The following is a 72,089-nucleotide window of genomic DNA, read 5'->3' as shown; positions in this document are numbered from 1 at the left end:
TAAATATGTAGCTCAAAGGCACTTTCACCCCACAGAAAAAGAAAGTTAGCTTTATTATGAGACTGGAAATGGGGATGAAACACCTAACAAGATTAAATATTAACTTCTGCCAATCTAAATCTCCTTAGGGGTCCTCGGTCTATTTTTGTTCTTATTGAAACTCATTTTAATATTAATATCATATTAGCAATTTTAGTTCCTTTGTCTGATTGCTGCCAGCTGGGTGGAACAAACAGAACCTGGATCTAAATTTCTAGCCATTTCAAGAGTAGAAAGTCTTTCAGCAAAGTATGATGGATCAAAATACAGCCAAGGGTTGAATTTGATTCAGCACAGAACAGTCTGTCCAGCGACCACAATGATGTTTCAGCGGCAGAAATCAGCCTAGCAAGATGCTTGTTGAGTATTCAAACTTGGAAGCAAGACTGACATTACAGTAGCTAATACATGGGAGACACATGTAAAGGATGAACGCAGTTAATGAGGTAAAGATGTATATGTAATAGGTAGAAGTACAAGAAATGTCAATGTTATTGTTAATTCACAATTGTAATAGTAGTTAACATTTCATTAACATTTAGATAGCGATTTCAAGTCTTCAAAACACCTGTCATGTGTTATCTCCGTTGTATAAATAATGATTGTCTTCATATTGTATGGTATCATTAGGGGAAAAAAATCTCTGGATGGAAGACCAGGATCCTTCTCAGCAGAATGAGCAGAAGACATTCCAAAAGATGGTAAACTGATGTATCGCTCAGAGGCAGGCAATCTACAGCCTTATGTTACATTGAAAAAGGGATCAGAAAGAGAACAAGAGACATAAAATGGGGTGTCAGGAATAAAAAATAATTTGTAGAAAAAATGGGTGATTCCAATCCATTTTACTTCTTATCCCACTTACCACCTGCTTCAGTTCTGCCCATCATAGGCCTGCAATGCTTTCCCTTAGATTTCTTCTATAGGAATCAGACTCTGTACAAGAGAAAAACTATTGGATCCTTGACTGAAACATGAATGAATCTAACATGTTTTTAAAAAAGTGATGCACCGCACATGATTCATTCCCAAAGGGCCATTATATCCAAATTACCCAATTTATTTGACATGCTCAGGCTAAAAAATAGAACTTTGCTTAAGGCCATTTGCAGAGTGAGTGATAGAAATATTAATAATGAGCAAATACTAAGATATTCTCACATGAAACCACCAACTTTTTTCCATAATTACTTCAATGTGGCCTGAACTCATACAACAGAGATACACTTTATTCTTAGGATAAAATATTTAGATGAATATTTAATATTTGATGAATTCTCTCACCCTCCCCTTTGTAGGGTTCTTCTACAGATGGCCATAGTCAAGCATGCTCAAAGCCTTTCCTCACTTCTATCTAAACATGGCCAAATATGTCCTTTTTCTTTTGTGCCCCATGACAATGTCTTGGGCAGCCAAGTCATTCTGAGCTGCAATGGCATTAAAGTACCATTTCTCCTCTTAAGCTGACACTATCCAAAGGAAGCATCAAGGTGCATAAAAATTAGGAATCAGCAATAGAGATAGCAAAGTGGTATAGTTGGAAAGGTAGATAACACAACTTGGCAGTAGGGAGACTCTCTGCCTGACTTTTCCATGAAGCCAATTCTCTCTGTTGACAAAACACCACGTATCTCAAACTGATATAAGTAGTTTTGGACACAAGATAGTATCTTCTCTTCAATCAGGACTGTCACACTCATGGCCCCTGGGCCGGATGCGTCATGCGCTGGCCAAGCCTACATCCAGTTTAGCGAAGGGGGAAAAAGTCATGGTACGACATGTGACGCTGCCGTGATGCTGCAAGTTTGACATCCCTGTCTTGGATGATATTGATAGATAAAAACAGATTATTTGGACTATAAAATCGGTTAGACAGTAGCATAGTTTCACTCATTTGAAAGTGTCACAATAGATTAAAGCCTGTCACTGTCTTGAGTGTTATTCATCTTAGCGGAAGCCTAAAACATAACACACTGATTTTATCTCCACTTTTCAGGTGCAGGCTCTTGAAATTCAAGGACTCACTCAAGACAATCACAGCCTGTGTACAAAATCAAGAAACAAAAGACTCAGTAAATGAAAGTTAAAAATACAGCAAAGATACATTTTTTTTTCTTTTCTTTAGCCTTATGTGTAATTTAAAAAAAGAGTTGATGTTGCTGATAATTCTGATAATTAAGGATGACATTTGTGAAATGAGCCTGTAGTACAGTGGACTAAAGCACTGTTACTAACAGATTAACATCTGCTGCTTGCAATTACTGCAAGTTCAAATCTCACCAGGCTGACTCAGCCTTCCATCCTTTCAAAGGTAGGTGAAATGAGGACCCAGATAGTGGGGGCAATAAGCTGACTTTGTATAAATATACAAAAGTATGAAGGCTGTTGCTTAACATATTGTAAGCCACCCTGAGTCTCCGGAGAAGGGCGGCATATAAATTAAAGCAAAAAAAAAATCAAAGATTTTTTTTTTCAAAATAAGGGCAGGTCACATGCTCTGGCAGTCACAAAAATGAAGGTGATACTCTGGTTGTGGTACAGACATACCATATAAGAAGACAAGAATGAGAGCAGCTGTCTAGACAGCTCTATGCAATGGAAACCGAAACCATACAATAATGACAGGAAGTGAAATAAACTGTGGTGGCAGACATGGTTTGTTATAAATCAGCAAAACTAAAGAGGTCAAGTTTCCCTCAAAAGGTTGAAACAATGAGTACTTTTTTTAAAAAACTTTCATTGCTTCTTCAGATAGGTTATTTTGCTGGATAAACTAAATACATTTTTTAGTTCTTTCCCCCCTAAAACATTGGACTTGTTCTTTATATCCTGTGCTGGTTAGAATTAATTCCCTCTTGATGAGAACAGGATGCACTTTGTGTTCCAAGCAGAAAAGCAACAAGCAGAGCCAATTGTGGGTGTCCTCAGAAAGGTTATTTGGCAGCTGCTGACGAGATCAAAAAGAGGCCACTTTAGGATGTCATAGCCCAGAGATGCAGAATGGAAGAAAAATGATTATAAGAACATGAAACGACTCAGCCAACAGCTATTACGGATATCGCCTTGCTTTCTCTTTCCTTTCTGCTGCCTTATTTCATCAACCCGTAGGCCCTGTAATCTAATTTCTCATCTCTATCCTATTTTCTCTAGCATTTCCCAGCATGATGTCTGACAAGCCATTTTTGATAACAGCTAAAAGATAGCGAATGAGCGGATGTAAGCAGTAGGAGAAAGGGTATAATCCCCATAACATGGCAGATATGAAAGTCCCTATGGAACACTGCTGGTAGATTGCATTGAGATGATTTCCTACCTTTTAAAAATAATTGCCTCTATCTTGAAAACTACTGAAGAAAGTCCTGAGCCTGGTGAGTTTTTTGACAGTTGGCCAGATAAACTGGAAATAGCCTCCTTAAGCCAGAGCATAAAAGAGCTAATTGGAAAATTACATTGAAAAAGTGACTTTACAACTGTCTACAAAACTTAAAGCTATAATAAATCTGCCATTCTTCAACATGAAGCACAATAGTTTATTATTTTGATAATAAAGATTAAGATCCTAACTACAAATCACATTACTTATATTAACATCAAGTGGGTTTCTTTTTTAAGTAATACTAAGCCTTCTTAACTGGGGATTTTTTATTATGATTTGCAGCATATGAGGAGAGGAGATTTAAAGCTTTCCTTCCTTTCTGCAATTCCAATACCTTTTCTGTCCAGAGTATTTGTATTTATATAAGGTTTTGGAGGTTCAAAATCCCAGCAATATATGAATAAGAAAGACTTGAGCAAAGAAAACTGAAATTATCTAAGAGAGCGAAGTGACATGCTTTATTTATCTAGATATTTTTTACCTTTTCTTTGACTGCATCAGACCCTTAGTGTGCTTAGAACTTTTACAAATGTAATAATTAAATCCAAAATATAGTGTATTTTAAGCAATACAGAGAAATATAAAAGTACAGAAGAAATTAATGAAATAAACTCATTGTAGAAAACCTAAAAATAGAAGTAAAATTGAAAGTCTCTTAAAGGGCATTAAAATGTCATCAAGATACACCTAGAAAGAGTCCCATATACTTAACATGCAGCCAGATCCCAGATTTCAGTCAAGCAAGGCCCTTTTTAGGAGTTACTCAAAGGAATAGAACTCATTAGAAAAGTTCTTCCTTCCAGAACTTCCATTGATGAGATTAAGAACCCTCCTGAGGTTGCAACTGAAAGACAAGCAACTGACTAGGCCAATGTTTCTCAACCTCAGGAACTTTAAGATGTGTGGTCCCTCAACTCCAAGAATTCCTCAGTCAACTGAGGCTAAGAAACCCTGGTCTAGACAGTTGCTTGTCTTTCAGTTGATCTAACAGCGGAGCCTTTGTACCCATGTTGGTTTCTGTGTGATCTCCAAAACGTGGAGTTGCAAGGGCTGCCAGTCAATCGGAAGCTGCATGTATACATGGGAAGGCCTCTGCAACACAGACAATCATTCTAAACACACAGAGGGATGTTTCTTAACTGACACTGTGTGATTTCTGGAAGGGGAAGCCTGTCTGTAGTGAGGTGTATAATTTTGCATAACATGAACATGAGGCTCAAGTCTTTAAAAAGGGTAGAATGCAGAGCTAAAACCCGATTAACTTGGTTTTAAAGCTCAAAGAATTTCTTCTGTCATTATTCCATATAGATTTATATTATAGTTGAACTGATATTAGGAAATGTTTTTTATTGATTGATCCAGCACATACTAACTAAAAGTTACTAAAGTAACAACAGAACCTAGACTTATATCAGTGGTGGGTTGCCCCTGGTTCGCACCGGTTCTATAGAACCGGTAGTAAAACCTGCGGGAGGCTCTGCCCCTGATGTCATCAGAATGCTTCTGCGTATGTGAACCAGTATTAAAGGTAAGTAGAACCCACTTCTCTATATGCCACTTCTAAGTGGTTAACAGAGTCAGCATATTGCCTCCAACAATCTGCATCTTCATTTTACTGACCTCAGAAGGATGGAAAGCTGAGTCAATTGTGAGTCAGTCAGGATCGAATTCCTGGCAGTGGGCAGTGATAGCCCTTAATACTGCCCTTTGACCACTGTGCCACCACAGTACTCTGTTAGAAGTACTAACAATTTCTACTACTACTAAAAGCAGGGCTTCTCAAACTCCCCCATATAGCAACCCCCATAATTATAACATGAATTTGTGTGGTCCTCCCATGAAAAAGGGATGCGGTCGCTCAGTGGCTAAGACGCTGAGCTTGTCGATCAAAAGGTCAGCAGTTCAGTGGTTCAAATCCCTAGTGCTGCGTAACTGGGTGAGCTCCTGTTACTTGTCCCAGCTTCTGCCAACCTAACAGTTCGAAAGCACATAAAAAATGGAAGTGAAAAAATAGAGACCACCTTTGGTGGGAAGATAACAGCGTTCCATGCACCTTTGGCGTTTAGTCATGCCAGCCACATGACCACAGAGACGTCTTCGGACAGCGCTGGCTCTTCGGCTTTGAAACAGAGATGAGCACCGCCCCCTAGAGTTGGGAATGACTAGCACATATGTGCAAGGGGAAGCTTTACCTTTACCTTTATCTATGAAAAAAAGCTAATGGTGTTATTGGTCATACTTTCTTCTATAAAGTAGAAAGGTCAGAGATTTGAATAGATGCTTCATGCCTCCAAGGTAATATGACTTCTTGAAAAGACTTCTCTTTTGAAAGGCAAATGCTATAGGGTTAAAAAAAAAATCAAAACAAAAACAAAAAACCGTGTCAGACTTCATGCTTCTGAAACCATCCTGTTCCTTTGCATACAGCATATCTTTGCCTCAAACTCAGCGAAAGGAGTGTGAGGAATACACTCCCTGGAGATCCTTCATTCACTGTTTTAAAATTGACTGACCGAACATTTTATCTGACATTTTGTGAAAGGCTGGATTCAAATTGAAGACCGTTTTCCCTTTCTTTTCCTAAACTTCTTTTAAGTACAATGAAAAATACGTTTTGTTTGTTTTTTGTATTTGCTTTTTAATTACAAAAATAAAACTGACTCTATTTAAGGTACTTTTGTGGTTTGTATATTTTCTAGTAATGGATTTCCTATTTTATTACTGAATATTTAAGGAGTATGCAGAACTGAAGAGCCAGCATCATTTTGGGGTTCCAGAGGGAAAGGAGGGAAATCTGCTCCACTAATGGTACCCACTTCATTGTATTGTTGTTAAATACTGTACAGTATTTGCTGTACAGACTTTCCCTAACCTGGTTTCTGCCAAATGTGCTGGGACTTGGGGAGAAATCCTGTTCCAGGAGACTCTTACAATGAAAAACTTAAAGAATATGGGCACAGAAATTCACAGCCTGCAAAAATCAAATGCTGAAATGCAGGCATTCAGTATGAACCATGGTGATGAAGAATAAAAAAAGACAAACCATGTATCGCGATAGAAGTCCCTTGCCTTTTGTCCATTCACATCCCAACGTCAGATACAGGTATGTAAGTACACGTCCCAATGTCATTTGTTTCCCTCGTTGACACCTCTTTGCTGTAGAAGCAGATGGACATTTCAAAAGAGGGGGAAGCTAGACCCATATTTTGCTTTTGCCTTGTCTTTCGTTCCCACTGAGGCTCTTCCCCAGAGCTGGCTAAAAGCCAGCTATGAAAAGGAAGCCTCTGTCTGAATCAATGATCGGGAAATTTCAAAGCAAGCTGGGGATCAAAAGAATTAGATCTGGTACTTTATATATTCTATTTAATTTATGGGCTAAATTGAGCTGTGGGGTGTGTATCGGGGTGAAATGCTACCGGTTCAGACCGGTTTGGGCGAACCAGTAGCGATGGCAGTGGGTGGTTCAGGGAACCAGTAGTGATGGCAGTGGGAGGCTCTGCCCACCCGCACGGTCGTCGTTACTTCCTGATTTTAACCAGGAAGTAAAATATTTTTTATCCTCTGCGCATGCGCAGAAGGGTTTGCGCATGTGCAGAGGGTCTGTGCACAAGCAGAGAGAGTGCGTGGGGCGCGTGCACTTTCGAACCTGTAGGGAAGGTAAGTAGATTTCATCCCTGGTGTGTATGTGTGAGAGGGAGGGAGAGAGGGAGAGAGAGAGAGAGACCTGAAGTCAACCTCTTTATAAGTAATTGTTTATTTCTACTTTTTTCCTTCTCCTTTTGTGCCCTTCAACATTTTTCTTGTTCTTTAACAAGTTTGCCAAGTTTGTGTATACATTCCATCATTGCTCTGTCCACTACAGCCCTTGGCTGTCAGAATTTTTAATGAACAGTCCATCAAAAAGATTGTTCGTATCTCTTTTACACACAATTTCAGACAATACATGCAAGTCTTGACCCTCATTTGTAAACCTATTTTAGACAACCAGTGAGAAAGTATTTAAATAAATGTTCATTTTGCTTCCCCTCTTTCTTTGTGCAAGACCAATAGATCTCCTGAAAAATAGCAGTGAATGAAGATGTGTAGCTGAGTACGTTTTCTATTTCATTTGATCTTTGCCATATATCAATACTGAGATCTGTCCACCAAATTTCAAAAGAATTTATGAAGAATGTCATAAAATGGTTTGCAAAGACCTATAGTTCTACATTAATTATCTCTTCCCCCTCACTCACTTCTTACCACTTTTGTGCCTTTCCTTCATCCCTCACTGTTCCTTCTCTTCCCCTTTCCTGCCTCTTACTTCCTTTCCTGCCTTCTTCCTTCTCTTTCTCTCTCCCCACTCTTCCTTCCCTTCCTCTCATTCTGTCATTATCTTCCGTCCCATTCTCTCTCTTCCTCCTTCCCTCCCTTCCTGACTACTCCAACCCCCCTCTCCCTTCCTTCCATCCTTCCTTCCTCAATTTTCTCAACTTTCATCCTTGGGAGTCATGGGCCCCAGATTTTGGACATATCCTATATGTTAGCCCATTTGAGGTAGTTTGGTCCAAAAATTGTTGGTCTATGATGCACCATTAAAAGTCATGACAATAAGACTTTTGTAGTATATACAGTAGTGGCCAAAATTGTGGAAATATTTTGGGAAAAGTATATTTTTGAGGTTTGATGTCTAATAACACCACCTTTTTTTGGAGTTTCAAGATAATCATATTCCACTGCTGGAATGGCCTGGGAATAGCCCAGATCTTAACCCAATTGAAAATCTATGGAGCCGACTAAAGAAACGTGTTAGTCAGAAGCGACCCAGCAATAAAACCCAGTTAATAGAAGCAATCATTCAATCTTGGTTTCACATTATAACAGCTGCAGAACTAAAAGACTTGGTTCACTCCATGGGAAGACATTGTAAGGCCATAATTTATGCTAAAGGTTACCCAACTAAATATTAACTGACGTGATAATTTTTGTATATCTTGTTTTTTCTATGGTGATAATTTTTGTATCTCATTTTTTCTACATGTTTCACTTTTAATCTTTATATAGAAAATCCTTCATAAAAGTTATTGCATTACATTCTTGATTAAATTATCTTTCCATTGATATATAATTTTATGGTATTACTCCCAAAAAAAAGTGGTGTTATTAGCTAGTTTTAGAAAATACACTTTTCCCAAAAGGTTTGCACAATTATGGCCACTACTGTAACTAAAGCAAGGCAGGACTATAAAGAGCTCCATATAATGAGAAGTTTCTGTCTTAAACCAACCCTATGTTATGCAGGAAATGAGGGCTTATAAAGAGCAGGACTTGGCACTAAAATGGATGTTTCTTCTCTAGCCTTGTTCCTGGTAGATTTTTTTGTGTTATTGAGCAGTTATAGCGATCCAGAAGAGTCAGAGGAAATACATGGAGGTCTGGTTTAAGGGCTTAATCTTAGTAGCAAAAACTTAATCCAGTTTGTTAAACTAATCTGTACTTGTCCAAATTCTATAATATATTTTGCAAGTGAAATGTGCATTCAAACTTTGTGCTCTAAGGAACAGCAAATACAAAAAGTCATATTTTATAAAACATGTCAGCAAAAGTGTCTGATAGTAAAAAAAAAAAAAAAACACTACAAAAGGATTGTAGACTAAAAAATAAATTAAGAGAATATTGTATTTATGAAACTCTGAATTCCAGTCATTAAATAACAAGGTGAGAAGACTTGTGGACTTTCAAGGGACAATGGGGTTTGAGATTGGGTGGCTCTTTGGAATAGACCAATAGACTTTTCTTATATTCGTAAAAATGCCAACTGTTTCAAATGTCTTTTCCTTAAAATAGACAACACACCTAAACAATGGGGTATGAAGTGTAGATTACGTCCAAAATGGTATACCCCGGGTAATGCTCTGTTCTATAGAGTGGCTAAAAGTCTACTCACAGGGCAACCAAACTGGATATTGCATTGTTTGTAAGTATAATATGTTTTGTTAGTGTTGTAGATCGTGACTGCATAGCCTCTGTCAATGCCATATGCTAAATAAATGAAATAAAACCTAAACAATCAGATCAAGAATTATGGACTTTTTTTAGTTTGGTCAATTGCAAAATGGCTAAGGTTTCAGATTGCCTAAATTTTATGAAATTTTCCTTTGAACAGTAATGTTTTTATCAAATCCTAGATGTGTTTAATATTCATATGGATTACCAATCCTTTTCTTTTTAAATCTTGCTAATCTTCGCAGACTCAGAAACATCTTAACAGATGCTTTTGAAGCGGTTGTTCTGTAATAAACATTGGAAGGAAATTCTAGCTCAACTTACTTAGATGTTAACATGTTATGCATTTTATATCATTATATTATGTCAAATTAAGTCTAATTGAAAATGGCATGTCTGGGAAATGGAAAGGGATGATATACTCAAGGGAATTTGGTTATACCATACTAACTAGTGGTATAGATCAGTGAAGTTCACACCTCTTAAATTTTTTGTTGAGAAACAATGATACATATAAATAACAAAGCAGCTTCCTGTGGCATCAGATTGTTTTGGAGATCATGCTGCATTTTATTACATATTAGCCGTGGGATATATTAAAAAAGTAGGCACACCATATCATGACTTAAAAAATTGGAGGATCGTTGGATACTTGGATAGAGCTAAAGAAACTCTAATGTTCTTACCATCCCAGTGGTTCATTTTTGCAGCTCAACGTAGTATAGTTAACCAAGAGACTTAATTATATCACATTTTGCTTACATCAAGATAGGATTCATGAGATCTTTTGCATTTGATGATTAATTGCAATAAAGTTAACAATTAGTTTTCATTCTAGAAATAAAACTTTAAAAACATATCCAGTGTAACGCACTGGATTCCCTCTATGTTTTTCAGGGCACATGATAGGTGGTTAAGGAAGCCAATACTCTCACTGACCCAATAGACAGGCATGATATAACCCTGATTATTCTGTTGGGTAGAATTCTGAACTTCTATTTATGGGTCTTCCTGCCACAGAACAACATTACTAAAATGGTCTCAAATTATTATTATTTTCTCCTGGCATCTTTTCTCACCTGAAGAAAAACTGGATTTTTATAAGACTTAACAGGGGGAAAAGGTAAACTAGGTTATTTGGGAGCATATGCAGCTTAGGTTTTTAAAAAAGCCTTTTGAATTTAGAGGGTGGGCGAGAATTTTCTTTTCTCCTCTATTTCTTTGTTATATCAAACCAAATTTTCAGTTGTCCTCAGATCATTACAGTTCTTAGATCCATTTAATTACCATGATGAATTATCCAGCTGCCATTGATCTCCTTGTTCCTACTTGCCCAAGTACTAATGGGATGTTAATTTTGTCTTTTGAAAGTACAAAGTCTGATGTGGATTTTCTATTTATGTATGTTAATGACTAGTCAAAAGGAATTTGAGACTGGCAGTACATGACTAATTGGTCTGTTTGTTTTACTGTCTTCTTTGGAGCTGCTGATAACATTCCACTCGCCTTCTCCCCCACCCCCACCCCTACCCCAAATCAAATTGACTATCAGCAGGGAAAACCACTTAGACTTATTTAAGAAGAGGGGAAAAGGCAAGGTTGGAGCAGAAACAAGACGAGTATTGTAAGGCATGCAGCTGAATCATTTTGGAATGGGGGTGGGGGGAGATGGGTGATTAGCAGCCTCTGGATGGAAAGAGCAAGGGCATCCAAAGTGGGGAGGGGACAGAGATGAGATTTAATGAGCTTTGTGAACAGGATAAAACTGCAGTGTAATTAACTCCCGGCAAATCTTATTGATGCTTCAGCAATGAACCTGCAAGTTGGGAGCAGCCTTCATCTCCCTTTGAATTAAAGCTTAATTTAGTGTCAAAGGGCAACAAAAAGCTCTGAATCCTAAAGCAAAAAAAAATTAAAAAATCAATAAACAGTGTGAGGGAGAGGATCACCACCTACTCTAGCTTACCCTGATTCCTTAAGGAAAGGTTGCTAAAGGCCAAATTGGAGAGACAGCAATATATATGATATATACCGTATGCAGGTCAGGAGACATTTGGGTCTGCAGAAATCCAGCTTGGAGTCCCCTTAACCCATATTATGCTACTCTCCCTCCAACACTGTATTCATTTATTTGAGTGTAATTTACTCTTCACCTTTATACCCTCTATTACGGTCAAGGCATTCATCTGGGTAGCTTGAAGTTTCACATGTATCTGATTAACAAAGCAATTTCGATTTTAGGAATGAAACTAAAGAAAATCCCCTTTATCTTACAGAGCAGTTGCAGGATGGTCTGCATTCCTGTAGCCTTTCTAGGAATCTACATTGTTTCCTTTTCACTTCCTATTATTCTTTCACACGCTCTCCCTGTGCCTTTTCATTTTGCTTCTGAGCTATTTATTGTTCCAGACTCCTTTCCTCTTTCAGGATTACAATTGTTCTGACAAATTCCCTTATCACCCTCTGGAAGTGAGTGGCATCCATTTCCCCAAGCAATTAAACCTGTTTTGAATTTTGAGTTTTCTAGGCTCCTGTTACTAGTCAACCTGATATATATTTTTTATTATCTGCTAATTTGATAAACATCCCCTCTATGTCTTCATGCAAATAATTAGTGAAAATGTTGAAGAGAACTGATCCTTGCAGTATCCCATCAGACACTTTCTTTCAGTTTGAAGAGGGAATGAAAGAGCATTATTTGAGTACAATTTTCAAGCCATTTAGATATTGACTTAAGTGTCATGCCCATTTGGCTCACACTTAACTAGCTTGCAATTAGCAAGTTAGTCACAAGATATGCTTGCTGAAATCAAGTTATATCCTTTACAAGGCAACCATATTGGCTCTTGCTTGAAGGGAACCCCTCAAAGTACAATTCAGCATTTGAAATGATCAGTTATTTTTACTGAAGGCAGCAAAGGCAAATGGATTATGTGCCATCAACTTGTTTTTGACTCTTAGCAACCAGATAGATATTCTCCTTGATGATCTGTCCCTAACTGGTCTTTCAGGCCTTCCAATGGGACACCCATAATCGCTGTAACTGAATCGATCACTGGCTGGTGTCGTCCCCTTCTTCTCTTTCCTTCCGCCTTTCAAACATGAGATCTTGGAGAGCTTGGTCTTTCATAATGTGTCCAGAATGCAGTCAGTTAAAATACAATCTCACAAATTATCTCTGAATTTTGAATTTCCCTTCATATACTATACTTCCTGCACTGAGCTGCTGAATTAAATGGACCAAAACAACAGAGAAATAGGACTCGGTGAGGGAAGAGAAAAGAAAAGGGCTGTAAATGAACATTTTGCCTCAGGCTCTGTCATAACAAGGCCCTGGTTAGAACATCCCCATAGTTTATTCATGCTCTGCTTGAAGGTCTCGGTGAGACTCCCCCATTTTTTGAGATGTGGGTTCCTTTTGTAATGTCAGCTTCAAAGATCTTGCTTTTATCTTTTTCCTGTCTAGAAGGAGCAGAGATTTCTTCATGGTGATGCCAAAACTTTGGAACTAGCCTTGTAGCAGCAAAGAAATGCGAACTTATTTCAGAAGAGAACTTTTCTGTTGTTTTTCTGCTGTAGGTTATATACTACAGTTATACGGTTATATATAGCCGCACTGAGTCTCCGGAGAGGGGCGGCATATAAATTTAATAAATAATAATAAATAATAAATAATACTGCAATCTTCTTGCTGGTTTGATTTGGTTGTTTTTACTGAATTACTGTTTTTGTCTTGCAGAAATCAGTCTTTTACTAGCCCTGAAACCTTTCTTTAAGAACTGGAAGTAGGAAACACTTTTCCTAGCATAAATATACAATGAAACAACTCTGGCTTTTGCCCAGATATTAAAATTAAACATTGAATTACAGCAATTGTGGCTGCTATAAATACCAAAAATAGCCTTCTAAATTGAGTCAGAAAACAATACAGATAATTTAAATAAATGGTCAATTAAAATACCTGAAGCAGTTAGGAAAATTATAGTAAGATTCCTGAATAAATGGAAAACAAAGTAAACAGATACAATTTTATATGTGCATTTTCCACTCTTTCTAGTGTGATGCTCTCCGGGTGTAATGAAATGCATCTGAGGATACCAGCCTAAAGAATGTTTGTGGCACAAAAGCCACATGTATATCCCCAGAGCCTTGGGTGTTGCCTTCAGACACTTCTACACACTGCTGATTTATAGTTTTTAAACAGGATAATTTTAGTCATTGTCCCTTGTTCTCAGAATGCTGAGGTTGGCAGAAATAATGACAGTCATGGATTATCTTTGAACTGTCTCTCAGAGCTTGTGGAGCACAAAGAGTGGTAGAATGGATTATGAGCATCCCTAATCACTAGCAGTATTCCTAATTCCTTTTCAATCATAGATGCACAGAGAAGTAAAGGAATTGTATTACATATATAGATAACTCTCTCATAAATCTCACTCTTACCAGAACTGTAGACTTTGACATCCTCTCTGCTAAGAAAATAACTGTTTTAAACTTGGCAGTATAAACTCTTTCAAGAAAAGAAAGCCATTTCAGAAAGTGCTAGCAAATTTAGATTAGAGTCCTGTTCAGTGAACAGCAATTAGAAAAGCATTGAGTTTCCAGTTCAGATAGCAAAATGTGCCAATGGGTTTGTACTGGATCAGGAAAGAAATTAATATGACTGCACAGAACACAGCCAACAGCAAGATGACACACTGCTGTGCTGCTGAAGTGTGTGTGTTATGTAATAAAAGAAATTTTTGGAATAGCTTTTTTTACTTAGATCAGTTGCTCAGCTTTAGCAACTTTAAGATGTATGGATTTCAACTCTCGGTATTCTGAAAATCTACACATCTTAAAGTTGCCAGAGTTGAGAAACACTGCTTTAGATGAATCTAAGTAGGTCAATGAAGGTTATAAAGCATTATTTATAGTCCCTGTCTCATCCTGCTATCGACAAAACTTTTTTCCCCTTTTGAAGTCTGCCCGTTTTAAAATGGCCATTTATATCTCTTACCACATACACATAATAAAAAAAAGACCAAAGAGAATATAAACTTCAGACAAAACCAGCATCATAGTGAAGAAAATGGTGCCCTGGATCAGTGTAATTCTTTCTTGTGTTGTTCACTGGTGATAGACAACTTGAAAGTCTCTTTCTGCTTAAGCATGAGTAATTTTAAAATGGACTGGCAGTTTCCTGAAAAGAGGATGGGTTGGGCTACTTTGGTGACAGAGACTGCATTTAACATTTTTTGCAAAGTGGGTGGGCCAAAAAAAACTACCGTGGACAAGGCCAATATTGTTCATTTTTGGTTTATGGAAAGGGAAAATTTGTGGTTTTGTTATATTTCAAACTTTATTAAATCTGCTTTAACTGCTGCTTTGGGGTATTTTCTGACTGAAAATAGAGAAATTCTACCACCAATTTTAGCCACCGTATAAAGTCCAATGACCACTCTTCAAAGGAGATGGAAAGTGTCCTGTTCAAAGGACACAACCAAAATCTGGTAAATTAAGACTGGGAACTCAAAAGATACTTTCATCAAGATTAGTCCAAGTCCACTTATTTATTTATTTTATTTATTTATTAATTAAATTTCTATACCGCCCTTCTCCAATAGGACTCAGGGCGGTGCACAGCCAAGATAAAAACAAAGCATACAAAATTTAAGAACAGTATTAAAATAATTAAATATTTTGGCCGAAATTAAGATAACCCAATTTAAAATCAATTTAAAATTTAACTCAGGCCAGCCCAGCTTGTTGAAATAAATAGGTTTTCAGGGCCCGACGAAAAATCCGGAGGTCTGTTATTATACGTAACTCTGGGGGAAGGTTGTTCCAGAGGGTGGGCGCCGTCACAGAGAAGGCTCTCCCCCTGGGGGTCGCCAGCCGACATTGTCTGGCGGACGGCACCCTGAGGAGGCCCACTCTGTGCGAGCGTACTGGCCGGTGGGAGGCTATTGGTGGCAGAAGGTGGTCTCGTAAATACCCCGGCCCTAAGCCATGGAGCTTGGGTCTCTACCCATGAATTTTTGGTTGGATGAGACAAATGGATTCTTCTATGTATTTCTTCCTCAATATTTGTAATTTTGGCAAGGATTCATAAAATGGCCGTCTGATCAGAGGTTGTATGTACTCTTAAAGCCACAGTTCCTTCACCAGTGAAATAGACAACAGTGTCAAATAGAGGACTATGTAACTTTGTAAGTTAAGACAAATGACTGCTCTAATGCGATCTTGGGATTTTTAATCATCTGCAAACACCAATCCTATGGCAACAAAACATGCATAAAGTATTATATATTATCATGTACACATATCATTTATAAATACTGTAGTTCAGATGTCTTGAAATATCTGGATATATGTATATGAGAGAATGCATGGGCCATGAAGAAAATGCAAGCATTATTTTATATAAATATAAATTTTGCTGCAAACACTTCTGAACTAGAGTCATCATCATCCATAGAAGAAAGAAGAATAGAACTCAGGGAATAAGCAATTTACCTTAGATAATTCTGGTGATGACAGTTCTCCACTTTTCAAGAATGTCATACAACTTTTTTTAAATGCTAAATACAGAGCCAAAAGATGGAGCATTACAAATTATAAACACAACTTTCTCCTTGTAATCTACATTCAGTGCTCCATACATAATCCAGCAAAGAAGTTGCAGCTTGATTCCCACCACGAAGCACCAGAAAACTCCACTGATTTTATTGCAATGTATTTCTAAGTAATTATATTTATTTAGCCTAGTTTTCCACTTTAATCAGTTGTTGAACTAACTGACCAAACTCAGTTAAGAGAACTTTGACTAGCCATTCAGATAGCTTTCAGGAGTTTGGAAAGGATCAGGAAGGATGTAGTTATAATGACAAAGTTGCCATTTCTGTACAATATCCAGGGGAACATCCCCTACCTGCACCAGGAACTTGACATCATATCTGAAATATTCCCAGGGCAATATACACCATCTGAAATGTGACTGGGTATTGACAGCAATTTAAAGCTTCCTTATAGCAGGCATCCCACAGTTAATTGCAACACTGAGAGCATTTGCCTTCCCCGAGGGCCTCAGTTGCCGTAAAATGTCTCCACTGGCACTGAAGGATGCAATCTGCACTGCCACCACACCACCCAATGCTGAATTAATTCCATTATCCCCTCCTAGGCATGGGAAGTGAGACATGACTGCTAAGTAGGAAGGAGAAAGTCTGCATGGTAGCTGGTTCTGGGCTGGGAAGTGTTCCTGCTTTAGATGAAGGGACCAGAACCAGACCAAGTTGATTTCTGCATTTGAAAATATCACACAGAAAGTTGATCATGACTGTCCAAAAATTGCAAGAAACTATAAGCTAACAGAATGTGAAAATGTTGCAGGGGAACAACACAATTTCCATGACTAAAAACAGGGTGTCCTCCAAATGTATTAACTGTGGTTGCCAACTTTAACACACACACACACATATTCTGGCAGGGTTTCTTGCTTGGCACAATGAGGGATCTAGATTACATTGCTGGCTGCAGCAGTAGATCTGCCTGGTGTTCGGCATAGTAGACTTGTAAATGCAATCTAACTAAAGGGAATAGGGCTAAGCATGGCAAGTTAAAACAGCTCTTCCTGCCAGCCTCTCTCAGTCCTGCTCTGCATTTAAACAGATGCACAAGAGATAATTTAAGAGCCATAAAAGGCCTCAGAGTATGATTAACCATATCCCTACCCCCATGCAAATTAATCAAGCAAGTTTAAGTGTTAACAGATCTACTTGCTCTTGATGGGCAGAGATGACTAATGTCTCCTTGAAGTTTGCCAAAGAACAATGCTATCCTTCTTCCCAGTTGGCAACCTCCCCTTGGCTGCAACCCAGTTCTTACTGCTCAGATCCAGATCGACTTATAGATGACCCATTGTCATTATATTTGAAGGCAGCATATGTCAGCAACTGGAACCTGGTTAATTGGGAGTACTTAGATGACCCATTTCAGTCATAAACTTTGTGTCCACATGTATGTTCTTCAGTGGTGTGAGGCTGTTGGAGACCAAGAAAGAGACAAATGGCTTGATCCAGGCCAGAATACATACAATGCAAATAAGTGTATAAAGCCCAAAATATGAAGCCCCTCCTTTGAATCTACATTTCCTGCTGCAACAGAAAATCCATTTCAAACTGAGCAGCTGACCAGGGACTTCACAGAAGTGATTTAAGAGCAGAAATGAAGGTATGCACTACAAATTCTGTTCCCCCAAGTCTTTCCATTTCCTATAATTATTGTTTGCCATAGTGCCATAGTATGTGTATGCCCATTATTCAAACATGACTGGAACTTTTTTCCTCTATTTCTTGGCCCATTTCCTTAGTAATGACAAATGACTGGTATTATCACAGCCACCTGGAGAAACAAAACAGATTAGGAAAGTGAAATGCTTCTTCTCATTTTACCTCCACCGTATGAAATGGTAGAACCCCAATATCCCCTGGGTTACTCTCTTGTTATTTCTTTTTCAATAAGTGTACCCACCAGTGAACAGCATTCTGGGGAGAATTACCCACTTCTTATTTTACATAACAGCTCAGAATTTCAGATTTATTCATATACGGTGAAAACACACAGCCTGTGGATATTCCTTGTTTTTCCCCCTTTTAATACAACATTTTGCCTAGCTGTGGTTGGAATTAGATGTTTAACAACCAAAGGATAATAAAAATACTAAATATACAGTAAATATTATATTTCATAACCTCTGCGTGAAATATTTTCTCTCCATACACTTTGCATTAATTCTGGATAGTAAAATTAGAAAAGGTCTTTAACTGTGATGGCATATAATTTTCCTCTTTAATTTATGATGAAGGAATGAGTTTTGGTGTTGCTATCTAAGTTAAAATATATCTATATCTAATTACCCATCCAGGGCCCAGGTTTGCTGTTGAGCATAATCAGGCACTAGCCACAAGAATGAGATGGTAAGAATTGGAGAGTTGAGTTAAAGGTTGAAGAGCATAATGTCATCACGTGATCTGCCTTGTGTGCCTCAAGGCAGGGGATGGGCAATTCTATGCCTACTAATGGTTTGGGGATTCAGCTTCCATTAGCTTCATCCAGTGTAGTGAATGAGAAGCGACTGAACTAATTCAGAACACTGAAGAACAGTAGGTTGCATAGCCCTGCCCTAAGCTAACCTTCGTCTCTCAGATCTTATAAAAGACACTATCTTCCTATCAATGATAGATAACTACCCACCTAGGCAGCTTCTGAGAATATACTATGAATGGGAAAATGCCATATTGAATATCAATTGTTCCCTTGATGCTCTCCAAGATCTGAAAGCAAAGCAAGAGCAATATCAGTCATAAAAGCTCCCGCACAAAGCCAGTTATTTTTCCAATCTTTTTGCCTTACAGCCAGAAACTCATCTCCTTTCCACATTGTATCCTGACCTTTATCTGTCTATTGAAGTTGCAGCTTCCTTCAGGCTGCCACCATGCACCTTGTCTTTCAAGTGCACAAGGACAGCCAAAAACATTGTTTTCAAAGCTCTCTGTGTTAGAGATTATTTCATGAATTAAGCAGGGTTTTTTTTGTTGTTGTTGTTCCCTACGGGTTTACCTCCAACAAATGGTGGTGTGGCAAGGTTCATCTCTGAAATGGAATGAGAAGAGAACCCTTTTATCTTTTGAACAGAAAGTAAAGTACCTTGCTCAGAAAACCATGTCCATTAGGATAAAAAGATTCTTGTCTCAGGTGCATCTTCACCAGGGGTGGGTTCTAAATTTTTTTACTACCGGTTCTGTGGGCGTGGCTTATTTTGTGGGCATGGCTTGATGGCCATGTGACAATTCTTTAGGATTTAGCAGAGGTACTGGTCTACCAGGCTTTTAACTGTTTGCAGAGCTGTTCCGGTCTACTCATTTGTTTTTGGAGGCACGGGTCTACCCATTTATTTTTGCAGGCACCAGTCTACTCATTTGTTTTTGGAGGCACCGGTCTACCACCACATTGCCTTTTAACACTGATCAGCTGTAGGGCGGCCCTTTGAAGCCCCGCGGCAAGAGTTTAAACAGTTTTTTTTCCTTCTAGCCGATCAGCTGGGACTCAGGAGGCAGCAATAGATTGGGGGTGGGGGCAAATAAAAGGTAAGAATAATGCAGGGGGCGGGGGAGCAGAACCGGTTCGGTGATGTCATATCGTCACCGCTACCGGCTCGGCCGAACTGGGCCGAACCGGGAGGAACCCACCACTGATCTTCACAAGGACCCAGGGGAGTGCAAGATTTTTTCATTTACGCTAAACTTGGCATATGGCAGTGGTGAAATCTGAACTGGTTTGCTACCGGTTTGCTGGCCGTGCATGTGCGCTGCATACCATGTACATGTGCATGTGCAGTTTGCACCAAATGCACGCTGCACACACATGCACAATGCACACCAAAAGGAGGCTTGGGGAGGTAAGTAGAACAGCGAGGGGGAATCAGCTGTGGTGCGGGATCTTGGGAACCTTTTTTAAAAACTTTTTTAAAGCATTTTTTACTACCGGTTCGGGTAAATAGGTAGTAAAAAATGCTTTAAAAAAGTAAAAAAAAAAGGTTCCAACAATCACAGCTGTGCCACGCGATCATCATAACATTTTTTTTTACTTTTTTAAAGCATTTTTTTACTACCTATTCACCCGAACCGATAGTAAAAAAAAAATGCTTAAAAAGTAAAAAAAAAATAGTTCCGACGATCAGCTGAGCAACGAGCGATCATCAGAACTTTTTTTTTACTTTTTAAAGCACTTTTTTTAACTATTTAAAGCATTTTTAAATCGTTGGAACGTTTTTTAACTTTTTTTTTACTATCGGTTCAGCGAACTAGTAGCATTTTTTACTACCGGTTCAGGCGGACTGGGCCGAACTGGTAGCATTTCACCCCTGGCATATGACCATCCAAGAGGAATGAAAGCAAAAAAAAATGAGCAAGACAATATTTTAATAAGAGTGGATATGGCTAGGATGAATATATATCTTCTGTCCCATTTATCAGAGGAGAGTAGAACAAGATGGACAAAATGAAGATACCTTACCCTTTTTGTAAGCTCCATGGTCACTAGATCAAGGTGGCAATACAGGTCATGACTCTTCATCCAAGGCACCACAGAGGATGCTACATACATTGGTTTTGGTGAATTATCACTGTAGGTGCCAGACATGCTGCATTTATTATGAATCCTTCAGGGTCTCTTGAGTGCATGCCTGTTTTAACTCTTGTCTTCACCTGTATTGCTCTGTATATTCTTCTGGTAGTTTCAAGCATCTGATTTCCACTTTCCATATCCTTTGCCAATTAAATAAATTCAAGTTTTATTTTCAGAGAACGTGGCTCCCTGTTTGCTCTTTTGTATATAGAGTTTTGCATAAATCTAAACATGGAGGCTGATATCATGTCAGAGCTCCAGAGAATAAACCTCAAAGTAATAAACAGTAAGAAAAAGTTCCCAATTACAATACAGATGAGCGATATTTTGTCCAGGTGGTTGATGAATCAGCAGTCTGGATACAAGAATAATATTGTGTTTAGATGGCTCAATAGAGAAATTGATTATAGATCTGTATTGATCTTTTCAAGTTTTATACCAGTGATGGCTAACCTTTTTGCCATCGTGTGCCAGGAGGGGGGGTCACGAGCGCGCATGCCATACCCATAATTCTATCCGCCCCGCCCCTGCGCATGCACGTGTGACACCCCCCCTGCTCCCCCCGCTCCTGGCACTCAATGGTGTGGTAGGCCTGTTTTTCTCTCTCACCTGGCTCCAGAGCCTTTCTAGGAGTCTGGGGAGGGCGAAAACGGCCTTCGCCACACCCCCCGGAGGTGTTCCAGAGGCCAAAAATGGCCTGTTTGCCAACTTCCAGTGGGGCCAGAAGGCCCGGTTTTTTGCTGTCCCAGGCTCCAGAGCCTCTCTAGGAGTCTGGGGAGGGTGAAAACAGCCTTCACCACATTCCGGAGGCCCTCCAGATGCCAGAAACGGCCCATTTGCCAACTTCCGGTGGGACTGGAAGTTGGCAAATGGGCCGTTTTCTGCCTCCGGAGGACCTCCAAGGGGGGGGAGGGCGTTATTGCCCTCCCCAGACTCCTAGAAAGGCTCTGCAGCCAGGTGAGAGAGAAAAACAGGCCTTCCCCACCACCCCCTGAGGCCCTCTGGAGGCAGGAAACAGCCTGCTTCCCTACATCTGGTGGGCCCAGAAGGCCTGAAAATCAGCTAACAATCAGTGAGCTCGCATGCCCACTGATATGGCTATGCATGCCACCTGTGGCACGCGTGCCATAGGTTCACCATCACAGTCTTATACTATTATGCTGCTGGTAGTATCTATTTGCTTTCTCTCCAACGTGGCTGTTTTTGGAACCATGTCTGCTATGTCATTACTACATAATGTTCTCTGTATTATATAGAACTTTTTACTTTGAACATTTTACTTTTAGCAATGTGCAGATAAATCTCCACTGTATTAAAAAAAAAAAAAACACTTTTGCTTTGTCCAGTTCATCAGATTTATTTCTCTTTTATTATAATCCAGCTGGTCCAAAGGGCTAGAAAGTGAATTCACCATATATTCCATGAAATTGACTTCAGGCAAGTGAACCAGGGTATCTTTCTTATTCTGAACATAACGTAGCAGTTTTATATATGGATGCGTTGAGGGCTTATGGAATGCCATTTAGATGCTGCTCTTTTTACTCTTCCATTAGATACAAAAGATATGTCATTGTGCCTGGACATATGTTACACATACACCATCCAGTCCTCTGTGTGTGATGTGACCTACTTTTTATCTTGCCAGCTCAGGTAGAATTTGAAGATGTTCCTTAGGGATATGTCAGAGAGTTACTATCTCTGTTCACTTTTTTATTTCTGCATAATTCTGCATCAATGTAGGTAGAATTGTGAGGGAAGTGAATCTTTCACTTGGGAAATACACACTCAATCCCAATTTCTGTTTGAAAATATAATGGAAGAACTCTTAAGAGTGACTCTTCAGATTTAGTTATCTTTGTCAGACAAGTGATATTAGATTTATTTACTTTATTTAAATAATATTTTTAAGCCACCCAACTCAAAATGTATGGCTCTAAGCAGCATACAATAATAAAACTACCGTATTTTTCTTAGTATAAGACACACTATATATTTCCCCCCCTAAAAGAGGGTGAAAATTTGGGTGTGTCTTATGCATTGAATGTAGCCCTGCCCACCCGCTGGCCTCCACCCTTTGGCCTCTGCCTCCCAGCAATTTACCTCCTTGCAGCAAGCAGCAAACAGCCTGGTTCAATCTCAGCACAGCCTGATTAGCACAAGCAGTTGATTGTCAGTTGGATTGGCCTCCTGACCCTCAGCTGTTTCAGGCTGCAGGGATTGCCATTGCCTATTGTGGCGCAGGCCTCCGCTGTTTGCTGCAGAGGCAAATTGCTGGGAGGCAGATTTTCTTGTGCTAATCATGCTGTGCTGAAAATGAAAATGAAACTAAAGTATTCTCTTTGCTGTTTGCTGCAACGAGGCAAATTGCTGGGAAGGAGAGGCATTTTTTTTCCTCCCCAAAAAAGGTAGGCGCGTCTTATAGTTCTGAGCGTCTTATACTCCGAAAAATACAGTAGTGCATATCTTTTAAAAGCCTTCGACCAATATTTGAACATTCAGTATTCATTTGACAGATTCACAGGATGAAGCAGGAGGCTTAATTTTTCTCTGTCACCTGCATCGCAAAAACAAAAGGTATTGGAGAAAAGCTATTCAAATACAGTGCAATCAGCCAACATACAATAATTCTGTTTGCACAAGTTCAAAATCAGGTATAACAGAGATTGAATGTGTGAGGACCTGAAGACCTGAAGCAGTATTTGCTATTGATTGATGCATTCTGATTTACATAACTATTCCCTTGATAGGAAGATTGGCCTATAAGTAAATGGGACTATAAGCACAAGGGAGAGTGTCAAAAACCCAGACTTTAACTGGTCTCAAAAAGAAAGAAGTTGAGTAGGTAGGCAGTTGAGGTGAGTCAGGGGAGTAAGGGAGATAAAGAGAAGCTGGAGGGCAAACATCTTGGCAGATTAGTAAAAATATTAGAAACTGTAATGGTTAGAATATTGACCAAAATCATAGAGAGCCAGATTCAGGTCTCAATTCAAATATGAAGTTCACCAGACGACCTTTACCAATTATTCTTTTCTAGATTAGTCTATCTTCTAGAGCTGATTTAAGATCTCAGAGCAGAGAAATATGTATTTTACATTATGTAGATCCTGTCTATACGGTTTTACGTGACTTCTATCCCTCTCCTAGAGAAAGGGGGAAAATTCTTTAAGAGTATATAGTGTTTTTATGTACTGCCTCCTGGTGAGCTCCAAAGGGTAATATAGATTATAGATATTATAAATCAGAAACAATATGTCAAGATAAATAGGTCCATGTTCGAAGACATGAGATTCTGAGGAAGAGTCTGGCCGCAGAAACAGGCCAAATAAAAAGTGAGAGAAGAAGCAGGAGACTGGAAAGGAAGCTGGACAATACTTTTTGGAAATAAAGAAAAGTGAATCTTGAGTTTACTACATACAATAAAACTTCAGTTTTCAGGGCCGTGGTTCAGCAGATGGATGGATAATAATTCAACGGATAAAATTTTACTTTAGACTTCAAGTTAAACAACAGACAAAAATTTCCAAAGCAGTCTGGACAATTAACATCATTGTATTATTAAATAACCAATTGTTTTATACCAATTGTATAAATTTATGTCATTTGCATAATTACTACTGATGCAAATGTCACAAATAAATGCAATTAACAATAGTTGTGTAATTATGTAAATGACAATGATTATGTATATTCAACAGACACTCAGATTTAACAGTTCCTCTTTCTCTAAAACTGTATGGGTTTAGTTTACTTATCAGCAATCTTTCTGTCAATATTTTTATATACCTCAACATTTGATGAATTTTTCACAACATTTTATAAGGTTATTGGATTTTGTTGTTTTGTTGACCAGCTCAATCCGTGAAAAAGCATGATGTATCTATCAAGATTCTGAAAAGCAGCCAAAATCACCAAGCCAAAGAAACCTTCCCAAATAGCCTTAGTTGGAAACAATTAACATCTCAAATTTATATTCTCTTTCAGAAAGCAGCTAAAAGGTATTCAAAAGCAACAATACTGGCATTCATTGACAAAAGCTCACCAGCACATATTCATTCTTTCTTTAGCTGGATACCAAGCAACAGGGCAAAACCCATGTCTTCTGATGAGAATGCTTTCAGCAGTTATTACTTTAAAACAGTCAAAGGAAGGACATGGTCCTGGAAAAATAAAGGAAATGAAATAAAATTGGCTCCAGCACTATTTGTACTGTCTACTATCTTGTGGGCCTATATCAAATAGTTTCAGTCTTTAGAAAGGTACAGATGATAAAATTGATAAATCTGTCTGTTCTGTTTAGAAGTAAAATGAAGAAAGATGGAATGAATAAGCAAGCCATCCAGAAAAGACAGTACCACATAAAAATTCTCGTGTGTTGTTGAGATTTGAAGACCATGACCAATAACGAAAAATATACAATCATATATACTTAAGTCATTTTTATTTCAGTAGGAGAATATTCTATTTATTTGACTCAGCCAAATGCTATTCCTTTCTAAAGGAATTTTTTTTTTTAATTTGATTTATATGCCACCCTTCTCCGGAGACTCAGGGCGGCTTACAATGCGTTAAGCAATAGCCTTCATTCTTTTGTATATTTTATACAAAGTCAGCTTATTGCCCCCACAAACTGGGTCCTCATTTCACCTACCTTAGAAAGGATGGAAGGCTGAGTCAACCTTGAGCCTTGGACAGATTCGAACCAGCAGAAATTGCAGGCAGCTGTGTTAATAACAGGGTGCACTAAACCACTGTACTATCAAGGCTCAGCAGCAAAGTATTCTACCTTGGCCAAAGTTCACATTGTTAGAATTTTATCATAACAGATATCCTGGTAATACAACACAATTTATCAAATTTGCTAAATATAGCAGAGATTAAGGTTTATATCTGCCAAATGGGATTACTCTGGATTGAAATTATTAAATGGAATGTGCCTTAAACACTCCTTATTTTCATCTTAATATTATTATTTCAACCCTTGTAAATTATGAAACACTAGACTTCCGCTATATCAAATATTAATAATACACTACAATATTATTTTAGTGTAGTTTTTGAAGCATAAATATGATAACATTTCATAACAGCTTTAAACAGTCATCCAAGTAAGTTTAATATCATATACAATTAGCGTTCCTAATATTTTCTATAAGGGTAGAATATTGAGAAAGGATACAAAGTAAGATGTTTCCTCCCAATGTAATATTTGAATAGAAGCATGTTAACATTATTAAAAATGTTAACCAAAAAAACCCCCCATTATTTTCTGAGCACGTATCATGGAAATAGCATATTCAAATTAGCTATCTATGTGATTTCCTTTTCCTATGATACTATAGTGATGATCTTGTATATCTAAAATACGAACTTGGTTCCTATTTATTTTTTATATTATTTGTATAGCTGTCTATCTCACATGGACTCTGGGTGGCATACAGAACTTAAAAAAATAAAATTAATTTTAAAAGTCACAATTAAAAAAAGTCATAACTAAAAATAACACAAAACAAGAGAGGATAGTAGAAAGTAGAATAAGGGAGCCACTGCAAAATCTCCCTTGTTCCAAGGGTGAAATCCAGAAGGTTCGGACAGGTTCTGGAGAACTGGTAGCGGAAATTTTGAGCAAACACCCTCTGGCTGGCCCAAGAGTGAGGTGGGAATGGAGATTTTGCAATATCCTTCCCCCAGGAGTGGGGAGGGAATGGGGATTTTACAGTATTCTTCCCCTGCCACGCCCCCAAGCCACGCCCACAGAACCGATAATTTAAAAATTTGGATTTTACCACTGCCTTGTTCCCCTGGAACCCCAGTCCTGATAGTTTCAGAATGTTCAGAGTATTCAGCTAATCTGACTTCTGGGATGGGAGGTGGGGTAGGGGAGAAGATTCCACAAGGATACTCTTCAAGGGCAACCCCGTGTAGAGCACATTACAGAAATCTTAATAGGAAGTGACCAGGGAATGAGTGACAGTGAAAAGAGCCCCCAGTTCAGTGGTAAAATCCAATTTTTTTTACTACCAGTTCTGTGGGCGTAGCTTGGTGGGCGTGGTTTGGTGGGCATGGCAGGGGAAGGATACTGCAAAATCTCCATTCCCACCCCACTCCAGGGGAAGGATACAGCAAAATCCCCATTCCCACCCCACTCTGGGCCAGCCAGAGGTGGTATTTGCCGGTTCTCCGAACTACTCAAAATTTCTGCTACCAGTTCTCCAGAACCTGTCAGAACCTGTTGGATTTCACCCCTGCCCCAGTCTAAGAACAAGTATGACTGTGCACAACATGAAACTGTACAAAGACTTCCTAGCCACCGTTGCTATCTGCTCTTTAAGAAGGGGTCATGAATCCAGAACGACCTATAGATTACTTATTTACCCTTAGAATTTTCTAAATAAAACCATCAAGAATGCAAGTTGGCTGTTGGATAGAAATATCTTGTCAACAACCATGCATCTCAGAATTCCAGAAACAGCACACAATCGTTATTCGAGTACATATTTAGTCTGTAGGAAGAGCACAGGTCCAAACACATTCTGCCTAAGGCATGGTTGGTATTCTTTGACTTCTATAGCTAGTCCCCTGGTCTGCCTGCATTTTTTAATGGACTGTTCATCAAGAGGAAAATACTAGATGAAAGTATTTTCTGCCGATTCATACAGTGTTGGTGAATTTAAAATAAATTTGGTTGGGGGGGGGAAGCAAAAGTGAACCAGCTAGATCTAAAAAGTAGAGTGCAATGAATGACATTTCAGAATTTGAGCTTTCTTCGAAAGATTGCCTTGGGTTCAAATTTATTCGAAGAAAAGGCCTACTGAATTCAGTTAGAGCTAGGATAAATTCAGTTCTTTTCTAAATGCCCACTTTTACCTAATCAAATTAAGACCTTATTATGGTCATTGGCCAGAACCCAATAAATAAAACCTGACATATACAGTATAATGGAACATTTGATATTCAATTTTCCTACACAAGCAATGTTTCTGCTGCAGATGGACCTTCCATCCCTTGATGATGACCTTTTCGTGCCATATCCATGTTGATAAGTAGAAAAATTTTGTCAGAGAATAAGTGATGTTAGGAGCCTGCCAGCTAAAAGGTATTTACATTAACTTCTTCAATAAAGTTGAGAAGATATTTTTAATAATAACCATAATATTAAGTCAGAATAAAAAGCACAATCTAGAAAAACGTCCTCCATGAATTTCATCTCACTTGATCTTCAGGCAGTAGTGGAACATTCTGGAATCTTCCCTCCAGGATAACTAAAGTGAAAGTCTTAAAGTGAGCTTTGGAAAAGGCCCATCTACAATTAGAATCCAAGAATACATCTATCTTGCAAGCCCACTGAAATCAACAGACTTAATGGAATAATCTGTTCAAGAATCAAACAATCAAAGCATTGATTGCCCATTGTTATAAATCTTTCTTACCTTTCACTAATATATTCATGAACCATTGTTTTTGTTCAACATAGCCAAGTGATAAGGCTCAAAGACTTGAGCCAAGAAAAAGTTTCAAAAATACTTGGATAATGTAACCCACAACAAAATTGTTAAACTATATTTTTAAGACAGATAAACATATGGGACACTAGTTTGTGGGGGGAGCATTTATTGCTGAAGGCAGAAAAGTTAAACAGGCTACACATGTATGTATGAGAGACCACCCAGGAAGTCCTAGAGCTATCATCAACAGCTGGAAAAATCATCCAGAAGAATCACTGTTTTAAGGAACACTGTAAACAATGGATAGTTTTAAGGAATGACCAACTGTAACAGTGATGTGTGCAATTTCAGTCACCCTCCTGAAGGAACCAGAATGATTAGATTTCTCAGACTCAAAATCAAGAAATCTAGAAATCAAGAATATATGAAAAAAGAAGTTACTTCTTTGGTTGGGAAAATCAGATAACTCACCAGGAAAGGAAGCAGGAGGCATCTGCCAATCTCCTCAGGGAAAGGAAAGATTAGCATATAAACAGGTCTAACTTTATCCAGGGCATCTTCTGAGAAGTATTACATAAAGCAGGAAGTTTGTGAAAAGCTTACCGCACACCTATCTCCATTCAAATAGAATCTTTTGAAGTTCTGCATATTAATTGAGAGGAAATTGAAAAACTTACATCTTACATTGCTAGATTTTATTAATTCTGGGTTCCAGCAACTAATTAGGGAGATGTGGAAATAGAGAAGAAAATCAAACCCAATGCATTATTATTATTTAATTTTAACAATAATTAACAAGTTTGGAAGCAGCAGAATACATGCTCTACGTGAGGCTCCAGGTTCAAAATCCTTCAAATAGGCTGTGCTTGCAAAAAAAAAACACCCCAGAAAACAGGTGCTGCCAGTTGAAGAGAATAGGGCTAGACTAAACAACCCTCTACTCTGATTTAATATGCAATAATCTGTTCCTTTAAGGTGCAGAGAAGATGATCCAAAATTTGGAACCACTCTTATTTAAGCTAGGTTGTTGATTATAAATTCAATTAAATGCAATGTAATTAAATGTGTATTCTAAAAGAGGGGCCTAACACAGAGAATGAAAGTAATTATGTAATTCTTTGAACTGAGAAGCCATATCTGTCATAAGGCATCTTGCTAATTCTTCTAGGGCAGAGGTCTTCAAACTTGGCAGCTTTAAGACATGTGGACTTCAACTCACAGCATAGCTGGCGGGAGAATTCTGGGAGTTGAAGTCCACAAGTCTTAAAGCTGCCAAATTTGAAGACCTCTGTTCTAGGGACTGTAGGAAATGAACAGGCTGAGCCCGAGGGAGAGATCAAACGCGTCATCAGTCTCAAGTCCCTTCGTGCCCACAAGATATCTCAATCCAGCCCTCCTTGAATTCCATTGACTCTTATTCACTGCCATTTTGGCTTTGACCATTAGTAGTTCAGATTCTTGCAGAAATCATAAGCTTGCAATAAGCCTTGATATTCATTTGAACTGCCTGGACTTCTGATTTTCCCACACTTGACAGGGACATTCCAAATAATAATCAATTATAACAAGGCATGACCATTGGCGTTCCCATATTTTTTGTACCTGGCCAAGTGATTTTTACAACGCTGAAATATGTGACCATGATTACAGCAGACTAGGTATGACTTTTAGTCATGGGGACTTTGATTAATTTCTAAAAGTAATAATGACACAATGATTGCACAAAGCATCTTGTTTGTACAGTCTTAAAATCTTCACAATTGTCCTACTGAATTCAGAATTAAATTTAAATTAAATCTTCTTCAAATCAAGCCTGACTCCTGGTGATTCCATTGGCATATCCAGATAACTACATTTCAACCATACAGAAGGGTTCCTCACTGCCCCCCAAGCAATCCAGTCTGGCCTATAATAATGTAGTTTTCTGGCAAACTACACCAATGACTACTCAGGTTCAAATCTGCTTAATTTAAAAAAAAATGTCAGCTGGTGCTAAGGTGATTGATTAGGTGCTAAGGTTGTGTAAAGGAATTACAGGAATGTAGTCCAGGAATGGAACATTCTGGAAAATTCTAGACCATACAAACTTTTTGTCAGACCCTGCTGTTCCAAATATGATTTAGATTTACCAGAAGGAAATGCTATAAAACTGAAGGGAATCATGACAGTCTGAATTATCTGTGAAACTGAAATGTCTAGAAGAAAATGAACATTCCAGACTTCTTCAGAACATTTCATTTCTGAATCAACAAATTTGCACATCCCTAGAATGTACTGTCACCATATCCTCATATTTTTCAGATAGCATACAAGTTAATAAAAAGAGTTCACACACTGAGGAATTATGTTGTTTTCTCATATATGAACCAATAATTGTGGTTCGTTCCAAAGATACTTCACAATAAATGAAGTGTGAATAAAGTCATCACTCAGCCCAATTAACCCAAACATGCCTATTTTAGGTAATCAAATAAGTCCAGAGAACCAGGCAAATTTTTAAAAAGTAAAAGGAGAGGCAATATTAAAAAGTTGCTCGAAGAAACATTATCAAAATATTTTCCAAAAAAATATTATTTTTAAATTATAATAGCAAAGGATATCTTTTTTTAAAAAAAATCCTGATTAAAATTATTCATATGAGAACAGATTGTTCAAAAGGTTTAATGTAACCAGATTAAATATGGGTCTACCAGGATACAAAAAAGGCAATTTTCTTATAGCAAATCAGGCTATTGATCTGTCTAGGTTATTATTATTATTATTATTATTATTATTATTATTATTATTATTATTATTATTATTATGTTAGATTAAAATGTAGTCTAGTTATTTATTTATGTATTGATTGCTCAGAGTACTGTTATTACTTTTGCTTCAAAATGTTATTCATATTTAGGCTATTGAATCAATACACTAAAAAATATTTCAATTATCCTGATTATCAAATTGTCCAAAAACAATCTCAGTGCAATCAATCCTGATTATCAATGTAGATTAGAAATATCCCCTCTACAAAAATCCAGGTAGCCACTAGAGAGCAGCAAAGGGATACAGAAAAAAAGACAGAACAGAGGGAGCTATCCCTGTCTGTCTCTGATCTAGTCTATAAGGGTTTAGATAAGTTTCTATATTTAAAAGATTAGGGAACTTTGTTTCTCTCTGCAAGAAGCAGTTTAGGTAAAAATGAACTTGCCTATCTTATGTATTAATACATTTACCTTTTATTTCAAACATAATGAGAACATTTATTGATAGCTGGGCTAAGCCTATACTATGCCTCCTGGACAACTACATTATGAGCATATTTCTTTTTAAGTAAGACCTCCTGCTATTTAATTATTTGTAATTCTTTTAGCCTTTGCATACACTCAAGAGCCCTGCTGAATTCAAATCTCCAAAAAGCTTTGGTCTCACTTAGTCATTGTCCAGATTTGTGCAGCCTCCACCTGGGTAGCCCTAATGAGGATGAAAATGTCAGATACTATACCTGAATTATTTGTTTGTTTGTTCATTTGTTTAGCATACAAAGTATATGCTGTGCTACTCAGTTTTCTATCTACTTCTAGTGCAGTGTTTCTCAACCTTAGCACCTTTAAGGTAGGCGGACTTCAATTCCCAGAATTCCCCAAGTAGCCTTGGGGAGTTGAAGTCCACCCATCTTAAAGTGGGTCTAGGACAACTTGTCAGAGCCAACTCACTACAGCCAACGAGTTTGCCATGGCAGGTTGTCCCATTTTGTCTTAAAGTTGCTAAGGATGAGAAACATTGCACTACAGAGGAGCATCATTTTCCTACTTCCAACTGAGGATTTCATAAAGGAGGGAGGAGGGGGAGAAGGAGGGGTAAGCGGAAGAAGGAGGAGGAGGAGGCAGAGAAGATGGTGATGATGATGATGATGATGACAATGATGATCTTTACTGGAACTCATAGACAACATAAGCACTCCAGGTTATTTCTACAATGGTTTCTATTTGTCTCTGAAAATTCAGAGAAGGCAGGATGTAAAGTATCTACACAAAGTTACATTTCCAATGTCCACTCAGTGCTGTATCTGGAAGCAGTCCATCACTTAAAATCTGACCTGCCAACACATGTGCTCTGGAGCTATGGCTTTTTCCATTACCTTATAACAGGGTGACAAATTCAAGGCCCGCAGGCCGTATCCAGATCATGGGGTGCTTAAATCTGGCACACAGGGCCTGGAAATAGCAAAGGACCAGCCAGCAGTGGCCCTGGCAGCCAAAATGGGGTGCACCCCATTTTCAGTCTGGATGGCCTCCTGTAGCACTTTGCCGGCCAAAACAGGGTGTGGGGGAGCATTTTGGCTTGCAGGCTGCTGCAGGAGGCGTCCGTCCTGTCTCCCCCACCCCATGGCTGGCCTACAAAGGACAACTACAATGCTGATCCAGCCCTCGAAGAAATCCACCCCTGCCTTATAAGATAGCAGTAACACTTAGCCTTAATACCGCTTCACAGTGCTTTACAGCCCTCTCTAAGCAGTTTACAGAGTCAGCATATTGCCCCCAACAATCTAGGTCCTCATTATACCAACCTTGGAAGGATGGAAGGCTGAGTCAACCTTGAGCTGCTCAGAATCGAACTCCTGGAGTTAGCAGTGAGTTAGCCTGCAGTACTGCATTCTAAACACTACACCACCATAGCTATTCTTGCTCTTGATATCTACCACTTTGGGTTATTGATATTCTGCTTATATAAGGGTTCTGATTACAAAAGTATTTGAGAACCTTGGGACCCAAAATATATTTCAGGCTGTGCCTTTTTTCTTTATTTAGCCTGCTGCAGTTGTTACCATATAGCAATTTTCATAGAACAAAACATGCAGACTTTTAAACATGCTCATTAAGTAGCTGGCGTCAGCTTAGCTTTTTATTATATACAGTTATGCTAAGCGGGTTTTTCCCCATATACTCAATCAGTGAGAATCCTGCTCAAAGGCTAAAGGGAAAGAACTGATTGTATCATTTTTTAAGTAGACCCAGAGGACAAGAATAGTCATGTAACTTCTAAATTGATGTTTACCACAGAACGATAGGCAAAACAATGCAAGGAATGCTGAAAGCACATCAACAGGTACAGCATGTTCCAAGCCTGAGAAAAGGAGATTCTGTGGAGTTTGTGGGTGCAACCAAATCGGAGTAAAAACTTGAGCTACCGAGTCTTTGCACACAAAATGAAAAATGATGGGAGCTCCAAATGCGGGTTCTGGTGCACACGCCTGAACCTATACGGAGAACTCTGCAGGGAGACAAGCAAGACTATGCATTACTAGTCCTTTGCAGGTATTTTTTAAGTACAGAGTGGATGGCAACCTACTCCCCAGTCTTGGTCCCCCCACCTTTCATCTCCCCATTTTTATTGGGGCAGTTTGAAAAAAAAAGCAGTAAAATCTGCTGCCGCTGCTACCACCTACGGCTGATGACACACGATTCCCAATAATGCAGAGGCGAAACAGTCTTCCAATTCTTTCCCTCCCCACCCAAATAAATCTCCCTGCCCCAAAGGCTTCTATTTTATCATTTTCTCAGAATCGGGGAGCTTCTGAGTTGACTTTCCTGTTGCAAAGTGGTAAAAGGAGGTGCTCACAGCTGTTCACATTTTCCAATCTTGGAAGAAAACAGAAGGCATTACTTCATGATGTCTGGCCTTTCTTTGAAATGAAGGAAGCCAGGGTAGCTACAGATTCCTGAAGAATAGATTTAACATGTGGAGTCCTCAGATACCTCAAACCACCAAAACCTCATCCTTCATCCATGAGATTGCCACCAATGTTTTTGTCTCTTTGGAAAACACTTCAAAAGCAATTTTCATTGAATTTAATGAGGACAATTTTAAAAAATGCAGAAGACATTTTCAACATAGCACTCCTTGATCATACAAAATAGTCTAACCACATGCATCTGAACTCGATTACTGTCTGTCTTTAAACTATCTGTCAACCCAGCATGGAGAAACTGGTCCTGGAGGATATCACCCCCACCTCCTTCCCGTCCACCAACCTACTATTTATTTTTTTTTAAATTTGATTTATATGCCGCCCTTCTCTGGAGACTCAGGGCGGCTTACAATGCGTTAAGCAATAGCCTTCATACTTTTGTATATTTATACAAAGTCATCTTATTGCCCCCACAAACTGGGTCCTCAATTTACCTACCTTAGAAAGGATGGAAGGCTGAGTCAACCTTGAGCCTGGGGAGATTTGAACTAGCAGTAATTGCAGGCAGCTGAATGATAATAACAGGCTATTAGTCTGCTGCGCCACCAGGCTCTTATTTGTGAATGTTTGAAGGAAGCCATCATCCTCTCATGAGTCAGCTACACTAACTTGATGCAGTTATCTTGAAATTGACATGACTGGCAGTTTTTGCCAGTCTTTGCCCATCTTACAATTATATAATGTATGACTGGCACTGTTATTACATTTCATTATGTAATAAAACAGTGGAGAAGGATCTAACTCTACTTTAAATGTTTAGAAGAGCGTTATAAGGATTACAAAATATTAGTAAGTCTAGTGAGCTGGTCTTTTAATTACAGTTATCTCTCTCTTGTAATTTATCTGTAAGGATAACATTTTGGACATATTAAAGTATGGAATATACCTTAAGGAACAAACCAGAAGTAAATTATGTAACTTGTAAATACAGTTCATTTTAGCCTATTTAGTTTCTAATAATATAATAATTAAGCTTGTGGTTGTTTCTGTTTTATGAGAAGAAAGATAAATCTTTTCTTTGAGTATTACTGAGGTATATTCCACCAGCTCTCCTTAAGCATTAAAGTATAGAAATTGGAAGTAAAAGATGGAACACCTTTTATACTATCACTTTTTCAATTGTATGTTTCTGCCAATCCAAATGTCTTCATGAACTGTACCCATGACACAAGTAGTTGCTCATTTGTGCATTGCTACGATGCATTATATTTAAGAAATACATTAAAACTTCTGAGCTGTATATATGAGTGAAGAGCCCAAAGCTTTGTATTCTCACATCATTATCCATTGTTCAGCAGGTGAACGATTTTCTTCTGGCTGAACTGTAGTGGATCAAAGTTACTCAAATAATGATCGGAATAGATAATGAGAAATAACTTCAATTGCACTGCTTTAACTAATACATAAAACATTATTTCAGCAGCAGCAGCAGCATTCAAAAATGCCTGGTTTAACAATTGTTAAGAGCTGTTTAAAACTTTAAATCAGGAAATGGCAATCAGATGACCACAGATACTCTAAAATGAAAATCCCAAGATTTTTTTTTTTAAATAATAACAAAATTGCCCAAAATTCTGTTATTTCAAATCCTGGAGGGTGACATCTTGGGATAATTTATGTGAATATGCTGATATTCCCCTAACATTCAAGAGATGAATTACAATATATGGACATTCTTACATCTTATGAAAGCTTGGCATTATCATGTGGAATAATGCTGTATTGGTGTGATGAGTCTCCAAAATCTGCAAAATATAGACATTTTGCGTGAAATTTGGCTCAATTGTTTGTGTGTGTGTGTATGTATGTATGTATGTATGTATCTTCCATTCCCCCCTCTGGGGTGGGAGTGTGGCGGGGGGGTTCAATCTCTTTTTACCCAGTGTATATCCTGTATGGTGTTACCAGTTGTACTAACTGCCAGGAGGCAAATAAATAGTAAAAGTAAACAATTGATAGATTGGGAATAAATTTGGCATGTAACACATTTCTGTGTCTTGTTAATACAAAACAGTGCTATCTGGTGGTGTTTTTCCAATGTGAGAAATACACAGAAAGAATCAGATATTTACCTATCTGACTCGAATCTAAATCTATATAACTCCGGTTTTGCAGGAATGGAGGTATATATAATCTGAAGTAGAAAGATGTTTTTCCTCCTTTTGAAGACACAACATGCTTGATTACAGAATTGCAGACATTTCTTCAGGGCTGTGTGAAATACCTCACATTTTTCAGAAGTCTCCTCAGCTTCTCTGTTTTCCACTATCTGTCCACATAGCTGGCTGTTAAGATACTTAGGTTTTCTGCCAGTAAAAAAAAAAACCCATGGGGGGGAGAGAGAGAGAGAGAGAGAGAGAGAGGGAGAGAGGGAGGGAGGGAGAGAGAGAGAGAGAGAGAGAGAGAGAATTCTTAAAAAGACAATCTGCAAAATATAAACATTTTGCGGACTTTTGAAAAATCCTCAGTTTTACACATTTCATCCAACCAACAAACCCACTCTGGTAGCATCCTTTTTGGGGGTAAGGTTATTGTATAAATTAGTTTAAACCAGTTTTGGAATTTTTTTTTCCAATTTTTAGGCTCTTTTCGTAGTATTTCTGAATAATTTAAATGCTTTGCCGGAAAGTTTGGATACTAATGGTCTGTCTTTTCCTCCTTCCAGATTTCAAAAAGAAAAGAAGGGGAAATGATTCAGAAATATACTGTTGCAAAATCCTTGAACATATCAAACTAAAATACGGCAAGGTAAAATTCTTCCAGAGTATGGGTAATGTGTATTCAATATATACAGATAAAGAAAATCAAGAGGGGGTGCGGGCCGGGGGGAGAAAGACCAGGCACATAAAAAAAAAAACCCAGTTTTTTTAAAACAGCATTAAACCTTGTCCATACAGAATAATATTGATCAGAATAATATTGATCAATAATATTGATTTTTCTCTTTTGTCACTGGGGATTCAATTAATAGAGAGGAAATAGAGAGTAAACACACACTCTCTCCATTTGCTCTCTATTTATTAATACAAAGAAAGAGAGAGAGAGAGAGAGTCCAAAAGTATAAATTGGAATGGTGCTGTTTTTGCATTGTTACAAAATTATCTCTCTTTCTGCCTCCATGAATACCAGACAAACAGACAATCTATTTTCTAAAATACAAGGACAAACAAGGAATTGAAAGTTAGACAAAACAACATTTATCTCTTGCATGTATGAAATTCATGCATGTTTTAAAGGGGCTCGCTTTTTCAACAGCAAATTGAGTTTTTATTGCAAGAAACTAGGTTAATCAGTCTTTCCATTACATTGATAGAGAGCCAGTTCAAAAGCTCAAAGCAAATATATTTCTTCAGTCCAAGATTTTATTATAGGAGGTTGTAGTTTCTTTCCAGCTATGCATTGCAGTTTTTACAATACCCCCAAGCCCAGTGTATCAAGACTTCCTCAACGATTGGCCAATTCCAAATTTTTTCTACATAATTTAACACTACACTTGCACCTTTAAACCTCAGTTCTCTCTGCAGTCCCAAAATGGAATAACCAAAGAGCACATCCAAATACTATGTGTTCAGATTCCTTCAAATATATTACATCTGCAACATTAGAAGTTTGATAGGCAATCTTTGTCAAACCTCCTCTGGGCTGCCAAATAAAACATAAAATGCATTTTTAATGAATTAATCTTCTATGCTACATCCAATGCTCGGTAAATTCAAAGTTCCTCATAACTTCATATATTGATAAATTCCACATTTTTGGTATATAATTTAACGTCACATTAACATCTTTAATTTCATTCCTGTCAGACTTTTCACCCTGGAGATTGGATTAGAAATAGTTAATGAAGTATTTTCTCCAGAAACTTTGAAAGTATTTTTTAGAAAGAAAGTAAAAATTACAAGACAAGAATTCCAGTGATTAATCAACTTTCAAATTACCTAACTATATGGGAAATTTTAAGGCACATTTTTTGCCAGTTTTGTCTCATTTCTCTCACCAATGATGTAAAATTATTTAACACTACCAACAATGCTGCTACCCTTCAAAAAGACCTTGACTTTGTGTCAGAACGGTCAAAAAATTGGCAACTCCAAATCTCAACCAACAAATGCTTTCCCTTACACATTGGCAAAAGGAATCGGAACACAAGGTACAAGCTGAGTGGACACAACCTTGTAGATGACCCTCACTTTGTCAAGGACCTTGGAGTATTCATATCAAATGATCTAAGTGCCAAACCCCACTGTAACAACATTGCCAAAAAGGCATTAATGGTTGTAAACCTAATCTTGTGTAGCTTCTTCTCCGGTAATATTACACTACTAACCAGAGCATACAAAACATTTGCTAGACCAATTCTTGAATACAGCTCATCTGTCTGGAACCCGCATTGCATATCGGACATTAATACAATTGAACGTGTCCAGAAATATTTCACAAGAAAAGTCCTCCACTCCTCCACTCGCAACAAAATACCTTATGTCACCAGACTTGAAATTTTGGGCTTAGAAAATTTAGAACTATGCCGCCTTAGGTATGATCTAACCATAACGCATAAAATCATCTGCTACAATGTCCTACCTGTCAATGACTACTTCAGCTTCAACCACAACAATACACGAGCACACAATAGATACAAACTTAAAGTGAACCGCTCCAAACTCGACTGCAGAAAATATGACTTCAGCAACAGAGTGGTCAATGCCTGGAATGCACTACCTGACTCTGTGGTTTCATCCCAAAACCCCCAAAATTTTAACCTTAGATTGGCTACTGTTGGCCTCACCTCATTCCTAAGAGTTCTGTAAGGGGCGTGCATAAGAGCACCAGCGTGCCTTCCATTCTTGTCCTAATGTTCCCTTTAATTGTATTCAATTCATGCTTATACTTATATATATTATCTAATACGTAAAATAAATAAATAAATAAATAAATAAATAAATAAATAAATAAATAAATAAATAAATAAAATAAAAAAAAATAAAATTTTGTGTAGGACGTTTGAACCCTTTTCTCTTTATGAAAAAGGCAATTCACCTCTGTTCACAGTTGTGTTAACTGACACCCATTTTATCAGTGTGAGAAGCAACTCTCACAATTTCTTTCCCGAAATCAGTATTAACAAATTCATTATACTAAATCAAGATGATCCAGTGACCTCCAAAGTTTTTGGGATTTGTGAGCTTTGAAGAATCTCTAGATTTTTTTAAGGTTGGGAAAAATGTGGCTTTGAATGTGCAAAGTTAAGTAAGTGTACATTAAAATGTAAGCTGAACACTCTTGTCTATTTCTAATCACAGTTGACTTATCCCGTTAGTCTTCAATAGATAAAAGGGATAACTGAACTTCTAGGTTTGGAATCTTATGCACATCTAAAGTCCCAGGTCATTTAGGGTAATATATGCATTAATTGGAATCTATGTACACCTACTAATTGCTTGAATGAAATGATCTTTTGCAAGTTCAGTCAAAGGTAAGTTTCATTCTGCTGAATTAAGCATGCATAGGATTGCAATTTGAATAATATTGTAAGAATCAACTTTCTAAATAATTTGAAAAAGAACCATAATTTTACTGGTTTCTACTAGAGGTGTGGATTTTGTTTAAACTACATAAGACTGCCTCTTGTAAATAAAAATATTAATAGTATTACTCTTGAATATACAACTAAAACAATAGCTATGATACAGCAGTGGTAGAAGAACAGGCCATGCTAAGTATCCAAAACTCAGCTAGTCATTTGCACTTGGTAGGTATACTCAGTGGGGTTACCAATGAAGATAATTACATGTTTGTTTATTTATTAAGGCTGTTCAAAGAATTTCTCTGGAAGGCTTGGTGCAGCTGCTTTTAAGGTTTTCCCAGGGTATCTGCACATGTGGATGCATGCACAGACAATGCTGTCATTGGGATTGATAGTAAAATAAAGGAGAAGTCACAGCTGCATCAACACTTAGAGGAGACAGGGTTTTCTTGCATCAACATTTTACAAAATGTTCCTTCAAATACTGCACACAACCTTCTTATTTATTACATTTAGGTCCTTTTTCTCCCACAGGAATTCTATGTGCTATATATGGCATTCTCTTCCGTTTTATCTCCCAACAACTAAATGAGATTAATTATGCTGAGAACTGGTGAGCTAAGGTCAGCTGATGAGCTGCCAAGGTGACTGGCATTTTGCTTCTGAATCTCCCCGGCCTAGTTTAATCCTAACCCACATTGGCTCTATCTTTAGTTTCTCTCTGACAGCTTGTTAAGGAAGCACACAGACCACAAATGCTCAGTTTTATTCATTATGGAACATCCATCAAGGCAGAATATGATACACATTTGGTGGCATGGATATTTTCAACTTTATACCTTTGATGCGATTCATAAAATTTGTAAAGATTGTAAAATCTCATGTAAAAATGTATTCACTTGAAGAAAAGAGCACTTCTTATGTTCAAGCATTCTGGAGGCTAACTGTAATTACTGTCCATCCATACAATCAGATAAAAGTTAGTATTTTGTTTAATAATTGCATCTTTGAATTACCTTAAATATTATTTTAAGGGGTAATTAAAAGATTGATTAATTACTTAATCAATAAGTATGTGGCTGCTATGAATATAAGGAATATTTTTTGAAAAAACTATTTTTAGAGACAGAGATCGAGGAATGACCAATTGCAGAAACTGATAACCAAGCAAGTAGAATAAAGTGGGGGGTGGGAGGTTTATTTCTGTTGAGCATAATGAAATATTCACTTTTTCATTTTGCCCTAGAATATTTAGTAGTGTACAGGTAGTCCTCATTTAGGGACTTCATGGTTTAACCATCATTCGTAGTTACAGTGGTAATGAAAAAAATAACTTTAGGACGATCCTTGTACTATGACCTTTATAAAGTAAAGCAAAAAGCATTGTAAAGCAAAGGAAAGCTGAAGTAAGATTATAAAAACAGTTGCAGCTCCATTTAGTGACTGATTTGCTTAATGACTGAGTTGCTAGTCCTAACTGTGGTGACTAAACAAGAACTACCTGCACAGTATAATAATACAGAGTGGAGAGGTGTACTTCTAAAATGCATTTTAACAACAAAAACCCTCCACCTATGTTTTAGATTTATCACGTGGACAATATTTAGTTTAGTTTATCATGTGGACAATATTTTTTTAAGTCAGGGATAAATGACTTTTTATGAAATGAGAAATGCATTCCAGTCTAATAAAAATTATTTTGCAAGTTGGGTTTGTCGTTTTCTTCAGATGTGCAGCACAAATGGGCTTATTGGCATTTTCGGCAACCTACTATAAGACCAATATATTTAATATAGGGAGAGCTAGGATACGGGAATTCTTTGGAGATTTCCCAGGTCTTTAGCATCTACAAGTTAACAAGTAAGAAAAACTGACAGCAATAAACAGTTCGTGTTTATAAATAATTATCACATATACACATATATAAGCACATCTGCAGATAAACTGACCCTCAATTTTTAAACTATAATAGTGTGAAAATGTGCCACTCACAAATAAATTTATCATCAAGATTCTTGTATATTTTAATTTTCACAATTGGCTAATTTGTGAATAGCCTGCAGACCATCCATTTTATATACAAGTGCTGTTTATAAAAAGTATTACCATATATGCCCACTGATAAGTTATACCCTTTTATTTTTTGGCTGCATTTGGACACCTAAAATTCTTGGCAAGTTTTTACAATTAGTTTACTTCTTATCCACATGCAGAGTATTTCAGTGGGAACCTTTTCTTTCTAAGGTTTTGTTGTTCTAGAAACCCGATTATTATTTTGATTATAAAATAGGAAGCAGTGGTGTCTAAGGATGGGTGAAAATTGTCAAGATGGCAACTGTGACTAAGTGACCAAAGCTCTGTTCAGAACAAAGCATGGCATGTGATACACGTAAAAAACTGGTGGATTATGCAGCTGCCATCTTAACTTTTTTGACCACCTCCTCCACGGATACTCCTATTAGGAAGGCCCAAGCGAAGCACCCAAGACACTCATGCACCTGCAGAGGCAGCTGGGAACAATGTTTGAAGCAGTTGTTCAAATATGGAACAAGTTGGTTCTACTCCTTGCTCAGGCCGAAAGAGTCATACAGTGTATTGAGAAGGCCAGAACATCATGAGACCCTCCTAGAATAAACTAAGATAAATGTATCGTTCTCTGTAGATGAGAGAGCGATATTTCACAGTGAGCAGAGGAGCATGCTGAGGGTGTTCTTTTGAGAAGTGGACAAGACCAGCACACAAAAACATTTTATTCTATACTAAAAGGGTCATTAGTGACAACTCACTAATGTTCCATTTTGTAAGGGAAAAACATAATAGGTATTGATCGCAATTTTAATTTCCTTTTTTAAAAAAAAAAAGACAAAAATACACATTCACTAAGCTGAATAAGAATAAAATTTCACACAATGCTAAATATGATTGTATCGTTAGAACCAAAAAGTAGTAAATAGATAGGGTAAAAGGCAGAATCACTTGAAAGGACAGAAAATTATATTTAGCTACATTTCATTATCTCATATATTTACAATACTTTACCCTTTTTCTGCATTTGTGTAACATCACTTTTCCCCGAAAGAAATAGTATGATGGGTTTGTGCAAGTGTATGCATTTACACAGACAAGCAGCTCACACACCATTTGCAAACTTTACCAGTTGCTATAAAACCTAGGCATTTAAGAAGAAATATTAAAGATGTAACTGTGAAAGCTTATATGTAGTTCCAGAATTAGATTCATGGCTAATAAAGAAGCTGCAGGGCAATTACTGATGAGGTACAGTATTATTTAAACTGCCACATTTGTGTCCTGATATAAAAATAGGATTAGTTTTCAATTTCTGAGTTAATACCCAATTGTTTGCCAAACTTCACAGGGCATTTTTATGCATTGCATTAATAGAGACATCAAAGAAAGCCAGCAAAGATAATATTTGCAATTCTATAGAAACTTTAACATTCAATCCCAGAAAAACAGCCAACCGCAAATTCTCAGAAGCAAAACATTCCAAATAGTTACCCAGGGAATGCTACAGAAATAAGAAAGTTCCCTAGCTCACAGAAAGATTGAATGTACAGTAATTGCTAGGCGCATTCTAAGCCTTTTAAAGAGAAAACAAATGAAACAGGATCATTAACAGGAGTCCACATTTTGGGTGGTGGGGAAGCGTCAGTGGTTGGCAATCTGTTGAACCTTTGTTTCTGTTGCTCCCGGACTGTCACCTGCTCTTCCTCCAGGCTTGTGAGCAGAAAGAACTAACCTTCCCCCCACTACCACCCCATCTCCCTCTTCAGTCTACCTGAGCCTCAAACAGGATTACACTGTATATTCTGATTAAGTTTTAGTCTAAGTGTGACTCAAAAACTGGTTGATACTGAAAAGTTAGTGAAGATTTATTGCAAGGAAATTAGCCATGAGCTGAGATGGAAATTTTGTTTTAGGAGGACAGGAGCCAAGCTAATTCCCCTCTCCCCCCCCCCCCCCACCATTGCATAATTGTCTATTTCATAAAATATCAACAGATTCCCAAACATCATTTTCTTCCAGACATCACTTTCCTTCAACACACTCTCCTTTTTTCAGGACTCGTGAATATCTCTGTCTACGTGCTTGTTTTTTTTATTCAGTTAGCTTATAAATATTCAATCTAGTGTTGTAACAGCTCTTCGAAGGAGAAGAATCTTGGGCTCACATATAAATGATTGATCATTAGAGACTACTACCTAACACGCAATACAGAGTACCTGCAGTTTGGGCTTTATTCTTTTGTTATTTGTACATGGTTAAAGTGATGGATTGTTATTTAAAGATTAAGGCTACTTCTTTTACAGAAATTCAATTTGATGTGGTTAATGAGTTCTAATTCCACCTTAGGCACAAACCAAATGGTTGATCTTGGGCCAGTCACTCTCTCACACCCCTGGGAAGTAGAAAGGAGAGAGAGAGAGAGAGAAAGTAGGCCCCACTGCCAAAGGTGAATAATTGTAGATCCATATTTAAAAATCTAGGAAAGAATTATTTCAGTTGTACAGTATAATTTTCTTGACACTTTTGTCTGCTGCCATTCCAAGTTTTACAACTGTTACCACTTTCCAAATATGGTGGTTCAAAGGAATCCAAAATAAAACACACAAACTGTTTTCTAATTCATTGTTGTTGTTTTTAAATGCCTGGGTTTGGATTCACACATCATGTTCATGGTTCAATTATGTTTATCAAATAAACAATTGTTTATGCCCTTGTTTGGGCATAGTGCTAAGCTGTAAACCATGATTGATCAACCTCGGTGGCTGAATTCACACACTAGATCACTTAATTCTTTTTTTATTCAGAAAGCTATACAGCTCTAAACTGAAAAATCTATCAAAATTGGAAAAATTGAAAGAGGCAGCCTGAGGCATATAAGTATCAAATGTATTTGGGAAACGTAAGGCTAGTTTCAAACCCATGAATTGGCCTCCCAAATTGGTTTAAATCAATTTTCAAAATGGTTTAGGATTTCTGCTCAATAGATATACTGCCAACTCTCAACGTTTGTCTGACATGATCTTTTTCCTTGAAAGAGGGTTTATTCCAAACATGTAGGAATAGATATAAATACTATTAACAACACGAAGGTCATTTTGTATACTCTTAGCTTGGACTACATGTTCAGCTGAGGAAAGGAGTTTTTCTTTTCAGCAATGTTCCAAGAAGCCAAATACCTTGGACCAGTTGTTCTACATAGAAATCCAGGCTCAAAAAAAAAAAAAAGGCTAGTAACAACGTATTATTGAATCATTTGTTTCTGAATCTAATCTATTCAACTTGTTAAAACTGAGCAAAAGTTAACTAAGATTACAGAAAGATGCTTATGCCTTTGAAAGATTCAGGCTTATGTGTGTTTGTATCTCATCCCCACATCCTTCCCCCATAAGTACCGATAGCATCATCCCAGGAAAACCATATGCTGTTTAGTCTTTTCTTAGAAACTGAAAAGCCAGATTGTGATCTTCCTTTTGGAAGACCACACTTCAGGATACAATAAAAATGAAAATCACATTTGATGAATAATGCATATAATCAAATAGGAGCAGTAATCACCACTCATACATATCCCCTGGTGATGCTGCAGGCCCAAGAAAGGCAACATGGCAAAATGAGTGGCTCTGCTTGCCTCTTGCACCTGGATTTTGTTAATAATGTGTAGGTGGGGGAAATGTAATTATCATCACCTTGACAGCCTGATTATGTCTAGCAGCTTGGGAGTTCTTTGGACTACAGAGATTGTTGAGTGGTGCTCAAGACCACCATGAAGCTCAACAGCAAAACATGTTAACTCAGACACACTAGGCCAGTTGTGCCCAAAACTTCTTCAAGGAACTCCTAACATAAAAATAACAACTGTTTTCCTCAGCAAATGCTGATTCATATGACAGAACATTTGGTTTGGAATGAGAACTTCATGTTTGGAGTCAGACTCCCTTTCTAAAGTGCAGGATTAAAAGTCTAAAATTTTTATTATTTTGTGCTTGCGTGTGTGACAGAGAAATTTAATTTGACTATCCCATAAACAGCTAGTTTGACAGATGACCAACAATTAAATGATTCTCTGGCAGATAACTTTGAAGAATAAATGGCTTGGTTCATATAATCATTGTAATAATTTAATAGGTTGAGATAAGTTTTTCTTGATGCATTCAGTCTCTTCAGTTGTTTTGGGACTGTGATTAAGTGAAGAAATCATTAATTAATCCCAATACTGTCTAAATTAGAAAACCATAGTTTCTTTTTTCCATTTTGGATTGAATGAGAATACTAAAACAGTAAAAAATAATATCAAAAAATATATCAGTTTCTTCCAAGATTAACAACCACAATTTCTCAGTTTGTACTTTCTTAATGGAACCAGCAAAGAGGTTTATTATTTGATGGGTAGTAACCTCATGCATATCTTGGATAACAATAATGTAGCCATGATTACTGCCTGTCAAAACAATCTGACCAGCCTTTTAGCTACTTTCTCTATTCCAAGGATCTTTGCTAGTTGCAATACTAAAAATACTGCTACAAAATACAGATTCTGGAGAACTGGGGCAATTGAGCATGTATGCGATCTATTTTGGTAAAACAGATAATTTAATTTTATTAAGGTTTTTTTAAATTGCAACTGACTTAATAATTATTTATACTTGCACTTATTTCCATAAAAAATAACTTACATAACTATTGTATAAAATATACTTTATAGAAAGTACTTCAGAATACAATAAAATTATATACTTTTATAGAAAAACTAATGTATTATATAAAACTATGTAATTTTAAAAAAAGAAAAAATATCAAGATACCAAAGAAGTTAGAAAGAAAAAAAAATGATAAAACCATTTACTATTTGTACCCACTGAAACTCATTAGTGGCTAATTCTTCTAACTATGATTAGGCAAAGAATGTGCAAATGCCAAAAAGATGAGTGAGAATGTTCTAGACAGACATATCTGATCATCAGAAATGGGTAATTGTGAGATTTCCGGGGCCTCTCCTGTTTGTCCTCAGAAGTGTCAAATTCAAGGAGCCCTTTCTTAATTATCTTGGGCCTAATAAGAAAAGACAACTGCTGCTTCACAAAACACCAGGACGACTATTAATTCTGTCACTTCCGCTCACCCATAAGTTCCACTGCTTTGGCTTATTATATGCAGTACCTGTAAAATCAGCTTGCTTTAAAATTGCACTAACGTCCTGTAAAATGCTCTTAAAAAGAAAGATCTTCAGGAAGACAGCATAAAATAACTGTTGTATGAAATTAAATGCTGTTCCTATATAATGGTCTGAGGATTGCTTCTTGTGCCGAGGAGTTGAAATGAGATTCAAACTATTTCCACATACTTGAACACCATAGCACAAGGTGCATTTTCTTATATATAGCCTGAATCTAATCAACATAAGCTTTAAAAGACCGATACCCAGATTTAATCGGTTCCTCTTTGTTATTATTTTTTATTAGTAGGGTATCAGCCTTCTCTATCATAAGAGACAATGAAGGTATAAAAGGTATTCATAATCTGTTTACAGAAAAATAATTAAAGAAATTATTTCCTTCTCATTGTAGCCATCCTGGAAATGTATTATATAGGGTCAACTCATACCAAGTTTTGTTTGCTCATGGAAAAAAACTGAAGACACCATACTGGAAATATGTTGTAATTGCAAAATCTTGGAAACCATGAATAATATTTTTTTTTTAGAAAAAAACTTTATTCCATTCTGTTTCTCACCAGTATCACATCAGGGTGTAGAATCATTAATCCTACTGGTCCCAAGTAGTTAAGAAAATGCTTTTATTTCCAACTGAGTGTAAATGCAGCTGTGCATGTAATACTTCCAACAGACAGGAAACTATACTGTACAATCATATAAAAAGATCCCAGCCACCTTCACTTGTTAACAGCCCAACTGATTTTTCTAGAATACCTCTTCAGAGTGGTTCTTTATATTCTCTTTCATCTTCAAATCACAGAGAGGTCTTTGTGAATTCAGAGCAGTGTGTAAGAATAATCTAGGGAAAGAGGTCAACTAGTGAGCCAACATTTTATGAATAATAGTAGAATGTAGATCAGAGGGGAAAGACTGCAGGGTAATATATATTTTTGTAAAAAATAACAAAGTCAGGATTTCTTTGTGTGCTGTTCTATTTGTTGCTCCATAGGCAGTCTTTCAGAAAAAGTATTCATGAGTTCACCTTCTTGATCTTCCAACACTTTCCTGAAAAATTGATCTTAGAAATTAGGACCGACTCTTAAATTTATTTGTCAAATTTATATATCACCCATCTCACTGGCAGACTCACTCTGGGTGGTGTATAGTCAAAAACACAAAGATCTAAAAGTCATATACAAATATAATACAAGAGTAAAAGAGCCAGATAAAAACAGGAATAAAGTAAGTTAAAAGGCAGGGTAAAGATCATGACAGAATGATGACAGAATGATTTCATTTGGAGGCAAACATCCAGAGAAATAGAGTTAATTTTAAAAAGTAAGTCTGTGACTTTCAGTAATACACTCTCAGATTATTGAAAAATCTGCTGGGGACATCTACTATAAAACTGCATTAAAGCAGAGGTGAAATCCAGCAGGTTCTGACAGGTTCTGGAGAACCGGTAGTGGAGATTTTGAGTTTGGAGAACTGGTAGCGGAAATTTTGAGTAGTTTGGAGAACTGGCAAATACCACCTCTGGTTGGCCCCAGAGTAGGGTGGGAATGGGGATTTTGCAGTATCCTTCCCCTGGAGTGGGGTAGGAATGCAGATTTTGTAGTATCCTTCCCCTGCTACACCCACCAAGCCACACCACGCCCACCAAGCTACGCCCACAGAACCAGTAGTAAAAAAAATTGGATTTCACCACTGCACTAAAGTTAACAGAATATATCAACAATAAAACTAATAACTGGCTCCATTAGAATGTAAATATATCAAGGCAGCAGGTAAATATATCAATGCTACTGATAAATTTAGGTAGACCTGAGAAGGACTCTCTTTATGGTTTATTAATGGAAATGGCAGTCCTTCAAATGACTAGATTCTAAGTTTCAAATAACTTTAAAGGTAAACATCCATGCTTTTTGAATAGTTTTAAGAAATGTGTGGTCAGATAGGAAAACTGTGTCAGAGCTGACACACTGTGTAGTCAGTGTAGTCCCACTTCAGAGCCTCCCATGTGTAGTCTGGAATTATGTTCAAAGAGCATTTTCTTTGTAGGCCATCTTATCCTTTGCTGGAAGAAGCCAGTCTGTATTTTGCCTTTAATTTTTCAGCAATCTCCAAGACCACAAAAGTAATTCAATGGCACTTCTTTAAGCAATTGAAGTTTTGCAAAATTATATATGTGTTTTGAAAGTGTAGAGCCACTTTACTATAGTGGTTTAAGGCATCACACTAGAAACTGGGAAATCATGAGTTCTAGTTCCACCTTAGGCACAAAGCCAGCTGGGTGAACTTGGGCCAGTCAGCCCTAGGAAGGAGGCAATGACAAACCACTTCTGAAAAACATTTCCAAGAAAACTGCAGGAACTGGTTGATGCAGGCTCCAAGAGTCAGACATAACTGAATGGAAGGGGGGGGGGAGGAGCCTGGATAGCTCAGCAGATTAAGCACTGTAATTTAACACCAGCTGTCTGCAATTAAAGTAAAATCGAATCTCACCAGGCTCAAGGTTGACTCAGCCTTCCATCCTTTCTAAGGTAGGTAAATTGAGGACCCAGTTTGTGGGGGCAATAAGCTGACTTTGTATAAAAATATACAAAAGTATGAAAGCTATTGCTTAACGCACTGTAAGCCACCCTGAATCTCCGGAGAAGGGCGGCATATAAATCAATTTTTTTTTAAAAAAAGAACTTTATGTAAAGGACAGAGATGGAAATACAAGATATAGAAGAAAAGTCTTGGGGAGCCTCAATAGAATGAGTGCAATTTGGTGGAAGCTAGGAAGCCATGGATATCTGGAACTGGAAGATCATGAGTATAGTCAATAGGCAACAAACCAATATCAAGGAGACTTGAAACCTAGAATATTTCCAAAGTCTGTTGTTGAGAGTATAGATTTGCAGGCTGAGATCAATTAAGTATTCAATTGCCAGCTGTAAAAATTGGGAAAATATAAAGCAAGAAATGATTTAACATGTTTTAATCTGAATTTGTCTATTTGGCAGGTAAGGAATTAAAGTAGAAAAAATTTATTAAGAAATATTTTGCTTCTTAATTTTTAATTGTTGAACCTATAAAATCCAAATGTATGTTACTGGTTTGTATAAAAATAGGTCTGTCATAAATTATATATTATAACTGTCTGTCTTTTCCATAATTAATAGGTAAGATGTTGGGTATATTTTATCTTTAGATCTCTAACTTTTTTTTACTTCTTAATACTACTCATTAACTATGGGAAAGTAGTTATAAAAGGATTACTAGCCCATAGGAAAGATGTGGCTATATCCAAATATATTGATATTCTTTTCCCTTTTATTAATCTGTCAAAATTAATAAAATATATTTTTAAAGGAGCAAATAAAGTAAAAAAAAAATAGTTTCCTATGACCTTTAGTTTCATCAGAGATTCCATATAAAAGTTATTTCTGCCAATTCAATTCAACAGTGAGACAACAAAGAGAAATTGGAGGTCTTAAATTGCAATCTCAAGCCCTTGAGAAAGCATTCCAGGATTCAAACAACAAAACGGAAGTTAGAGTTAGAGACCGATCTTCAATCATTGAGTCCTTTCCCACCTAATATTAGAGTTCTGATGGTGAAAGAAAGAAAAATGGGGGTTTAGGCACAGGACATGAGAAGCCTCTCACTTTCTGTCATATCTCCAGGAAGAGGGACCATTTAAATCAGCCTTTGAACTATTCTAGATAGATTTTCTTTTTGGAAAGTGAAACTACTTCTTTTTAAAACGGTCAGGAAAAGAAGAGTTGCAAGCATTATTAGAAGAGAATATATGTAGCTCAGAATTAAAGGGGGGGGTCCTTTGGTGCTCCCTGAGCTTGGTTATTTTTGTGCAGATGTTTAATTACTAGGCTAGGTAATGTCTTTGGTGCTAGTGTGGAGTGGTTTACCCTGCCGGTGTTGGTGGGGGATGATGTGTGCTCCTTGTTAGTTCCTTGATTAGGGTATTGTTTACTGCTTGATTATTTATCTGGTGTTAATTTTGGTGTTAATCTCTGCTTGTTGATGCAAATATGCAAATATATCTTCATCTTCACTTCTTCCACTAGCTGGGCCCTAGACTCCTCATCTCCTCTTTGGGAATGCTGAGAGAAATGAATGAGATTGCCTACACACACACACCCTTCTTTTCTTTCTTTCTTTTGCTGGAAAAGTCTTCCACTGCTCAATCGAAGAGATGTAATTTTAGCATAATTCCACATAACTATGTTTGGAAATATGGAATCTAGTATCTAGTTTTGGATAAATATTTAAGTGTTGAAGATATCATCTTTCCTTCTTTACAGGATCAGCAAAACAAAACAATGTGACAGTCATTTGTGATTCCTAAACAAAGGCTGAATTCCTGTTTCTATCCCTTCTCCCCACATAGATGATCAAATCTGACTTCACTACTACAAGGTAAAGGTAAAGGTTCCCCTCACACATATGTGCTAGTCGTTCCCAACTCTAGTGGGAGGTGCTCATCTCCATTTCAAAGCCGAAGAGCCAGAAGACGTCTCCGTGGTCATGTGGCTGGCATGACTAAACGCCAAAGGCGCACGGAACGCTGTTACCTTCCCACCAAAGGTGGTACCTATTTTTCTACTTGCATTTTTTACGTGCTTTCGAACTGCTAGGTTGGCAGAAGCTAGGACAAGTAACGGGAGCTCACCCCGTTACGCAGCACTAAGGATTCGAACCACTGAATTGTCGACCTTTTGATCAACAAGCTCAGCGTTTTAGCCACTGAGCCAACACGTCCCTAGGTACTACAAGTTATTTTTATCAATTTTCTATTCTCTCCAGAATATTCTATTCTCTCAAAATCTTCTTTTGAGGTGGGATCCAACCGCTTCTGAAGAAAGGGTTTGAGATTTCAGTGAGAAAAGTTTTCAGATTTTGCCATGGGACAGTGGGACATACATCATCATTTACATACATACATACATCATTATTTACATACATTCATCATCATTTACATGTGCTAGAAACAGGAAAATTTACCTACCTGATGACCATTTTAGGAAGGGGATAAAATCCCATTGATTAGTCAGTATGGTGTCCTAGCATACTTTGATTGAACAAATTACGGTATACTCCATTTAACTTTGACCTTAGCACATATGTAGAGTGTTGGAGTTTGGGGGGGGGCAGATATTTTTAATTTTTTAAAAAAACATTCTAAGTAAACATTGCAAAAATTCAAGATACTTAAATGATAGTATCTAAACAAAACTTTGAGTAAGAAAAAAATGTCATATCTAGCCAGATTTGAAAATTACCTTCCTTTAAAATAAATTATCTCACTTGAATAGGAAGTCACATTCCTGGGATTCACTCTCAGGTAAATGTTATATATTGCAATTTATATAGTTCTATTTTACATCTCTTTCCTTTTTAATGCCTTCTAGGACTTCATTCACTTTTAGATCATTCAACCGTTTTGCAACTGAAAAATGCTTAATTGACTATTTCTGTGATTTATTTCCATATTTTTCAGTTGAAAAACTTGTAATACCTATGAACAAAGTTGTGCTTAAGAAAAGCAATCAGTCCCCCTGCATGTTTGGCAAGAATGTTCCCGAACACCTCCCCAATATGCTGGAAATGCAAACTTCAAAAAGGAACCTACTACCATATGTGGTGGTCCTGCCAGAAAGCAAAACAGTTTTGGCAGGCAATCAGGACACAAATAGAAGAAATTATACACCAGAAAATAGAAATGAGGCCCCAAACCTTTCTATTAGAAATAATCACAGGACACTATGATAAAGAAATAAAATATTTAATTATCCATATACTAACGGCAGCACAGATAGTTTTTGCCCCGAATTGGAAGCATGAGGATATACCAATAGAAGATAAAATAATCAGTAAAATTATGGAATGTGCAGAAATGGACAAACTTACAAAGGAAATACAGGAAAAGGAAGAAATAGACTATTATTTAGTATGGCAGAAATGGTATAACTGGTTGGAGAAGAAGAAAGGAAAACAAGAATAGGGATACAAATGAGAGGATAAAAATCGCCAGTTAAGGAACATAGTAAATTAAATAAATAGATTAGAAAATTCAAAGAGACGGAGTACTAGGAATGGAGATACAAAAGATATGTTAGAAAAAATATAAATAGATATATTCTATTTTATATATAAACATATAGATATATAAGTATAAATATAAATATAGATTACCGATGCAACGAGTTTAAAAAGAAGTCGTAAAAAAGGAGTCGTTTATTTGTTTTGTATATTTTACCATTGTTTGTATGTCTGTACTTTTTAACTGATAAAAAATTTATTAAAAAAAAGAAAGAAAAGTAATCAGAAGAAACCCAGGCTGGACTAGAATAATGTCATTGCAATCGAAGTGTTTTGTGTGAGAGTGAGTCGGAGGGGGGAGGGAAGAGGGAGGGGGGGAAAGTATGTGTGAGAGAGATAATAAGGAATGAGAATAGATTCTCATAATGAGGTCCGTAACTATGATTCAAATGAATGGGGAAACAATCTGAAGAATTTGGAGCTGGGTAATGAATTTCCTTTGAAGTTTTAGAGCCTTGTGCACGTCTGTGACAGATTTGTAAACAATTACTACTTGTTTGCAAGAAACCAGCAGCTCATGGGAGTTTCAGTTTGTTATTAATTAAAGATTAGCTTTTTCCACCTCATAAAGAAAAAAGAATACAAATAACTATAGACACCCTGCCTCTCCCATTGAAGAGATGCATTTTGCACACTTCCTCAGTCAAATGTTAGGAAAACTTCCACGGAAAAGCCTCTTTCTGTCACACTGTCACACTGCACTTTGGATAAGCAAAACAATATATGGACACAAATTATCAAAAATTGCAGGGTCCAAAAGCCAGTTCAGTCTATTATATAACTTAATATGGGAAAATTAATTATAAAGATAATTTCAAATAGCTTTATTGAAATGAATCCAGTGATTTTTCAGGGACTAAAAAGATAGCAAGATCTCTTCTCATGTGACATATGTTAACTTGTTCATCGGTTCAAGACTATTGAACTTATTTATCCACAGTTACTGAAGTTGCCACCATGACAAAGCCACCAGATGGAATGCAGAAAGCAGAAACTGTTAAGAGCATGCAGTTCTCATTTCATTGAATATATATTCAGTGGTTTGAGTGTGTAGTTGTGGAATCATCAAATAATATCCTTAGATCTTGGCTCAAGCCAATATCTTCAAACCTAATAATCCATTACATCAGTTATGGTTCCATAACTGATTAATAATACCTTATTAATCTGTCTACGTTCCGACCTATGCTTAGTTCATAAGATTATTTATCAAAACGTCCTACCTGTAAATGAATACTTCAATTTCAACTGTAAAAACACAAGGGCTATCAATAGTTTCAAACTCAATGTAATTCGCTCTAATCTTGATTGTAGGAAATATGACTTCTGCAATAGAGTAGTAAATGTCTGGAACTACCTGATCCTGTTGTTAGTCTCGCTAATCCCCATACCTTTTACCTTAAACTGTCTACCGTGGTGGACCTTTCATGTTTCTTAAGAGGTCCCTAAGGTGGTGTGCATAAGCGCACCAGCGTGCCTACCATCCCTGTCCTACTGTCCCCATTTATATGTAATCATTCTATGTGTTTATGGCTATGTTTTGCTTATTAATATCCTTTTATTTGTGCCAATTTTTTTCATGTGTCCATGTCTATGTCTATATTGTTTATGTTTGTTTTGTTTTTGTTTTATTAAATTTGTATACTGCCCTACTCCCAAAGGACTCAGGGCGGTGAACAGGCACAGAATAAAATACATAAATACAAAAGTTAAAAACAAATTAAATAATTTAGCCCAAGACCATTAAAAATCCCAATAATTTAAAACAAATTAAAATTTCAGTTTAAAATTTTAAAAGAAAGGGGAGAAAATTAGGCCAGGCTGGCTTGCTGGAATAGGAGGGTCTTAAGAGCACAGCGGAAAGTGCGCAGATCCAGGATCCTCTGTATCTCCGGGGGGAGCTCGTTCCAGATAGTGAGTGTCCCCACAGAGAAGGCCCTCCCCCTGGGGGCCACCAGTTGACACTGCTTGGCTGACGGCACCCGGAAGAGCCCCTCTCTATGAGAGCGTACCGGCCGGTGGGAGGCTGTTTGTGGTAGTAGGCGGTCCCGTAAATAACCAGGTCCTAAGCCATGGAGCGCTCTAAAGGTGGTAACCAAAACCTTGAAGCGCACCCGGAAGACTACCGGGAGCCAGTGCAGCTCGCGCAGGAGAGGTGTTAATAAGTTGTTACTTATTTCCTTGTATTTGTTGACAAATTAATTAATTAATTAATTAATGTGTTGGATAACTTAGTTTATATCATTTGAATGATACTGGACAATATATATAAGCATATATAAGATGATATCAATCTTTTAATCCATCTCATGGCCTTTAAGGATGTTTGATTTCACTTCTTATGCTTCTTATGCATAGACATATCGTGGTTAACGGTTATGTTAGTTGAAACTCAAGACATCTTGACAGCAACAAGTGAGTGAATGTTAGGCTATGCTGAATATATTCCTATAGATTCCCCTGGTTTTGTATACTTTATTTAACATACTTTCATGATGAAGGAAGTACTTAACTGTTGCAAAAAATAAATATTTGGATTGAAAACCTGAAGGCCATGTAATTTTACTATATTATTTTGGATATTGCTGAATACTAGAATTAGACTTTCAAGAGCATGCAGGTGGGAGCAGAAACATTTCCTCCTTGGATGGCCTTATCAGCTGGTGCAGCTCACCTGTTGTTTGCAAAGCAGCCAGTATAATCCTTGAAAGAAAGAGAACAAAGCAAGAGAGGATCATTTCACTATGTAAACCAAGAAACAAAACATGAATTTCCACCAATCCTTGAATACACTATACAGTTGAACAGTTTATGCCGCTAATTTTGCCGCTGACTAAATAAATGCTCTTAGTTGAAGCAAAGTATATTTTTCATCAGGCACAATAAGAGCTTAATAGAGGATGAAAAGAGTTTTATATAAGGAAGAAGATCAATGAGGAGATACTTATTGCTACTTAGCCATCTTATTAACATTGGATCACATTAAAGAACAAGATGAATAGCAAGCCAACAATTTCAGTCCTGCAATGTCAGACACAGCTTTGGAAATATATCAACATTACTATGTTGGTGTAAACTTTAAATTCACTGAGTTTATATATATTAAGTGTCTTTCAAACAAGGGTGAGGTACATACATGGACATCAAGCCTGGGGCGTTCTTAGGCTGCCATCAATTGTAATGTTGGTCCATAAAAAGTAATCAAATAAATAGAAGGTTTATTATGGCAGATTAAAATGGTTCATTCAGTATTAAAGAGAATTTGGCAATTGTTCTGGTGTTTTCCTGCCATCAGAACCAGGAGAACAATTGAGATAAGAGGATACCCATCAGGGAGATCCCACAAATGTTGATAAGCTCTTAAAATATTTTTATGTACAATCAAAAGTTTCACAGTACTTCAGAACAAAATGAATGCTCAAGATTCCATTCAGTGATTGAATGAAAAATGAGGAAATCTGACAATCTAATTTTAAAGCTACCATAATAATAGCATTATAATGAAATATAAATAGCCCAAGTAAATTGTACATTGAATTGACTATAGGTGGCATAGAAAAAGTGATATGATGATAGCCCTTTTACATAGCCCTACAATTTTACATGCTCACTTGGACACCCTCCAAGTTAGAGAGATGGATTTCCAGAACACCATAGTGAAAGAACAAGCAAAACGTAAGTATATGTTGAAGTGGTTGCTTCTGATTTCAATTTCTGGATGAATACAAAATAAAGTGATAGTAATGCTATTGGATATCAAGATTATCTGGATGTATACAAGAAGTAAAATTGAGAAATTTCACATCATATGTTATTCAGTAGTACAGCATACAATATGCTGAATACAATGTCTTTTGATCTGCTGATTTCTTAGTTATTTGCTGTAATGTGGAGCACAATAGTTTGGATGGGGGACTAGTATGCATTCTGAATCATAACACTATAACCATAGGGCCGTGATGGTGAACCTATAGCATGGGTGCCAGAGGTGGCACGTAGCACCCTCTCTGTGGGCACACGAGCCGTCACCCCAGTTCAGCTCTGCCACGCATATGGGTGCTCCTCCCACCGGCTAGCTGGTCTTCAGGTCTCTGCCACGCATGCGTAGGGATGGGCCGCATGCGGGGGCCTGTACATACATGTATAGGGGCACATGTGTGGGAGGGTGTGTGTGCATGCGGGGGGCATATGCGGGAGGGCGTTCATGCGTGTGGGGCGCACCTGGGTGGGGTGCATACGCAGGGGCCACACACACACACACACTCGTGCTTTGGGCACTCGGTCCAGAAAAGGTTAGCCATCACTGCCATAGGGTCATCCATAGGAAAGTCAGCAAAGGCAACATGACAGTTGTAAGTATGAGATCAAAGCCCTGCCCCCTTTTTATGCATGTGGCATGCTATTTTGGTTCCACCTACAGATGCCCCTAAATCAGTGGTGGGTTTCAAAAAATTTTACTACCAGTTCTGTGGCTTGGTGGGCGTGGCTTGGTAGGCGTGGCAGGGAAAGGATACTGTAAAATCTCTATTCCCACCCCACTCCAGGGGAAGGTTACTGCAAAATCCCGATTTCCTTCCGATCAGCTGGGACTTGGGAGGCAGAGAATTTTTACTACTGGTTCTCCAAACTACTCAAAATTTCCACTACTGGTTCTCCAGAATTGGTCAGAACCTGCTGAAACCCACGTCTGCCCTAAATCACCAGTCTGCAGGAGACAATTTTTACTACCTCCTATGAATTACCAAACATTTCTTACAGCTGCTGCAGAAAAGAATTTCTGATGAAAAATGGAAGGGGTGGGAGTTCACAGATAGGAGGAAATTATTGCAGGTAGTCCTCGACTTACAACAGTTCATTTAGTGACATTTGAAGTTACAGTAGCACTGAAAAAATGACATGAACATTTTTCACACTTACCATCGTTGCAGCATCCCCATGGGCATGTGATTTATATCCAGATGTTTGACAACTGACTCACATTTATGACAGTTGCAGTGTCCCAGTGTCCCTTGCAACTTCTGACAAGCAATGTCAATGGGAAAACCCGATTCACTTAACAACCGTGTGTACAATTTAACAACTGTAGTGATTCGCTTAACGAATTGGCAAAAAAAGTCATCACATGGAGCAAAACTCACTTAACAAATTTCTCACTTAGCAACATAAATTTTGGGCTCAATTATGGTCATAAATTGAGACTATCTGTATATGACTCAATTTTAGCTCCCCCCCCCTTTTTTTTTTTCTTTTGCTTTTTTAAGTCTAGATGAGTCCTCAAGATTTGAAGCAATTATATCTGCAACACCTATCGGTTCATAAAATTGCATTAATATTGGAGTAGAAATAGTGCCAAACATTTACAGTAGATGGATCACCATGCCAATGCCAGTGTACTAATGAAGCAAATCAGGTGTCCCATTTTTTTTGTGAGCTATTTGAAATGTGCCCATATGGCAAGGAAGCTGTATTTGATCAGTTCCCAAGATGGTAGTGTGTGAAAATCACTATTCTCTAATATAAAATTAGGTACCATTTTCTTAAACTCTTAATCTCATTATACTAAGAAAAAGATTGAAAAAGTGAAACATACATAATTAAATTCTAAACACGTACACTTAAAAGAGAACTATACAATAGATATAGTAATACTTATTCAGAGTTCAGAAAGAAGTTATTTTTTAAAATTATTTCAGTGTTCAAAAATTATAAGGGGGTATGTCTAATGATTCAAGAATGTCATGAAGAATTCGGCAAAGCGCTACATTTGTAGCCTCGTTTCCCCTACATTTCTTTTGTTTTTTTTTTTCCTTCTGGAGATGCTTAGAATGCAAATTAAACCTTGCAGTTTTTTCTGTATTTTAGTCCTGCTTTAGGCACAAAGCCCGGTGGATGACTTTGAGCCAGTTATTCTCTCTCAGCCCCAGGAAAAATACAATGGCAAATCACTTCTGAAAATCTTGCCAAGAAAACTGCAGGGAGTCGCCAGAAATCCACACTGATTCAAAGGTACAGTACAAAAACAGTGTTTCTTATAACCTTGAAGTCTGTCTATCTCTGTTTTACAAAACACTTTTTAAGATTAAAAAAAAAAAGCAATTACATGAGTAAAAATAGCATCCCAGAATGGTGTATTAAATAGTATAGAAAAGGGGTACACTCAAGATTTGCCACATACTGCAAAATTATAGTCCTCAGCCACCTTATACCATTTGCCATGTTGGTTGGCGCTTCTGGGAATTGAGGTTCAACAAAATCAGAAAGACGATAGGTGCCTGACCCTGTAGAAAACACAGGTATTTTGGAAGTGAATAAAAATTTCAAACCACAGCATTTTTGTATTGCTTTCATTTTAGTCCATGACATATAGCTGTAAAGATTAGGAGGTTTTTTTTATTCAACAATAACTTGACTGTCTTGGTTTTATGAGAAACTGTATATTGCGGAGGTTTGAAATCCTCCCATTTGCAAATCCAGGCATGCTTAACAGAGAAAAGAAAGTTTTAACAGCCCAGGAATCATTAATGATTATTAAATTATTATTAAATAAAAAACTATTCTTATGAACAAGACAATGGCAGTTATAACAAGTTTTTTTGGGGAGGGTCTTTTAAAATATCATGTTACAATGCTTAGCAGAAGCTTAGGAAATAATGGCCTTCCATTATTTACCACTGGTTATCCTCCAGATGTGCTGTAATTAAAAATCAGGAGTCCTAGCCAGCAGGGACATTCCTGGCCAGGAGCCACACCAACTGGTGAATCTGGGAGTTACAGTCCCCGAACATTGGAACAATGCCAGGTTAGAGAAATATAATGGTTGTTAAGATAGTTTTTACTGTGGTTAACTTTTTTGCAGCTTAGCATGTTGTGCAAGGCATGTCTATTTACTTAACTGATGGTATAGTGTGCAAAACTAGGTTAGTTTTGCAAAAAAGAGCCTTGATAGTACAGTGGTTTAGTGCACCCTGTTATTAACACAGCTGCCTGCAATTTTTTGCTGGTTCGAATCTCTCCAAGGCTCAAGGTTGACTCAGCCTTCCATCCTTTCTAAGGTAGGTGAAATGAGGACCCAGTTTGTGGGGGCAATAAGCTGACTTTGTATAAAATATACAAAAGTATGAAGGCTATTGCTTAACGCATTGTAAGCCGCCCTGAGTCTCCGGAGAAGGGCGGCATATAAATCAAATTAAAAAAAAAAAAAACTAGGTTAATTTGTTGGCTCAGCTAAACATGCTGCACAGTTTCAACCTAAGGGTCTTTCTCTACTGCTAGCTTCAAGGACTTTCCATTTATCTTAAAGATGGCAAAAAACTACATCAGCATCAAAGGTGTTGTCCTAAATTACTGCAATCACATTACAAGGTAATGGTGACAAAGGCCATTTCCCCATTAAAGATTTATAGTTGTCATCTGTCTTTGAGGCAACATGTTATTGTTGTCTAGTTAGTGTAATGGCTAGGAAACCCTAGAAAACATTGTATTATACATTATTAATGGGGATCCAGCCTAACTGGTTTTATATACCCTGAGGTTGCACACAGGACAGCACTGGAATAATGAGGAAAATATCACTTTATCTGACTTGCAAAAATATAATTGGGTCAACATTTATCAGCCATTGGTAGCTGCTGAAGATAGGTGCTATGGAGCACAGGTGGATTGCTCAGACAAGAATGGGTTGGTTGGTGCTAGGGGTAAGTGGGTAATATTTTTGCAATATTTTGTAATATTTTCACCTGCAGTTTAAAATCTTCCAGTGTCCAATTTCATTCCCAGTCATTTTTGGTATAAACTTTTGATAAATTTCAGGTTTCTTTTCATCTTTTATAGATTTGCAATTTACCTTTTCCAGTGTCATTTTCATTTATCATCATTTATAATGTATGGCCTTCAACTCCTAGAATTTCCCAGCCAGCACTGAATACTGGGAATTGAAGTCCACCCATATTAAAGTTGCCAACGTTGAGAAACACTCATCTATATCATGAACCATTGCGCTCCTTTTAAATTAATGGTTTTGGGGGGTTTTATCTTTTAAAAATGGTTTGGTTTTCTCTGAGTGACAGGTTCCCTAGCTATTGCTCTCATTATTGGATTTTCTGTAGGTTTCACTTTTAAATCAGCAATAGAGTCAGTGAGTTTTTGCCACAAAGATAGCACAGGGGTTTTTTGAATCTAGTGTAAGCTTATTCACATTTGCATTTCATCCTGACTACAGTTCTACAGTGTATATATAGCAGTGGTTTCCATGGAAACAGCTATATCAAATGCTCCCTTAAATATAAAATCTTCCTTTGTTAAATCCTATTCAAATATTTTCTTTCAGGTTCCTTCAGACTAGCTAATCTCTCAATGAATTCTTTAACCTCTTCCCAAATTGTAATGTTCAGGTATTCAGTTGCATACATTGCAATGTATTCTGCCACTTGTGCATGTGTGCTTCTGAATCCTGAAATGCTGTGCAATTAACTGCGATTCTGCCAAGTGCTTTTGCATAATTACAATTTATGCAGTGCTGAATTGCAATATATAATTTTTCTGTAGAGCAGTAAAGCTTCTTAATAAGATCTATGCCTTTCCTCCTACAACATTCACTTTTTCTCAGCAAATATCTTATTTGTGTCAAAAAACCTGTTCAAGTTTCATTCATTAGTACCAAATACATTTATCTTTCCAATAACTGCTGCCCAATGTTTCCCTGGGTCTTTATTCACCATGATCAGTTCCGCCTTATATTTCCTCTGTTTGCTTGCTTTACTACCCTTTTCTGCTCCTCTGGAAATACAACAAGGCCTGGGAGACTTTTCTTTATGATCTCATCTTTGTCACCACTGTTGTGTCTTTTGTACTGCTCAAACAAACACAAGAGTCAAAAGTAATTTTTTTTTCTGCTGTTTGCTTTGCTGAAACTTCTTGAAGAATTAATTCCTGCGAGTCTGCAAGAATTACAACATATACACACAGCCCAAGGCAATCAGCTAACAGTACTAGAGTGAAGGCCTATCCATGATAACAGAATCTGATATACTGCAACTACTTTAAGATCAGTCCGACTTCAGGTAGTTCTCATGGGCTGGTAAATACTGTATATGAAGGTAAAGTCATGGGAATGCAGCAGAAAAAAAGATGACTCTAGAGCAAAGGTGAGGAACTATGGCCCTTTTATGACTTGTGGACTTCAATTCCCAGAATTCCTGAGTTAGCATGGCCGGCTCAGAAATTCTGGGAGTTGAAGTCCACAAGTCATAAAGGGGCCATAGCAGGGGTGAAATGCTCCCGGTTCAGACCGGATCGCCCAATCCAGTAGCGATGGCAGCGGGTGGTTCGGAGAACCGGTAGCAAAAATCCCTGCGCCCCCCACTCCACCATGCCCAGCTGAGCCGCACGATCATCAGAGGCTTTTTTTTTTACCTTTAAAAGCATTTTTTCTACAACTTCTTCTGCCGAAAAAATGCTTTTAAAAGTAAAAAAAAAAAGCCTCTGATGATCGTATGGCTCAGCTGGGATCGTCAGAGGCTTTTCAAAGCATTTTTTTAACCACCTCTTCCGCGAAAGAGGTTGCAGAAAAAAATGCTTTAAAAGCCTCTCTGACGATCCCAGCTGAGTTGCCTGATCGTCAGATAGGCTTTTAAAAAAATATCTGACGATCAGGCAACTCAGCTGGGATCATCAGAGAGACTTTTAAAGCACTTTTTTCCGCAACCTCTTCAGCGGAAGAGATGGTTTAAAAAATGCTTTGAAAAGGCTCTGATGATCCCAGCTGTGTTGCCTGATCGGCAGAGGTTTTTCAAAGCATTTTTTTGCATTTGCAGAAAAAATGCTTTGAAAAGTTAAAAAAAAAAAAGTTGGCCATGCCCACCCAGTCACATTACCCCCCACCAAGCCACGCCCACAGAACTGGTAGTAACAAATTTTACATTTCACCCCTGGAATTACATTTCACATCTAGAGCATGTGTGTATTGTAGTGCAAGTGGGAAAAGGTCCCAAAACTTAAATGCCTCACTAAAACAATCTCTATGGGATTCATCCCCACAGTGACTGCTAGACTCATCATCGTAGCATCTGATGCAACTGAAATTTTTGTCAAAATAGTGAAGTACACAGGAACAAAAGGAGTAGAGTCTGCATTGGGACACATGACTTTGGAATCATTTGATTCCTATTGCCCCTTCTGCAGTTGCCTATACTGATCATGTCACCAAGATGAAATGAAGGTTCAGAAGGTTCATTCCGTTTCATTAAAGAAAACAATCTACAGGGTTTTTTTTCTTCCTGGGTAGACAGGATCCTATAAACCTTGGTACTATTGATCTTCTTCACTCCATCATATTCCCTTGAAATCAAATATCTAACTGGGTATCTGCGCTCTAAGATTTCCACTGCAGGGTTCTGAAGGGCAATGACATATTTTCCACACACTGTAAATTTAAGCAGACCCTTCATGGGGGAAAAAAAACCCCCAACATTCTGTCTTGATTAATGAGCAATCCAGCTGTCACTAAATTTTCTCAGCAGGGCTTTCCAATAGGTAACAGAAAGAAAGGAAGGTCCTTATATCACATTAAGAGCATTAGGAGTATTTTGGAAACTTTTGTAAATGCTTTTATGAAATAAATGTCAAAAACTCTGACGGCGTGAGATACAGAAGAAACACTTGTATTAAGAGTTCATAACAGCTGTATGGGGACACACACACACACACACACACACACACACACAGAAGAAACTGTAATTCCTTTCTTTCTCATTAAACTATGACCTCACCCACATTTGCAAGAAAATAGCACAGGGTTTTTTGAGGCATCCAAATTAGCTTTATTAAAAAGATGTAATATCAATAAGAGATTACAGGGTCGTAAAAAGGGAGGGTTTTTTTTTATACTTATGGTTATTTTATCAACGTCACCTGATGCTGACATCTGGTGAATCAATGGTTTGGTACTTAGGTACCCAGGTCAGATAGTGTCACTAGAATTGGCATTCAACTGCTCCCCATCACCACCATTTGCCTTTGAGTCCCTGAGCAAGAATGATGAAAGTAATAATAAGAGGAAGAAATATGTTGGTATTATAATTTTACTTATCGTATTTTTCGCTCCATAAAATGATCCTGACCATAAAACGCACCTAGGTTTAGAGGAGGAAAACAAAAAAATAGTAATCTGCCTCTGCCTCTGCCTCCCATCCAGTATTCATCTGGCTAGCGTCCTTGCAGCAAATAGCAAACAGCCTGGTCAGCTGCCTCCTCCGTGTCTGCTGCCTCCACCGGAGAAGGAGCCTTTGCCGCCAAGCAGCTGATTGGCGGTTGGATCGGCCTCCCGGAATACTGCCGATCAGCTGTTCACTGAGGTAGCAGAGATCACTGCTCCCATTTACCACTGTCACTGCCACCTGTCACCCATATTCGCTTCATAACACGCACAGACATTTCCACCCACTTTTGGGAGGAAAAAAAGTGTGTCTTATAGAGCGAAAAATGCAGTAATTAGAATAATGATGATGATGTTGTTATCCATTCAGTTGTGTCCAATTCTTGGCATTTCTATGGGCCCAATCTATCCATGCCTTCTGATCTTGCACTCCTTCTTTGAGTTGTTCTATGCTCTGGCCAGTGTCATGTTAATAGCATCCAGCCACTGTGTTCTTTGGCAGTCTGCTTTCCTTCTGCCACTAATTTTTCCAAGGATAATTGCTTTCTCCAGTGAATCCCCCACATGATATGGCCAAAATAAATGAGATGCAGTTTTGTGATTTTAAGTTATAATTTATCGTAATACATAGATATAGATATATAGAATGGTGCTGTAGCCTAGTGGTTAAGGTGCTCACCTCATACTCGGGAGGTTGAGAGTTCAATCCTAGGCAGTGACAGATGTTTCTCTAACTGGGTGCAAAGAGAAAACATCTGCTTGGGAACCCTGTGTAGATGTCAGGAAGGGCATCCGGCCAGTAAATACTCAACTCCATTCAGTCACCCTAACTCCACCCTGATAAAAAGGGTTTGCAAGGTTGTAAAAAGAAAAAAATATAGATATATAATATAGATACTGTAATAATGTATGCTCTTCGTTATATTTATTTTGATTTCAGTAAAATCCTAGATAACTTTCAGAGTTTCAAAGCAATATCAAAGATATTAAAATAGAGTAATACATAAAAATACTGTTACTTGTTTGTTCGTTTGCTTGATTGACTGATGGACTGATTTTTAACACACAATTCATTCAGAAACTCATGATGGTGTACAATGCCCTTCCTGTCTCCACCCTTCCTCTATCAATCCTCTGAGATAGATAAACTAAGAGCTGAGATAAACTGGCCCAAAGTTATTAGGCACATCATAAAAACAAAAATCAAGGTATTTACTTGGTATCAAATGAACATGAAGCAAATGCCAGGTGAGCTACCTAGAAAAGGCTTTCCATAAATGGGGTTCTATTACTGAAATTATTATTCCCCTCATAAAACACGTTACCTTAGTTGACCAAGGGATTATATAGATACTATATAGTGATTACATTGGTTCCCAATTTCTGCTGCACTACTAGAGCTGTCAGGCATGCTCACTATTTGCCATCTAAAAATCCCAAGATCCCTTTCAGTAATATTTTTATCTGCCTTAATTTGTTCTGCTCCCAGGAATGGTGAGATGGAGATTAATACTTATTGTTTTTACTATAATTATTATGTTTATAATAATTATGATTATTATTTTATTATTATCATGATTATTATTAAAATCAACGAGAAGGATTCATCTCCATTCCACAGAACGGAAAAAATCAAGACAGATAAAAAATATTAGTGAAAGGGACCTTGGTATTAAGAAAACTGAAAAGTAGAGTTTCTGGATTTAGCCACTCTACTAAAAAATTATATTTTCTTCGGATTTGTGGTAACTAGATGTTGGCTGACCTTAGACCAATTTGCTCTCTTACTTTCATGCCAGATATATTTTGAAAATACCACAGCAAGAGACTTCAAAGCTTGTAAATCTATGGGGTACACTGTCTCATAAACACCTTATAAATAGCAGCATTTGAGTAACTTCCCATATGTAAATGTAACTCTGGTTATTGTTTTCCACCAAGGACATATCAAGAAATAAATCATACAGATGCTGCTTTTAAGAAACATAACATTATAATATATTGCTAGGGACCATCTTATTTTCCACAGCAGAGACAGGATGCTTTGTTCTACATGGATAATAGTCCATAAAACAAACATAGATAATGCCAGAATTAGATACGGCTTTGCTGTAACCTTATAGGAAGAAGGCTTTTTCATGAAAAAATAAGGTTCCTATTTTCTGTAATATTTTTCACAATGTGCTCAATTTCATCAAATTGGAAACAGCAGAGTTATCAAAGCACTCATATTAATGCTGATTTAATCTGCAAATGAGAAAAGAGCTTTGAAATAAATAAATCAGCTGGAATCTAAGGTTCATTCTATGATGGAAGGAAGAAAAGGGCAAGATTGCTTATTTTCATTGGAAAAATAATAATTGCAGTACTGGCTGTGCACAGCACAATGGAGAAAAATGTCATTTAAAAGCTTTTTTTAAAGGCAGTTATTTATCTATCACTGTCAGGAAGAGATTGAATAATAATAGCACAAAGAATAAGAAATTCCAACGTCATTGAAGATGTGCTATAGGAATGAACACTCTAATTAAGAGGGAAAAAGAAAATTCTGTGTTTAATGCAATGCTGTAAGATGTGTACTTGCTAATGTATTTATTTATTGAACTTGCATGCCACTCATCTTACCAGAGGTGACTCTAGGCCCGTGATGGCGAACCTATGGCATGCGTGCCAGAGGTGGCATCCAGCACCCTCTCTGATGGCACGCGAGCCATCACCACAGTTCAGCTCTGCTGCACATGCACATGCACCTCTCGCCATCCAGATGGTCTTTGGGTCTCTGCTGCGCATGCGCATGCAGGCGGGCAGGGCGCGTGCAGGGGGCCAGGAGGTGGGGCACATTCACAGAGCAGCATGTGCATGCGTGGGGGTGGGGCATGTGCGGGGGCACATGGATGGGGTTGGGGCACATGTAAAGGGGTGGGGCGCATGCATGGGGGCCACACATGCATTGCATTTTGGGGGTTTGGGCACGTGCGCACACATTCCCGCAAGCACACACATGCTTTGGGAACTCGGTCCAGAAAAGGTTAGCCATCACTGCTCTAAGGGGCTTACAGACATTCAGTTAAAATGCACTATTAAACACTGATGGCTTATTGGTTAAAACACGCTGAGTTTGTCAGCTGACAACCAGACCTGTGCTGCACGACAGGGTGAGCTCCCATTACTTGCCTCAGCTCCTGCCTACCTAACAGTTCAAAAGTCTGCATAGATACCACTGTGATGGGAAGGCAACAGTGTTCTGTGCACCTTGGCATATAGTTATGCTGGCCACATGACCATGGAAATGTTTTCAGACAACACTGGTTCCCTTGGCTAAGAATCAGAGATAAGCACTGCCCCCTAGAGTGGGACATTACTGGACAGGGAAACCTTTACCTTTATAAAACATTAAAAAAATAAAAGTGAATCATAAATTAAAATTCAATTAAAATCAAACTAACCAGGCTGGGGAGGAAGAGACAAAGTGCACACAGAAAGGAAGTGGGGTTTTATCTACTCCATTACCCACCCCCAAGTGCCACACTCCCATTGGAACCCCAATATAATTGTATACAGAAACCTAGAGGAAGAAAGTAATAAAACAATCTATGTAATGTTTTTCAAAATACGTGCTTTGTCCTCTGATCTAGAATCATAGTGGACAAATTAAAAGCCTTCGGTGATGCAAGGGCCAGAATAATGTTTATGAAATCTGACAGGGAAGGTGCAAAATGTTTTCTTCTGTATCTTTGAAATTTTCTATCTAATCTCTTGGAATGTACCCATTCAGACATAGGGGTTATCCCAAGTTATGGGGTTTTAACCTAAGCTGTTCCAAAGAGATGCATATCAAATTCAGACTGCTGCCTGGAGAAGTTTTCCAAGATCCACATATCATATATCCCTACATATACAGATCTCTGAATCAGCTAATGAACTTTAACTCTAATTCTTTATTTCTCTTTGAGTGCCTCTAAGAATCTTAATCTCTTTTCTGCCCAGCTTCTTGTCACTAACTTCACCAATATTCCCTTAAATCCCTAATCATTCACACAAAAGGTAGCTATCAACATTTGGAAATAAAGCATTTAAACTGTACTACTAAATTTGAAAAGGGTAGTATGTAAAACTATTAACAGATTTTAGAATAATACAAAGTAGAGTATTCCAGCATGGAATTGAGGTTTATATATGACTGATGCAAAATTGTATATAGGAGCTAAATAAGCAGTTATTTTTGCTGTAATAAAATCATATATGAATGTAGCTACCATTAATTTCTATTTGTGAAACAAAAACATATTTACATGGCATGGTTATGAGTTAGAAGAGATTCAGTGCTACATTACTTCTCTAATATAGTTAACAGCAATAGAATTTTGAACAGGTTGATAAGTAGTAGGATTATACACGATATCTACCACTGAGCACACCTAGAGAAAGCAAGCCAGCTAACTCGGTTTGTGGACATCTTCAAGTAACCAGTTTTCTATATATTTCATGCTTGGCCAGCTTGCAATGCCTTCGTCTCCCCTCCACCTTTGGTATTTTGTGTTCTTCTATTTATAAGAAAATAAAAAATAGAGGATAAATACACTCTCCTTTCTCCAGAGGATTTGAAAAGCCCCTAACCCCATGATGGCAAACCTATGGCACGGGTGCCACAGGTGGCACGTGGAGCCATATTGGTGGGCACATGAGCTCAGCTCCGGCACGCATGCGTGCGCCGGCCAGTTGATTTTCAGACCTTCTGGGCCCACCAGAAGTCAGGAAACACACTGTTTCTGACCTCCAAAGGGCCTCTCAGGGGCTGGGGAAGGCCGTTTTTGCCCTCCCCAGGCTCCTAGAAAGGCTCTGGAGCCTGGGGAGAGCGAAAAATGGGCCGACTGGGCCCACTGTGCCATCGCGTGCCAGAAGCAGAGGGAGCATGGGGGGGCGCATAAAATTATGGATGTGGGCACACATGTGTGTGACACCCCCCCCCCGCGCTCCCCCCGTTTTTGGCACGCGATAGCAAAAGGGTTAGCCATACTGCCCTAACCCCAAAGGTTAGCCCACAATTCTTCAATATGGTGCATTGGAGTCCATTCAGAAAAAGCCAGGTACTGTGTTGGGTGCACTTGGACCCTTAGGACAATGTAGAAAGGCTATTCATTTTGTAATAGTATGCTTTTCAAATTAAAGGAATTAGGATATAGCAGGTCTCAATTTGTCGTGTTTCGAGTATTTTTTTAAAAAAATCATCCTTCTCTACTAGCTCTAACAGCAGTTTGGTTTGCAGAAATCAATAAAATTGTGACATTTTATTGTGGGGAAAAAAGATTGCTGATTTCTACAAATCAAACTTGCTTTACATAACTAACTTACAGAATTGGACACTGAATAGGTCAACAGCCTAAATCAGTATGATGAAAAGCTACCTGCTATATTTGATGTGGGTTGCAATAGCTAAAGCACTTTTGAAATCTTGCCAAGAAAACTGCAGGGACATGTCCAGTTGCCAGGAATTAGCACTGGCTCAAAGGCACAAATATAGAGAAAGGGGAAAAAACCTTATATTTAGATGCATAAATGTAATACAAACCACAATAATAGATTTCATGAGGAAAAATGAGGAAAAATCTAAAACATTTCAAGTCTCCTTGCCAGATTATGTCTCTTCTCCTAGGCTTGGGATAACCCCTATTAAAATCACTTCATTATCTATTTGTAATTAACGGAGACTTTTTTTCTATAAAACTGCAAAGCTCTGAGAAATTAATATAAGTGCAGTTATTTTGGACTGCATGTCTTTAAAACCTTTAAAAAACACTGCTGCCATGACTAATGGCTGCTCTGTTGCCTTTTTTTATCTGAAGTTGTAAGACGTTTTGTAACCTGTTACACACGAAACTGCCATCATCCTAAATATCCTTCTTCTCTTGAGTTTTAATCTAGGGTAATAACATGAAACTGCTGATCAAACATTTTAAAAGAAGGTGTGGAATCAAGACACAAATGGCAGGAGGAAATAGAACATCAGAAAATATGACTGTTCATATATAGCTCAGGACATGATCTTCTGTTGGGAGAAAAAAATTTTCCTCACTTTCCAGCAATAAGACAAGAATACGAACTACTGACCTTTCAAATGAATTAATTTATCAGACAGACAAATGTGAAGGGGATTTGGAAGCCACAGAGGAAATTGTTAAAAGTTATATTTACGGCCTAAGATAAGGCTGTCAGGATTATAAAAACTGCACACTGTAACGGAAGAGGAAGATGTATTTATCTGCTTGAAGCAAGACACAAATTCGGGGCTAGTAACCCCATGGAACCCCATTATCTTCCACAGAAATGTAGTTTTGCCCAAGGACGCAAACTTTATAACTTTAGCAGCTGTAAACTGCAGTTTTATTAGCACAAAAGTCAGAAATAGAGATGCAAAAGAGTTTTGTCACAAGGAATGCTGGGAGTGTATGTGGACATCCTGTTAGCAGCAGATTTCATACCAATGGCAGCACTACCATCAAAGGACATCTGTTAATGTTAGTTTTTCCACCCCTAATCAAACAAACCATAGAGGGAGGAAAAAAGCAAGGAACAAGATGGAATATCGTTGAAAGTTACTACTAAAATTAGCAGTAGTTGTATTAAAGAAACAGCTTACATCAGGGAAATGTTTTTCACTAACAAAATGCATGAATCATACGACAAAGGCAGGCTAATTTACATACTATATTCTTAAATAAGTTCTTCATCCTGCTAACATGGAGAGCAATTTGAATGTGATTTTTATTCAATTTATATAGCTCTTCCTAGATAAGTGTACCAAGTTTGACATAAAAAGAAGACCTCAGTCAAAACATGTTTATGTCCATGCCTTATTTCTAATATTTCCAAGTAGGACCAGGCAAGGGAGTTACTCCTGCCTTACATATGAACAGAGGCCTATCCAATACATTTTTCAGTATTGGAAGTATTTAGATGAGTCATTCAAGACAATCAGACAAATCAGTTAAGTATTATTGATAATGAAGAATTACTTGAGTATTTTATTTCCATTGAATCCAATGAATTCAAAACAATGGACAAAAAAAGCTTACATTTACATAGAATGCAAATGAGGAGAAAGGGGACACACAGGAAAAGAAAGCTGACTCTGAAGGAGAAAAAGGTTTCTGATAGGAACCTAAGAATTTATTTTTTGTATCTGTTGTGCTAAAAACTGAATGCTGTATTCATAGCACAGCTGTTTATAAAAGAAAATGGTAGCTTAACATGTAATGTGACATGTCGATACACACCTCTTTACAAGAGAATAATTTCCTACAGATTAGCTAGCAGGAAACAATTTTGATTCATGAGCAGATTTAAGGATAAGAAGAAAGCACCCATTTGCCCAGCTGCTTAAAGTAGCCTGTAAAGGTCTCTCTCTCTTTTCTTTTTTTTAAATGGTCCCTCTGGGAAGCTAGTCATGAAGAGATCCATTGGGTAAGAAGGTCTAAACTTGAAATGCCACCCTAGTGTTTCCCCAACTACATCTACTGACAAGCCATGTTTCATCCCTGATTCACTGGGACAGATTAGCTGGAGCCCAGGTGGCATAGTGTTTAGAAACAGTATTGTAGGCTAACTCTGAACACAGCCTGGAGTTTGACCCTGACCGGGCTCAAGATTGACTCAGCCTTCCATTCTTCCAAGGTTGGTAAAATAAGGACCAGATTATTGGGGGCAATATGCTGACATTGTAAACCACTCAGAGAATACTGTAAAGCACTATGAAGTGTTATATAAGGGCTATTGCTTTGCTAACAAATGGTAGGCAAAATCTCCCTTGGCCATCTCACTTACTTTTGGTGAAGCACTGCAGCACAGATCATTTGCTGCCCAATCAATTTGCAGGTAAAATAAACCCATTTTGCTGTATGAAACAAGACTGAGTCTGCTGATTTAGAAGGAGTTTTTGCATGTAACAAATGCAAAAGATTCCAAAAGGAAGACAATCAGGTAGATAAATATGTTTTCTTTTATCTTCCTAGAAGGTGGGCCCAAAGGGTATGTAGGACCTAAATACATTTGTTCAAGTGTTGGGTGTTTGTTTCATGCTTGTTTTGTTCACAGCTATTCCCATTCTTAGCTCCAAGATTTATTCTACATTCCTAAATAATTCTACATAAAATCACTGCCCACTCACATTTACTAAGCTCAGTTTTAGATTTCTCTTTATGCCAAACACAACATTTAAAAACATAAAATGTTACAATAGTCTTCTACTAAATATTATACAGCCCCTACAGATATGATCCCTTATTTTGTTGGGAGCATCCATTCAACCTCATTGCTAGTCAGATGCTACTGATGACTGACAATTCAGTTCCCATGTTTAAATCTGCTCTTTGTCACCCTG

This window comes from Pantherophis guttatus, chromosome 2 (assembly GCF_059756535.1).
Source record: "Pantherophis guttatus breed Tessera chromosome 2, ASM5975653v1, whole genome shotgun sequence".
NCBI classification, from domain to species: domain Eukaryota; kingdom Metazoa; phylum Chordata; class Lepidosauria; order Squamata; family Colubridae; genus Pantherophis; species Pantherophis guttatus.
Note: the sequence above shows the minus strand (reverse complement) of the source record.